At 40.1% G+C, this 72,089-nt stretch overlaps 1 protein-coding gene and 1 non-coding gene across 4 annotated transcripts; both read right to left on the bottom strand.

The window, feature by feature from the left end:
- Nucleotides 1-33,342: 33,342 nt before the first annotated feature.
- Nucleotides 33,343-58,065, bottom strand: LOC101166616 (midnolin). 3 transcript variants are annotated; one of them, XM_020702881.2, is made up of 9 exons: nucleotides 57,782-58,057; nucleotides 56,090-56,150; nucleotides 55,434-55,662; nucleotides 54,569-54,656; nucleotides 54,339-54,401; nucleotides 44,833-45,363; nucleotides 44,007-44,130; nucleotides 43,261-43,581; nucleotides 33,343-36,523 (listed from the first exon to the last, which is right to left on the bottom strand). In XM_020702881.2, the coding sequence occupies exons 3-9, from the start codon at nucleotides 55,652-55,654 to the stop codon at nucleotides 36,261-36,263; spliced, it is 1,611 nt and encodes a 536-aa protein (XP_020558540.1). In that variant the 5' UTR covers nucleotides 55,655-55,662; nucleotides 56,090-56,150; nucleotides 57,782-58,057; the 3' UTR covers nucleotides 33,343-36,260. The 3 variants fall into 3 exon arrangements, with proteins under 3 accessions (XP_020558540.1, XP_020558539.1, XP_020558541.1); XM_020702880.2 differs by lacking the exon at nucleotides 56,090-56,150 and having other exon boundaries at nucleotides 57,782-58,065; XM_020702882.2 differs by lacking the exon at nucleotides 56,090-56,150 and having other exon boundaries at nucleotides 44,833-45,288.
- A 12,618-nt stretch (nucleotides 58,066-70,683) lies between these two features.
- Nucleotides 70,684-70,770, bottom strand: mir430d-3 (microRNA 430d-3). The gene has a single exon (NR_107075.1). It is a non-coding gene; the product is annotated as a microRNA 430d-3 (primary transcript).
- Nucleotides 70,771-72,089: the final 1,319 nt, after the last annotated feature.

The raw sequence follows: 72,089 nt of genomic DNA, 5'->3' as shown, positions 1-72,089 counted from the left end.
ATTATTCTGATGTAATCTCTTTGCTTTGACTCTAAAAAGAGTATTTGGGCTGTAGTTGGAAAGATGAACTTTTTTACATTGATCTAACTTTGGTTTGGTGAAAATAAATCAATGACTTTAATCTTAAACTTAACGAAAAAATGTAGTTGTCTGACATAGTTAATTTACTTTCATTCAAATTAATTCAAATTAAAACTCAATTCATTTTGCTTTAAAAACCTGTTTAATTATTTTAAAACATTCATTCATTTACTTAACCATTTTTCCCTTTCGGGGTCACGGGGCTGTCGGAGCCTATCCCGGCCACTTGTGGGCGAAGGTAGGGGACACGCTGGACAGGTCGCAGGGTAGAATGTCCTCAATCACACACCCATTCACTCTCACACTCACACCTATTGACAATTTAGAGTTGCCAATTAACCTATGAAGCATGTTTTTGGATGGTGGGAGGAAGCTGGAGATCCTGGAGAGAACCCACGCATGCACGGGGAGAACATGCAAACTCCACACAGAAAGGTCCCCCATTGATGTTGTTTTCATGTCCCCCAGCCGGGACTTGAACCAGAGGCCTTCTTGCTGTGAGGCAAGAGCGCTAACCACTGCGCCACGGTGCAGCCCGTGCAGCATGGTGCCACCGTTTCTAAAAAAAACAAAAAAGGGATATTTCACACTAAACAACTAAATTCACGCATTAAATTATACTGCACGGTTTAGTCCTAATATTTTTAAAACAGAGTTTTAAAATATTCAATCTTAATCATGTTGAATATTATTATAATTCTATGGCTTTTGTTAGAAACTCAGATTTCAAAATCAATATTTTCCATATTGATGTCAATTTGAGGAGCAAAAGGAGCAATCAAATTGACATGTAAAGTAGCATCTGAGAAAAAAAAACGACATCTTAAATCAGATTCTAACAAGAACCAGGGGGCGGGAACACATTACACCCATTTTAACACTGAATTGGCCCTCTTTGGTTTCAGAATTGATGTTGAGATTCTTTTAATGGTTTATAAATGTTTTAATAGTCTTGGGCCGTCTTATGTAAATTATGTTCTTTTAGACTATGAGCTCTCGTGGAACCTGAGGTTCTCAGATTCAGGACTTCTTGTTGACCCTAAGGTGAGGACCAAAACTTATGGTGAGTCTTCAATCCACCATCACGGTTCTCGCCATTGGAACAGCCTGTCTGAGAGCCTCAGGGTTGCAGAGACCGTAGAGGATTTAAGAAGATGATCAAGACCCACTTTTTTAATTTCCCTTTTTGATCGTATCTGCTTATTTATTCTATTAATGTTAAGACATACAATTTTATGCATTTTATTTAATTTTATGCACTTAATCTTACTCTCAATTTTATGCTTTTATATTCATCTTATGTCTTTAATTTTACTACTGTATCATGATTTTTGTCCCAGTGTTTCATGTGAAGGATCTTTTCTGCCAGGACTTGCCGGCTTGGTCAGTGGTTGTTGCTGCAGTTGTCGCTCTTACTGGGGCAGCTGGAATTTAACATTGCAGCCTCACGGCTGTGAAGTGGAGCCCTTGCTGTCCCGGTCTAGGTGCTGTGGCGATGTTCCTATGGGTCATATGTGTTAACTGAGGGGAGGGGGAAGGGTGAAGGGTGGGTTGGATTATATTGTAATATTGTGCATGCTTTTTGTTTTAAATGTTATAGCGCTTCAAATTGCGCCAGGCATGAGAAGCGCTTTTTTTAAGAATTAAAATTTGATTTAATTTGATTGGATTCATCATTAACGTTTTTAATTCATAGCTTGTACTAATTTTATACATTCTACCCCTGTGAATAAAAACTGCTTTGCTGAAGTGTAACACACTCCTTGATACTGAACTGTTGCTGCTGAATGGAAGTTTTTTTCCAATTGTACTCTGTCAAGTGAAAGCAGTGTTGATCAACTGCTTTAACTCTTTTCTCAAAAGCATCTCTCTTTGGTCTAAACCTAAATGACAATGACAGAGAACAAGAATTTCTGATGAGATCCAGGCTATAGTTACTGACCATATGTTGGTTTATGAAATGACCATAAGGGAAGCGGGTCAAAAGATCAACTCTGCCGGTTCAAGTTGTTAATCGGCATCATTCATAAGAACATTTAACAAGAAAATGACAGAGAAGATTTTGTTGTTGTCTGGGACACTGTCAGATTTCACAAAATTCAGCTTATCAGATAGTAGTTCAACACAAATCTCCAATTTGTATTAATTTTCTTCTCCTTTGTTCTCCATTCATTGACTCAATTGAAAAATGTCTTTCTGCTTGGCACCGGAAGGTTTATGAGAGACAGTCATAAATTTGAGAAAACCTGTTGCAAATAGCCCAGCCTGAAACAGCTATATCAGATTGCTTTCCCTCAGCACTACCCCCTTGTGGAACTACTACTTGGGGCTGGTGCGTTATGACTTGGGGGGCAGTTAAAGGGGGTCTAAAAGCCACAAGTAGAAAGAAGCTTGAAGTCCTTGAAAAAGATTCTCAAACCTGGAGACTTGAGAGTTTGGACACTTTCTTTTCTTTTCGTAGTGTCTAGGAGGGGAAATTGCTTTGATTGGGGACTCCAATGTTCTACTGGGACATGTCAACGCCCACATGGGAAAAGACAAGGAGACTTTGAGAAGTTTGATGTAACAGCCCCCCTAATCTGAAACTAAATGGACATGTTGGTGGACTTGTTAGAGTTTGCTCATAAAAAGCTTTACATTAGGTTTGAGTATAAAGGTGTCCATCCATTGACTGTCTATAAGAACTGGACTAAGTGTGACGTCATCAATAGAAAATAGCTTTCCAGCTCCAGCGACATTTAGTCAATTCAGTTGCCATTTTATCTTGATATGGATGCCTCCTTGTTCGAGCCAAATGTCATCAGTGAGTAGTGATCACTCCGAGTCAGTCTGAGTCAATGCTTCTTTAGCAACCACTCTGGCTAATCAGGACTGGACGTCCACACCTCTTCCACTTGATAACGGGCTACATAAAATCTATCAAGCATTTGAAATGTTCAGCGCCGGCATGCACCACTATTATTGAGGCATCTGATTGGTCAGTGTATAACTTGAAATTCTGAAAAAATATTAGGATTATCAAGAACATATTAAAAAAGACAGTAGAGCAAGAGTGGATATCCAACAAATATGATTACTAAAATAGATATCCAAGTCTATGGGATTTTGGTTTCTCTGAGCCCGCAGGCACTTCCTGTTTGGAACATGAGTGGGGTGGAGCCACTCAGTCCAGTTCTCTTTATACAGTCAACGTGTCCATCAGAGCATGTAGAACCTTAGGCATTAGGTCAGCTATTGACCTGATCAACAAGTTGTCCCACCTAAGCTACAGTGCTAATGTGAAATATATCTTTATCCGGTAACAATATCAATCTTGGCTTACTATGTATGTTTAGATAACCAAAAACTTGTTGATTTTTTTAACGGTTTTTGAACAATTTAATCTAAGTTGACTGGATTTTTATAAAAGTCTCCAGTTGCATGATATTTGAGTTAAATGATTAAACTCATTCCATAGAGAATACATATCACCATTTCCGCAGATTAAAGACCAAAAACCAAAACTGAACATTAAAGTAATTTGACAACTCCACTGGAGCCAAGTGATATCAAGGTAATAAAGGTGGTGTCTCTGAAGCTGCATTCCCTGACTTGCGTCCCAGCAGCTACTTCCAATGAATAGTCTTTGTAAATGCACGTAAACCCTCGTTTCAGGCTTCCATTCGGAACTCTCGCGCGTTTTGAAGTCCGTTCGCGGGGCTCTATGTACAAATCAGGCATTCATTGTTCGTGCGCTGGAAGTTCAATTAGTTGAACTATTGACTGTTAAATTATGCTAAATGAATTGCTAAAATTAAATGTTGAACAAAGACTAATCAGGGACACGGATTTGGTAGTGTGGTGTGGATGTCGTCCTTTTCAAAATACAGAAGTGCCAGTCGGTTGTAAGCATGATCAGGTAGGAGATTTAAATAATTGCAGTATGTGCTCGGTCTGAATTATATGACACTATGATGCACATTTCTGGGAACAGAGCTGTGAAAAAAAATCCAGGAGAGAGACTTTGACATTTTGCACCAAGCCTCTTTCAATTGTAGGTGGCAAGGTGGCAGGTAAGGGCTAAACAGTAAAAAGACAAAAGAGGAAGAAGCTCCTTCCTGCCGCTCCCTGCTTGTCTTGTGTGTGAACACGGCATTCTGCAAAATGCAAAACGTGCCCGGTGTGAATGTACCTTCAAGCTGCTTACACACCAGCCATGGCAACTTGCGTTCAAGCGTAAACCAAGGGTAGGCAGAAACTCAGACCAGAACAGAAGGTACTGTGACACAAAACACAAGAGGACAACTCCTTAAATAATGAGGGCAAACGATTACTCTATAAACATTTGAGAACATCTCCAGGAGAACCCTGGGGCAGGGCCTCCAGGAGAGAAACTACAAAAAAACCCAGAAACCAAACACACAAGTGGCAAACAATAACAGGAATTATATGACACCAAGTCTTTCATGTATTGGAATAGAGAAAAAAACTGGAGCAAGATTTGCATCTCCTCGACATTTAACACAAAGCCTCTTCTAACTTCAGGAGGTGAACATGCGCTAGTGAACGGTAGAAAAACAAAAAAAGAAGCCCCTCCCTACCACTGCCTGTTTGTCCGGTGTGAACATATCGAGGTGAATGTGCGTTCATGAAATCGCATATAGAGCATTCTTGTAAATGTAACTCAAGGTAAGTATTAACTGCTGTTAAATAAGTGTGGTGAGGTGGCCTAGCAGTAGCTCCAGTACTACTTGACTGGAGTAACCTTGAAAAAAAACACAATGTAATGGTATAAATAGGAAGTTTAAATGATACCAATGGAAGTGCATATAACCTTCAGAATAGTTTATACGTTGGTAGAAAATTGTAATCATAAGTAATGCACCAAAGAAAGATAGACTGTATTCTTAATGTCACTTAGGGAGTAAAAAAGCAAAATACATTTCAGAGTAATTACCTGCTTTGCTGATGCCCCAAGCAGAACAACAATGGTGGACAGGAGAAAACAGTGTCTTTAACCATCTGTAAAATGGGTGAATTCTTTGTCTGCCATCGCCATTATTTTTCTTCTTTTGGTGTTTTCTCTTGCAAACTTGTTTTTTTAGTTGTTTGCCCCCCAAACACTAACCATCGCTTGCTCTCTTTTTGTTTCACTGTCTCGCCCACCTTGCTTCTGCCCACAAGCAGTTTGGAGCAGATTATAACCCTTACCACCTCCACTCACTCATATACACAAACATTTACTTTAGCTATAACACACACACATATGTAAATGTAAACACACTGTGATAGTTTGTGTATCTCTGCCACCTACAGTTGCCCTGTATTATCCTTTTCCGTCGATGGTTCGTGGGAAGTTGTTTAAAAAATCTTGTCTGGTTCCACTGTGGCCAGACATGTTACAAAACATCCCTCAAAGCCAAATACCAAATCACATCCATTATCAAAGTCAAACACACACCTCCTCTGACAACTAAGATCAGGAAAAGTGAAATTTAGAGAGAACCGCAATACAACCAGTGATTAGATGTCCAACAGTAAGTCAGGCTGTTCTTGTAATCTCATGTTAGCTGTCTTTTGTGGTAATGAAAACCCACAATGAAGACCTGTGGGCTTTTGCATAATTGTGACTGGACACTGTCTTGTTATTAATGTTTTTTTAAATAGATGAATGATAACTTCTAAAAGGTATGGCACAATTTAATCTCTTTAGTTCCATCATTGGACGGAACTTGTAGAAAATTACAGCTGGATTTGTTATCAGCCGGTGTATTCTTTGTACTGCAGTAATTTTCTAGTCTGAGTGAGTGAGCTGAGGCAGCTGGGAAAAGAATAGGTGGGTGCAAAGTCAAGTGTTTTTCTTCCATTGTATGTGCACCTGCTAGAGGTTCTATTTGTTCAGTGAACCATGTCTGTCCAAAACGTGTATTTTTTGTTTTTGTCTTAGTTATAGGGCTGACCTGAGATATTTCTAGTTTTTCTAGTATTTACGAGGAAGTGTGACAGCAGTTTTAGAAAACAGATTTTTCTAGAATGCGCAAGTTTATGAAAATAGTTTAGACTGAGTGTGACAAACAGCTGCACTTAAATTTAGTTTTTAATTTTTAATGGCTCTGAGACTTACTAGTGTTATTTTACTATAATTGTACTATGTTGTACATTGTTTACTATCAACTATTAATGTTAAATTAGAAATTATTTGCCTGTTTTTTTTAAATAGGTATAATGTTTTTTTAATATAATTTAAAAAAAAGCTATGTTACTAAAAATACATTGACAATTTAGAAAAGTTTTGTCATGGTGCCTCCGGGAGTCCTCTCCTGCCCTCTCCCTTCTCTGCTTTGCTTCTTAGATTGGACCCAGCTGTTGGCACTCACCTCATCACTTGCCAGCTCTACTTAAGAGGAACCTTTACCAGCATTCATCGCCAGTTTGTTGCCCCTCTATGGTGCATTACCTGGTCACAAGCTATGGTTTCAATTTTATTCGATCCATGCTTATTTGCTAAATCTGGTTCTCTACCTCGTCTACAGGACAGATTCCACGAGTGCCGACCTGGGTCCTATCTCCACAAGAGCCTACTGAAAATCATTAGAGATCCAAAGCCTCCAGCCACGCCACGACTCCAATCCACGCCAAGACTGCTAGCCACGCCAAGACTCCACTCCACGCCACGAGTCCAAGCCTCGCCACGACACCACGCCATGACTCCGATCCACGCCAAGACTCCACTCCACGCCACTACTCCCAGCCGATCCACAAGAGTTGCCACGCCGTTGGATCAATATCCATACTCACCAACGGCTCCTCATCCAATCATCATCAACTGACTGGGACAATACATTTTTTAATCCATTTCAGTCTCCTGTGGTCCTTCTGGGTTCCAGCATCTGGGTCTGATCAGTCTTGCTGATCATGACAGAACAAACTGGCCAAACTCCAGACCCAGCTGACCCAGAAGGTCTTTGCTTCACAGTTACCCAGCAGGGAGGCCTCCAGGTCACCAAGCCGACGCTTTATCCCAGATGGCTTCAGAACAACAAGACCTGTTTTGCCGCATTGACAGGATTTCACAAGCCTTGATGGACTTGACAGGACATATCACTTCCGCTTCATCAAAAAACTTGTGCCTACAGCCGGAACCTTTCTACGGCAAAGTAGAAGCCTGCGGAGCTTTCCTCCAACAATGTCAGCTGATCTTCTAACAAGCTCCCAGGTATTATCAGTTGGACCAGAGTAAGATCACCCTAATTGTGAATAACCTCCAAAATAAAGCCATGCAGAGGGCCCAAGCCTATCTATCATCTAATCCTATATCTCACCTGCCCTTTGCCGGTTTCATTGAGGAATTCAAATTAGTTTTTCACCAACAATGTAAAGAAGCAACACGTCGTCCACTTAATCTCAAGCAACGCAACCGATCTGTAAGTGATCATGTAATTGATTTTCGCATTTTAGCGGTGGAAGCAGGCTGGCCTGAAAAAGCCTTAAGGGGAAGTTTTTACCACTCCCTAAATGAGTCCATTAAAGATCACCTTTGCTCCCAACCTGAGACTCACACCTTTGAGGATCTGGTTTCTGCAGCCCTCCGCTCTGATGTCCAGACAAGCTGAAAAGGACCGTCAATTATATAAACCACCTTCTAACTTCAATCATATCGCTCCTTCTTTGAATCCTCCTCTAGTACCTGTACAGGATTTCTCCCGTAAAACCATGGAAGAACCTATGCAGATCGAACCGATGCAAATTGACGCCGGAGGAACGTCAAAAAAGGAAGGAGGAAAAGTCCTGTTTTTACTGCAGTAATCCTGACCATTTTGTCTCCCAATACGAACTTCGTTTAATAGGCAGAACCCCAAAATATTATCAATCAAAATATTATATCACAACCCCAATGCATCAGTTAGAACTAATAAACAGACTTCCAACAGGTTTTTTCTTGGAAGAGGAACCAGACAGGGTATCCCACTCTCTCCTTCTCTTTTTGCTATATTTATTGAGCCTCTAGCTGCAGCAATAAGACAGAATGAGTGCATTGTAGGAATAAAAACCAAACACAGCCATCATAAAATTAGTCTCTATGCAGATGACATATTACTGTTTTTAAGTATGAATGAAAAAAAAATTGTTGCCGTTTCAAAATGAAACGGCAACAATCATTAATGAATTCTCCTCCATATCAGACTACTCCATTAATTTGAATAAGTCTGTTTTATTACCACTGAACAGTAATGCGGAGCAAAGACTCACAATACCAGTCAAATCAGGAAATATCAAATATCTAGGTATCAATTTTTCCCCCAAACTATCAGAACTGGTGCAGCTAAACTACAGCCCATTACTGGAAAGCATACAGGACGATCTAACACGCTGGACCAACCTGCCTCTGTCCCTTATGGGCAAGGTAGCCACGGTTAAAATGAAAATCTTACCCAAGGTTAATTATCTCTTCTCAATGATTCCCACACAACCGCCACCAAAATGGTTCAAAACATTAGACTCGTCCATGTCAAGCTTTTTATGGAACAATAAACCTGCAAGAATTACTCTAAAAACTTTAAAATCTGCAAAAAGCTGTGGAGGATTAGAATTACCTAACTTCCACAAATACTTTCTTGCAAATAGATTACAATACATCCACTCCACACCACAACTCCAAGCCTCGCTACGACTCCATGCCACGCAACTACTCCCAGCCGCTCCACAAGAGTTGCTACGCCATTAGATAATCAACATCCATACTCACCAACTGCTCCTCATCCGGTCATCAACTGACTTGGACTATAAATCTTTTAATCCATTTCAGTCTCCTGTGGTCCTTCCAGCATCTGGGTCTGCTCAGCTTTGCTGATCATAACAAGTTTTCTGTCTTTGGTGTGTTTGTTGCAAACAAAGTTTTTGTTTTTTTTTACATAATATTTCATCTTTAAATTTTGGAGTCAGTGATGTAATTAACTGATATTACTATTATGAAATAAAAAATAGCTACCTTGTTCACAAACTGCGAATGAAAATGACAATTTGAGAGACTGGTGTCTATGGTTGAGATTTCGAGACAAAATCCACAGAAAATCCTTTAATGGTGAATAGGATTGACTCATACAGCCCTTTTCTACCTTAAGCCCCAAAGCGCTTTAAAGTAACAAAAAACTGTGAACAAATTAAAGATATTTGAGAAATTTGCCCATATACAAGTGTGTATGTGCAAACACACCCACCCACACAAACAAAACTGTTAGTTTTCCAGGTGATTAGTTTACATTTCTGGGTATTGTGCGTGTGGGTGATTGTTTGGGACTGTTCAAAAATGGAGCACAGTACATGGGGATGTGTGGAGGGGATTTGATGCTGTTGTGGCTGGGTCAGAGGAGGAAATTGGGATTGCTTGAGATAAAGTTTGGGACATAATTGGCAAGCCTACTTTCACTATACAAAAATGTATACTTTCCTATTTCTTCTGCAATTTTTATGCCATTTTTCTGTGACCATTCAGCCAGTGACAGAAATATTACACTTTCAGCAAACAGATAAGCCATTAAGCTCCTCAGGTCATACTGCATACCTTTGGCTCCAAACGTCACCATTCATGATCTGTTTAGAACATTCTGACAATGCAGTTCTTTAGATGTGAGCATTGTTTTGACAAATTCAAGGCTCAGACAAATTCGAGTCAGCGTGACGAAGTAAAATAGGTGGTTATACACAAAAATATTTATTAGAACCATTATGCGCAGCAAGAAAATACAAAAAATAATTGGGAACACAATTTCAATGTGGCATACTTTTTTGTGGCATTTGAACATTTTATTTTAGGTTTCCTTGATATTCAAAATTTACACTGTAGTGAACCAAGATCCACATTCATAGGTTTTTTTGCTTTTTTTGTCTACAGAAAAAGCTCTCACTCCTACAAGCTCACTCCCACTCAACAAAGGAACTGTTTAGGGAAGTGAAGTCTGGTCTGGAGTCTAAAACGATGACATCAGTGCACCTCAAACCTCTGAGTAAATATTGACAACCCTGTGCATAAAAAAGTTTGGAAATGTATTTATGTGAAAGGTGGAACAGAGTGGCTTTCCCCCTGAATCAGAAAAAAGTTAAAATTATCAACGATTTTTTTTTCTTTCATTATTAACAGCTAATTTATTAAGCACCTTTCACTAAAAGGTGAGACCAAAAAAAATTTTTTTTAATCAAAATTGTATTAACCAGATTTGTGCTTTTGGAACAGAAGATGGTCTTATATCTATGTCAAGCACAAATATAGGGTAAATTGTTTTATCTATACTATATTTATTGTATATAGAAAACCAGATTCAGAAGCAATACATGCTGTTCAGCACATTTGCCTCAGAAGTAACAACTTAAATCCAAAAAAGCAGCTGGAAAAGACTCCCTTTCTGTCACACACAGCTACACACTGGTTGCTAGGTTACATTATGTGTAGCTTCCATTTATAGACTGGATGTTGTTTGTATTAGCAAAAAGGCTGTTTTCTTGTTACTCATCATTTAAACCAACAAAAAAACAGAAATCAGATCAAATCAGCCTCTCCAGTTTTACATTTATCACATGTAGGGTCAATATTTGGGCATATTTTTGCCAATTTGGATTTATGAAGGTTAATCCTGTGTGTGAACCACTTTAAACTGAATAAGTCTATGTTTGGCGTATACTGAGGAGGAGTGATCTTAATTTTTAGATCAGTCTCCCTACCCCTTTTAATGGGTTAGGGTTAGAAGTTGACATTGAAGTTGTATCCAGACTTGAAATCAGACCTATCATTGCTGAAATGGCTTTCTTTTTGGAGGGATCAGAAATCATGATCTCATCCATCGCATTGTTTGCAGGTTTCTCTGGGAACCCTGGGATGGAAAGTTCACTGAGACAAAGTGACACATCTGCAAGTATCTAAAGAAATGAGAAGTCGGAAGGTTGTACTTATCAGATATCTGCTGAAAAGATGCAAACTTATTTTCATGGAATAAATGATCGAGACTTTTCGTCCCTTGTTGTTGCCACCTGAGAAATATAGTCTTGGGCTGAAGGTGGAAAGACAACATTTGGTGCAATTGGGACTAGTAAGCTAATTCTTAACAGACCAAAGTGTTTCCTAAATTGTAAGCAAATTTTAACAGAATTATGAACGATTGGATTACTAAGCAACAAGTTTTTACTTAGAGGAAGAGATGCCCCAATGACATAGTAGGGAAATAGCGTTAGAAGAAAGCCTTTCCATCTCAACCCATGTCGGCCCACCACCATCTGAATCTTTCCCCAAGAAGGAAAGACAGCACAAATTGACAGCCCAGTAATAATAACGAAAAATTGGGAAGACCTAGACCACCTTCCTGCTTTAGTTTCATCCAATGTTCTTTACGTAAACATGCCTTTTAACATTCCAAATAAATTATGAAATTATTGAATTAAGCTTTTTAAAATGGGCATTAGAGATCAACACTGGTAGGCATTGAAATAAGTATAAAGATCTGGGCAATGTTGACATTATAACCACATTTAAAGTACCAATTAATGAAAGGTAGAGGGGTGACCACTTGAAGAACTTTTGCTGCACAAATGTCTGCAGTTTAACAAAGTTTTATTTAAAAGGTCACAAAAATCTCTTGTCACTCTAATTCCAAGATATACAAGACCCTCCTTGGCAACCTTGAAGGGTAAATTGATGCTTCTTAAAACTAATTCTGAAGTGTTCAGTGGCAGCAGTTCACTTTTGTGTAAGTTGAGTTTGTACCCTCAAAGTTCTCCAAATTTAGTCAGGAGGTCTAGGGTATTTGAGATTGTTATTTCATCCTTGGATATGAATAGCAGGAGATCGTCAGCATTGACAGCTGGCATGTTCTGTGCCCCACCTTTTTATACAGTGAATGGAAGAATGACTTCTTTTAGCAATAGCTAATGGCTCAATAGCTAATACAAAAAGAAGGGGGCTCAGGTGACAGCCTTGATGGGTACCACAATGTAGCCTAAACGGTTTGGAATATGGGTCAGTTTTAAACAGCATGGCTGAGGGGCATGAGTATAACTGGTTAATCCAGGAAAAAAAGGGTCCACCAAGTCCAAATCTTCCCAAAGTTTCAAACAGGTCATTTAATTCCACTCTGACAATAGCTTTTTCTGCATCCAGGGAAAGAAGGCATTGGGTTTGATTAATACTGGGGGTGTATATAATGTTGAATAAATGACGAATGTTAAAAAAAAGGATCGCTGACCTTTTACAAAACCAGTCTGGTCATTTGATATAATGGTGGGCAGCACTTTTTCTAAACGACATGCGAGAACCTTGACTAAAATTTTATAATCGCAGTTCAGAAGCGAGATGGGCCAGTAAGATCCACACTCTAAGAAATTCTTCTCTAGTTTGGGAGTAGTGTGATGTGGTTTAGACTACTTGGAAGAACGTCTTAGTTAAAAGAGTCTGTTTATCCTTTGGCTAACATTGGAGCCAATTTTTCAGAAAAAAGCTGTGAAAAACTCACTTGGCAGACCATCTGGAGATGGAGACCTGGTGATTTGTGTGGTTGTAAGGATTTAATAGCTGTTTTATCGGTGCATTAAGCACACAGACCTCTTCAGAGACAACGCTGGTACATAAAGTTGTCTAAAGAAGTTAGAGAGAAGATCAGAGTTACAAGTATCATCCGAACTGTATAGATTTATCTGTTGCTGATCTATGACTATCTCCCCAGCTTGAGTTGTCACTGCACTTACAGCTTATTTGGCTTTTGAACCCTTGAGCTGTCTTGCTAGAACCTCTCTTGTCTTATCACCATGTTCATAAACAATAGTCCTGTTTTTTCACAGTAGGTATTCTATGGAATAAGAAGTGAGCCTGTCATGTTTTGCACAAAGTTTGAGATGTTCTTCGTACAGATCGTTTGTGGGATTTGATGAGTGTCTGTTGTCCAAGTCTGCAATCCGTTTCTCTAAATCTCTTTGTTGAGCATTGGAGCAGAAAGAATACTGTCTGTCCTTAGGATGCAAAAAATGCCAGATATCTAAGACACCATTGGTGGAGGGGAAAGACAGAACATGGGAAGCGCCTTTGGGTATTGCGTATCCTGGTTTAACTGAGGATCTATTCATTCCTAAATTCAAACACAAGTTTAAGTCTCCGCTTATAATGAGAGTATGTAATTTCAAACATGGCAGTTGTTCAAAAATAAGGGAAAAAAAGGTTGGATCATCAATGTTTGGAGTGTATATATTAGTCAGAATGACCTATAGATTATAGATTAAACCTGTGACTATTACACCTGTGACTACCATTGGGATCAGCTAAGACTGAAGAGGAGGTAAAAGAAATATTCTTATTTAGTAATATTACAACTCCCCTGGCATTCCCCTGACAAGTCGAATGAAATAGCTATCCAACCCAACCATCTCTCAAGCGAGCATTGTCTTCATTTTTGAAGTGCGTTTCCTGTACTAATAATATTCCTGTACCCATATTCTTTAAGTCAGTGAGAGATTATTCTCTTTTAACTGGGTGGTTCAGGCCTTTGACATTCCAGTTAACAATATCAACATAACAAGCCATTAAGGCCTGAATATATTTCAATAATAAGTAAGAAAATTATAACATAACAGTAAGCACAGTGATTATAGTTGAGATAGACTTATAAATGCACATTTTGGCTGAAATGATGAAAACAGAGATAAACATTTGGTTCAATGTTGACAGCAAGGCATTAAAAACCGCCCTCCCCCCTCCTCCAAAACCCCAGAACACACTGGTGATACTAGCTGTTAGAACAAACAGCACACCTACCCTATCAAAATACAAAACTCCCACACTAAATCTAAACTCTTCTATGCCCTGATTAAATGTAACGACTGAAAGAATGTAACCCCTTGAATTTGAGAATGTTTCCGAAATATGTACATGATACTTTGAAAAGAAATAAAGAGTTTGTCCCAAATATAAAGGAAAACAATTCATGGTAACAATCAAAATATACCATAATGGATAAAAAATAAGTGGCCGGAAAGCCAAAAGCATAATCTCACAACATCCAGATCCCAAGGCATGCTGGGGGACAGTCATCAACATTAGACAGCTCTGTATGACTGAAAGCCGAAATCGTGATTTAACAGTAATTAAAGTGTTATACTTCACCCATGTTTAAATTATTTAATCAGTCTGTCTTGTAATCCTTCACAAACTTTTCAGCCTCCAGCGCGGAGCTGAAACTTTGCTGCTTGCCATTAGGTTTGGTGATGCAGAGCCGCGCTGAATAAAGCAGCGAGGGTCTCAATCCCATCTGATACAGGTCGGACATCACTGATCTGCACTTCTTCCATTGGCCAACAACTTCAAAGATGTAGTCCTCATAGGTGTGAGGGCTTTGGGGCTAGGCTTCGATGAGCCCGGTCCAGTTCAGGTGGTGATGGAAAGATATCCTTCCAAAAACCATCAGGAGCTGAGAACATTTCTTTGATGGCTGAGGATGTTCGATTCTTTCTGGTAGTCCTAGTAATCGCACATTAGACCGGCGCTGTCTCCCTTCCATGTCTGCTAGCTTAGATTTAAGCTTCTCGTTATTAGTTTGTAGCACAGCTAGCCTCCACTTTGATCAAACGTTGGTGAAGTGACTCGGCGTTGTCCTCCAGTGATGTTAAACGTTCGCCATGGCGCTCCGACTCCTTTTATAATCCATCGAGCTTTTCATTCACTTCATCAAAGAAGGTAGTTTTCAATCAGCGAGAAGTATAGCCCTGTGTTCAGCTAGCAACGCTGCTATGTCAGCTCTGTTAATGGCTGTAAAAACACTGTGATCAGATGATTCTGCTGTTTTTTCAGTTGGTTTGGCGTTTTTGGGAGGCATTTCGTGACACGATAAAAGCAGGGAGATTTCTCTCAGTGCTCAAATGTTGTTAGGCTTTGTAAACGTCCGTTTGTGGGGTTAAGATGAAAAACGTAGTGGGTAGTAGAAAAAAGACATCCTACCCCATGCTCGCCAAACCGGAAGTCCCACATCCGTGTTTTTGAACGACCTATCGTGCGAGGTGGTTTGTTTATCGTGTAATTATGTTTATTGGAAACAATGTAATTGCGAAATTGTGTTTTCTGACATTTCTAGCATTTCGATAAAGATTTGAGTAATGGATAGGGATGGGTACCGAGCCCCGGTATTGAACGAGCCCCGGGGCAACATTCTTCAAGGCCGCAGTATTGTTAAGATTTGACCTCAGCGGTTCTGCTATCGGTACTGGAGAAGTCGCATGTTTTTGTGTCCCACAAGATATAAACGTTATCTACCATATTTAACTCACCAAGTCAGTCAATTCTCCGTTAATTAAGGATGATATTAATTTCGCTATTCTCGCTGAAGAGGAGAGGTCTGTCTGGCTATTTGTGTGCATGGGGGGCGGGGCTGTTGTTCAGACAGCACGCGGCGAAAACGCTCCTAAAGATGAACGGTGGTGGAAAGAACTAAATGGTCCAAAATGCGTCTCTTTCCTCCCTGTGCTGCGGCTCTCTGTGGTTTTTGTAAAATAACTCATGTTCTAAAATTGTCGTGGTGCACCGTCAGTGCGGGCAGGCAGGAGAAAGAGAGCAGCGTGAACGCGCAGAAGGGGCGTGTCTGCACCTGTGAACGCCGACCAGAGTCTGTTATGGGATGGAAAGTTTTTCTGGACAGACAGTCAGTGGTGATCTCGTAGGGAGCACATGAACGTCCCCAAAAAAAATCCTTTTATCCCCCTAAACCAGGGGTCGGGAACCTTTTTTGGCTGAGAGAGCCATAAACACCACAGTATTCAGCTTTCCCTTTATACAGTCAATAACGTGACTCAGGAGAATTGTACAAGCTGTTGAGAGAGATCCATTTGAACATCTGAATCTGGGAGCAGTAATCTGTATTTGTTAACCTTTATTCTTATTTTTATAGTTTTTCACTCCTGGTTCATCTGCGTTGAGCCAGACAGAAATGGGAAAATCTTTGTTGTTTTTAACACTTTTTAACCCTTGTGCTATCCTATGGGGTCCAGGTGACCCCATCCTTACATTGGCGTGTTCTCCCTACCATGAAAAAGGTGGATAAAGGTGGAGAAGATTTCATTTAATCCATGGACACCAGTGAAGATCACAAATCATTGAAGAAAAAAGGTTCAGAGCACTGTCTTAGCGCTTCGAGATTTTACCTAAAATGTAAAGCGCATTTCTAAATAAAATTTATTATTATTATTATTATTATTATTGTCTTGAGGGGTCTAGATGACCCAACTCCCAATGTTAAAGTGCCTAGGATAGCACAAGGGTTGCAAGAATTGCCTTGAAAGACAGCATGGATGAAGTCAGCTGGCATTGGCTACCCTAAATCTGTCAATCAAGCGCCTCAGACATTTGATGTCAGACCCACATGCTTTTACTGAGACATCTGATTGGTCTGTTAATAACTTGAATAACTTGTGAAGAAAATATATCTTTAAAAAAAATTGGACTAAAAAGACTACATCAAAATTTATGTATTTATTTTTATGTTACAAGTAGGTATCAGAACAAGAATAGGTATACTTACAAATAAAATGACTTTTCTTAGCAACCCCTTTTCTTTACTAGAACATCAAGAACAATTAGAAAAAAGGTGGGAAAGGGAAAAAACCCCACAAATAATCAAATACCAGGGGTTCTGGTTTAATGTATTATCAAGAACCAAAGTGGGAATTGTTTTTACATTTTTTTCTTTTCATAAATTTAGGTGAAGTAAAACATAAGCAAGTCTCCTTGTGAAACATATTAAAGAGTGGTTTATTTTTTAAAGACTTGTTCTTGTGAATATATTAATAAAACTTTGAAAACTAAATCAAATAATCAAACATCACCTGGGTTTACTCCATAAAGTATTTGGTGTTTTTCACCATTTTTGCATCAGCAATAAAAATCCTCCCAAAGATGTGTATGTATTCATAAACAAAATGAACGACAAATGAGAAATACATCATATATTAAATGGACATTGAGAACGTGTCATCCAAACGTATGGAAAAAAATTAATAAACTATTACAACATTAGCATACGCTGAGTCAGCTAAAGGCATGCCATCAACCCAGTTCACATTAGATTGTGCAATCTGTCGTGATGCAGAGCCTGATGCTTCATCACCTCGCAGCCTGCACTGGGTTTGATATGCAAAATACAAAGATTTTAGGAAAAAATGGTTACAATTATTGGAATCATACATATAAATCACATCTATTGAACAGATTAGTGAACACTTTTATTTTATTAGTTGTTGCCCATGATGGCGAGGACTGGCACTGCCTGACCTGCCTCACCTGACCGCATCTCCCTGTTAGAAACACTTTCAATGAGGAACTGAAAACTGGCAAACTCGCCCAAATTTTGTCCACCTGCCCAAAGGATTGTTTTGACTGTAAAACCAGAACCGGATCCAAACGTTGTGCGTGTTCCCTTAAATATTATTGCCGTGCAAAAAAAAGATACTAGAACATGTCAACTATCAGATGTAAAAATGAAAGGACAAAGCCTTACTTCCCCTTTTACTTAAAACAGTATAAGGGATGCACACTCTAAAAATAGATGTTCAATTATTGTTAAAGGTGTTGAATCTAGACTTGTGTTTCATTTGTTGTACTTGTAACAAACATAACAGAGCAGAGTAGAGAAGAGAAGGGAAATAAATCAGCACATTGATGAAACAAAATGGAAAACAAAGCTCTCCTCTCTCCTGTCTTTCGCCCCCACAGCCTCCAAAGTACAGCTGTCTGCATGATTGGACTGTTTTCTCTGACAGACTGGGGAAGCCACGAAACAAGAGGCATCAGGAACATAGGCCACCTTGACTAAATCCCCCCACAATCTGTTGTTCAATTTCTACCCCAATCCTCTAATATTTTCTCTAACTGAGCAAGCAATCTTTCTGTTATTTCAAACATTTTTAACCTTGTGCTTCCTCCCTCTCTGTGTTTTCTTTATACTACCCGTTTTTCCCTCTGGTTCTTTCAAATGTTCTTTATGTGTTGTTTTTCCTCTGTTATACATTTGCTCTCCATTGACCATTCTCAAACAGTCATGTCTGCATGTGTCCGTCACGTTTCTCATCACCTGGTTGTTTGGTGTTTTACTCAAAGATGAAAAGAGGGAAATAAATATTGAAATAGGAAAAAAGAATGGCAAGGTTAATATTAAAAAAACGTTAAGAAATGGTGAGGAATGACAGAGTCAGAGTAAAGAAATCAAAAACAGAAATGTTCCTGTTTCGGCTGACTGTTCAGTAAAATTGTAAGATTGCCTAGGATATAGAAAGGCTTTTGTGGGATGTGGTCTACAACAGAGCGTTTTGGTGTCTTTACATTTTTAGTGGCATTCGCATTTTCTACGTATGAAATTTCAGTTTGCTGTGTTAGTCAGTTTGATGTGCATAGATGTCTATCAACAGTTTCGGCCGACAGGTCTTTACGTGAATTCGGTTTTAAAGCGGTTCAAAATGTTTGGTCAGTTGAGAATTGTGCAGTTTATGAGTGTGGTGTGGCTTAGACCAGGCCTTAGACCAGGCCTTAGACCAGGCACACACACACACACGCACACACGCGCACACACTGAAGGAGGAGGGTTTGGGGAAGAGAAGGAAGGAGTTAAAATGGTGTGCCCTGTCTAGGCTACCCCACCTTGGTGGGACATAGCCTGGGTATATAGATAGATAGATAGACATCGTTTATACGCAATTGTTGTGTAAATCTTGTGCAATTGTGCGCAAATGTATGGCTTTCCACGACAGCTCGACGTTTGTCCGTGGACTTTTCAGGCAGTTACTACAGATGTATAAATTTTTGACGCACACATTTTGGGCCAAATTTGGGTTTGACATTGATGTTTTTGGTTTTGCTTACATGTTTATTCCTACTTCTTCCATGGTTTTAACAAGGTTCATTCATGACACGTGTAAAAATTTCAGGTGAAAGTCGACAACCTTTTTGCCTTTTTCACATTTATTCACGTATGGCCAATTTTCATTTGTGCAATATGCGCAAATGTGTGACACAACCTTTCAATTGAATTTGAATGAAACATGAGGGCAAACGTTGGCAGAAACATCTTATTTACTGAAACAATCAGCCCTCTAAGGAACCACTCCTGGCATACAGTCCAAGCTCAGCTAAACATCACTTTAACTCTTCTTCCTGAAAGTAATTCCTTTTTCTTTCTCATTTATTTTCTTTTAACTTTGTGATTACACACCACTGCTAACATTGTCATCCCCACACACGAACCCAAAAACCCAAAAAATATTTTTAAGAAAGTTAATAGAAATGTGTTGTGGTGTGTGTTGTCATCCAATTTCTCTCTTCCCCATCTCACATTACTGTAAATGTTTTATTTACATTTTCTTTAAGGAAAAGCGAACACCAGTAAATAAAAGGGATCTACTGTATTTTTCCAAGAGGGTTAAGACTTTTACAAGGATTCTCTAATCAAAGCATCAATCAAAGCACGAAGAACATGTCAGATCATCACCTCTTTGGGGTTTTAGGTCTTCTGACTTTGCTGTCCTATAAACTTATCCTGAAACTCATCCAGTTTGGACCAAACTCATTCCTAATTCCTTTTTTAATTTAAAATCTGATGACAGAATATAAACAGTTACAGATTGAGGTGGTAAAGTAGAAAAACAATCTTTTCTAGTATTTTTTTATCTGGGAAACATTTCTTTTATTCTACTCCTTTGAATGATTCAGCCCTTTGATGTGTCCTTCTAAACATGTCTGAACAGATGTATGACACGTTGAAAATTGCTGCAGCATGAAAGTGAGGCTGAAGGTTGAAGGCAGATGTCTCACATTCTGTGAGCAGCCATGCCTTCAACCGATACACATAACACGTCTGATTAGTTGGATGCTCAATCCACCCACATAGACAGCACACAGCAAACATGCTGCATGCACACGGCACGTGCAGCATTGTGGCAGTTGCTCCTGTCTTCCATTTACAGAGGCCTCTGCTCCTCCTCCAGCTTCTCCATGCCTCTTGTCGACCTGCCATTGCTTTACCTTCATGCTGTGAATGACCCACTTTTTACACCAGTGGGCTCAAGGTCCCCCCCCACACACACACATACAGACAAACACGTGGACACATACCCCCCCACTCACACACCCGGTGTGGGTGCCATAACCATCCAGCCTGCTATAAGAGTTCGGGGTCCTTTCGACTGACGATATCGTCACACTACGGTAACCCAAATTGGACAAACTACATAGCGTGGAGATCTGCTCGGGCTCTATATATTTTTATTTCACGTTTCCTTTTGCAACCTAAAGTTCTTTTCCTTAATAAGTTGTGTCTGACATTATTCTTTGTAAAGTTTATAGAGAGATTTTGCCACAACCCACTTTGTAAAAACATCTGTGGCTGTTAGAATGAACCTGCTGCTCTACACAAGTGAACCGTGTCTCTGAGCAGTGCAGCTGGAGTCTCGTAGCTTCGTGTTTGCAGGCAGAAAGGTGCTTTGTTATAGCGTGCGGTCCGGAGAAGGGGTTTGGACCGTCGTCCGTTTGGCTGCAATGCACTTAACCCTTGTGCTATCCTATGACTCCACCCTTACATTAACATGTTTTCCCTACCATGACAAAGGTGGATAAAGGTGGAAAGATTTCATGTAATCCATGGACACCAGTGAAGATCACAAATCATTGAAGAAAAAAGGTTCAGCGCACTGTCTAGTGGGTCTAGATGACCCAACTCCCAATGTTAAAGTGCCTAGGATAGCACAAGGGTTAAGAAAAGTACTGAAAAGCAAGTTCTTTGATTCAGAGGAGGATTGGGAGAATGGTACCAAAATGGAACTCTTTAGTATAAATGCCACTCTGTGTTTGAATGGGAAGAATGCTGAGCTGCATCTCAAGAACACCATACCTAATGGAAATGTTGGGACCGCTTTTCTTCAGAGCACAGGACGAGCCATCTGTGAGAGCTTTGAGCAATGAATTATGGATTGATCCTCCAACATGAGAATGATCCCAAGCACTGCTTAGGCAATGAAGAAAAAGCAACATAAAAACCATTTCAAATTTTTAGAGTGACCATAATTTAATAGAGAATCTGTCAAAAAAGTTGAAAGTCTGTGTTGTCCAGCAACAGTCTCAAAACAGACCAGCTGTTGAGAAGATCTGCAATGAAGAATGTGCCAACTAGCAGCTACAATGCAGGGCTGCCCCCCATTGCCAATTCTGTTCATAATCTTTATGGTAGAATTTATAGGTGCGGCCAGGGGTCAGAGAGGGTCTGGTTTGGGACCATAAGATTTCTACTCTCTTTTTGTGGATGATTTGGTCCTGTTGGCTTCATCAAGAAAGGACATCTAGTATAGGTTGGGGCCATTTGCATGACTAAGTCTTAGGCCATGGTTCTTGACTGAAGAGAGGTAGCTTGTCATCTCCAGAAAGATAAGTATCTCATGATCATGTTAACAAGTGAGGGGACATCAGAGTGTGAGACTGACACCTGTATTGGAACCACATAACAACTGTGGATTTTGACCAAAAGTAAAAAGTCCCAAATACAAGCAGCCAAGATGAGCTTTTTCAACTGGGTGGTTTAGCACCCCTTTAGAGATAGGGTGAAGAGCTCAATCAGTCAGAGAGCTCGGGGTAGAACCACAGCTCCTCCACAATGAGAGGAACCAGTTGAAGTAGCTTTGGGATTTGGTCGGGATGCCTTCCTGGGGACGTGTTTCGGGCATGTCCCACTGAACAGAGACCCATGGAAGACCCAGGACATGCTGGAGAAACTATGTTTCTCGACTTACCTGGGAAAACTTTGGAATTCCCCCAGAGGAGCTGGAGGAAGTGGCCGGGGGGAAGGGAGTCTGGGCATCTTTGCTTAGACTGCTGCCACCGTACCCGGTTACAGATGAGCGGAAGTGGATGGATGGATCCAAGTTGCTCATTGCTGCACATTTAGAAGATAGTCTGCAGCTTTCATTAGGCAAGGCCCTTAACGCTGCTGCCTCCTGAGCGCGGTTAGGATGCAGCTCACCGCTCCCCCAGGGGATGGGTCAAATGCGGAGAAGAATTTCCCCATTGTGGTATAAATAAAGTATCAATTATTTATTTATTTATTATTTATTTTCGCTGATTTTGCTGTTTGAGCAGCTCCAGCAGATTTCGCCATGCTAAACTTTTGCCGTTTGCTGGTTTGACCAACATGCACTCAGCGGGAAGCTGCAGGAGACTATCCTCTAAATGTGCTTTTATTACTGTCATGATTATTTTTAATGCTACAAGCCTGGCCGCACTGCTCCTAGCATGTGTCTGTTAGCAGCCGGAGCAACACGGAGACAGCACTGACGTCATCGCCCCGCCTCCCCTCTGGAAATGCTAAGTGGAATTGAACAATGGGCTACTATTCACAGGGTGGATGTGAAAATGAAAATGCAATCCCCTCTTTGCATTTTCCTTTTAATTATGACTCAGAATAAGCTGTTTTTGAGTAGAAATAAAAAAGCCTTCTGAAGGCTTGATTTTTCATTTTAATTTTGAATCATTGGATGCATTTACATTTAGAAAATGAAAAAGCATTTCTGTTAATCCATTTTAATTGTCAAATTAATATTTCTAAATGAATTTTGCTACACATTTACCAGAGAACTGTTTGAAAATGAAATGTCAAATACCATTTTCATTATCATTTTAATTAAGTGATAGAATAAGCAGTGTTGAAGATTTTAATTTTGAGTCATTTGATGCAGCTTCATTTTGAAAATTAAAAAGCATTTCTGGTTTGACTTTTATTTTTAATTATGCTACAGAATCGCTTCCATACATTTTACCTACTTCACCCTTAATTGTGTGTTGTATAGGCATTCACTACAATCTGTCGCCCACAGCATGCCCTTAAAAATGTGCTAGAACATTTTCACTATGATGCTAAGATGGTTCCTCTCATTGTCAGTGTTAGGCCTACACAACAGAATGTTCACTGGCTGCAGGTGTTTTTGGTAGATGTATAAAACACGGCTGTTGCTTCTGCATGCTGCAGCTGCTTGTCGACTGACAAGCAATGTAACAGTTTCCTGTAGGTTATTTTTTTTTTCCAATTTACAGTTATGGTTTTAAGGTCAACTGCTTTATACTAAAAAAATGTCGTTTTGTGTTTAGTTTGTCTTTTTAATACATATTTTAAAAATAGATAACAGATTTGCTAATATCTTTTTAGTTCCTGAAATAAACAGAGCTACATGTCATTATTTCCTCACTCGTTTGCTTTTTAATGCTTCTAATGTAACATCACATGTATGTGTACTGTCATGGACAGAATGAACAAAGTTAGCAAATGTGCCTCATCCATCCCCATTGTATGAACTCATACCTGATTTTTTTCAAGTCACTCCCAAAGATAACCTCAACATCTTTAGCTTTGTCAAGCTCTTTTGCTGTATTTTCTGTTGTCTAGCCGCTGAGCATTCAGATGGACAGATGTTACTGTTAAAATAGGAGGTTATGTAGCTTTGGACACACAAGGTGTATACTTGTATAAACCCCTTTTGGTGACTAAACTTTATTTGATCTTATTTGTATGAATTTCTTTTTGGTCAGGATGGAGAAGAGGGCGAGTTGGATAGTAGAGATGGGGGACGTGGAGATAAAAAGGAAAGGGAAGGTTAAGGGTTGGAGAGTGATTGTAGAACAATAGAAAGGGTCAGATCATGTGTTTTTCATTATTACTTTTCCATTTAGGCGTTTACCAAAAGAGCTTGGCCTGTCCACAGACACATTCATCCACATGCTCAAATACTACCAACACAACAGTTTCCATTCACATGCATATCGACACATACATTGTACAGATACAGATCACGGACATGCATATATGCATACAAGCAAACATATTCAAGCATATATCATTGCTGGGTGCATACGTATATCCTGTTTGTGTAAAGGTGTTTAGTTGAGTGTCTCTCAACTATCCTGCCATGCTTAGCACAGAGATATCGTTCAGTTGATGATTATGCTGTTGAATTTCACACACAGGTGGAAGACTCTAAACGGAACAAATCTGCAAAGTTAGGTTTTTTTTATTAAGGACTTAACAATCAAGTGAACCCTTTAACACTAGCTCCAGTGTTGATGTTCTTTGAACTTAACTGTAGTAAAGTGGTTACCCAATTAACATAAACCAACTGATTCTGATGCTGACAGTACACTTTACAACACTTTAAAGAGTTGTAAAGTATATGAAAATATGCCAAAAGCTCTGAAGGACTAATTTGCCTTTCTTATTGTTATGATAACAGGTAGAAGTCTTGGACCTTTCAGGTTATAAAGATGTGATACCTTCTCCAACTAATAATTTCATTTGAATTCTTACACAACTGCTTAATATTTACCAAAAAGGATTTACTTAATGCATAGCATTTGATCCATTTAAGGGAGGGAGAAGAGTGGAAGGCGGTATTTAACCCTCTAGTGGTCACTGAGAGCCTCTTGCCATGCCATTTTGATGAACTAACGTTCCAGCAGTGTTACAGAATCTCGTTGACAGTGTCCTCAGTGACACGATCCGTAATTTTATCCGTTTATCTTGATGACAATATCCTTTTTTCTCATTCCACGACCAGTTCAGTCAGTCTGTCACAAAGTGTAATTTTACAAATATCCAAATGGCATATACATTCTTCTTGTAATACTTAGATAGTGTGGCAGCACGAGAAAACGGGTTGACAATGCCACCTGGGGCTGATGAGCCCCAGGAAAAGATTTTAAAGTAAGGCAGGTGCAGGTCCTGCTCTAAACCAAGGCAGAGGCTGTGGTTTGCTTTAAAATATAATTTAGTAGAATTCAGTTAAAAACAATGTTAAGAAACCTTTTAATAAAACAATCCTTGATAAAAGTCAGTAAAAAAATGTTCTGGAGGAGGAGCTTACCGAGGTGGCTAAAAACAGCATAAAAACAATGCAAACACCCCTTTTTGAATCACTGCACACGTGATGGAAACCACACAGCACACTGGGACCCACCACCAGACACAGCAGTCCACCACCTCGGCCTCCTACCTCCTGAAACAAGAATAAAATTGACAATATCAATAAAAGACACAACATTAAAAACAAAGAAAAAAAAAAGACGACTGGTCTTCAGGGGCGCCGGTAAGCCGCCCAACCACCGCCGATCAGCTGGTGGGAGCCGTCCACAGTCCGGTGAGACGCCACAGCAACGAGAGGTCTCCGTGAGCTGGGCGTTCGCTCCAACCGGTTCCGCCGTGGCGGGGGTGGGACCCGGACAGAAATCACAGTAAAAACAATAAAAGCAAAGCAGCAGCTTAAACCCCTATTTGCGGGGAGAGAAGGGCGTGCAGCCTAAAACACGTTCCTGAAGAAAAAGAAAAATAGTTTGCAGGAGCCTCAATTTGCATGTGCAGGTGGAAGCCAGTTAAACATACCGGTCACTGAGAGGAGGGCGGATCTAGGTGAACAGAGTCACGTCACGCTTGCAGATCATTGCCGCTACGTTGCAGATGCGCCAAAGTCTGGCCGATTTCTTTTGTGCATGGAGCTGTGAACATGTCTACTTGTCAGCTCCCACTCCCTATTCGGTTCAGAGAACTCAAAACCCGGCTTACCTGCCTGCCAACCCCCGTTGGAGCAATGGTTGAAATTTGCGGTCAGGAATGCCAATAAGTGTTGTCTTAAAGCTGAGTCAAGGTATCAGGACCTGATGTCTTCTCTTTATAAACATTTCACCAGTGATCCTGGTAGCTTTGTCATTATGTTCTTATTTGCAGGCACTTATAGAACATAAACGAGTGAACCACTTTAGGGTCAGGTACACTAAAGTAGAGCTGAAAGCTGAAGGCGCTAAGCAGCAACACTGGTAACTGAGCTCCATAGAGAAGTGGTTGGTTGGCTGGGTGGCTGGCTGACTTCTTGGTTTTAGGGTTATAGGGATTTGGGGGGATTTCTGCCAACTCAGTGGAGTGAAGGTAAAGCAGAGATTGTAACCCTTGTGCTATCCTAGGGACTTCAACATTGGGAGTTGGGTCATCTAGACCCACTAGACAGTGCTCTGAACCTTTTTTCTTCAATCATTTGTGAACCTCACTGGTGTCCATGGATTACATGAAATCTTTCCACCTTTGTCATGGTAGGGAGAACACGTCAATGTAAGGGTGGGGTCATCTAAGATAGCACAAGGGTTAAGGGAGCTTTGAATAGCTTAAATACCCTCCAACACTCAGCAACCCACATCTGAAAGAATTTTTCACAAAAACACACAAAGTTCCACAGGACACAGCAAGGGCCCACTTTGTCACAAAAGCACATCACACTCCAGAGAATACACAGAAAAACAAACCACAAATATGGCCACAGCCATAACATTATGTCTTACCTACCTTCTGTGACGTCTCATCTTCTCGAGGGCCAGTGTTGGGTTCTCTGTATTTTCCCTGGGTCTTTGCCTTGTCTCCATCTCCCTGTTTCATCGTCCTCCAGCCCAACTGGGGAACCTCTGCAGTTCTGTGCAATTTCTCCGCCTTTTGCAACTTCATCCAGCCGATGGAGGAACACTAACCAGGCTGAGTGGGTCCTGGACTACCTCACAAACAAGATCCAGTTTGTCAGAGTCGGACTGTGTGTCCAGCACTCTAACCTGCGGTGTGGGAGTTACACAGGGAATTGTTCTGACTGTCAAGTTACCTCCGGGAGTTCCCCCCCCCCCCCCCCCCCCCCCCCCTGTCTGCTCTCATTCACAGATTGAACCCAGCTGTTGGCACTTACCTCATCTCCTTTCCAGTATTTATGGTGGCCTCGCTCCAGCATTCGTCGCCAGTTCGTTGCCCTCTATGGTGCAGTACTTGGTCTAGAGATAACTCTCGTTTACCAAGCCTAACTCTTGTCCTGCCAAGTCTCATTCTTGTTTCGCTCTGTCAACAGAACACCACCTACTCAAGTGCCAACCTGGGTTTAGTTCCAGCTCCTCATCTTCAAGACTGCCTTGACTGCCTAAGCCTCCTGTTATACCATTTCACCCACTGCCAGATTGTTGGTTGTCCATAGAACTTTTGTTTTTCAGAAGCCTGCAAATTCAGGGTTCCCCTTTGCCCAGCCCTGCATTGGGCTTTGGATTGAACTAAACAAATTCTTAAACCACATTCTGCTCTTTTGATCCTCCAGATTCATTACAACCACCAGCTTGGGCATTTTTTTCCTAATAGATTAGAAGTAGTGCATCTATTGTGACTTCCTTGATTGAATTTTGTTTCCAAATTATTGCTAGGACATCGTTTGCTGACATTAAATAGAAATTTAACAGAGGAATAAACGATTAATAATGTGGAAACTACAGTCCCCTCTAAAAGTATTGGATCAACAAAGTAAGTTGGACGCAGGAAGCTCGGTCCTTCGTACAAAATAAAACGGGGAAATTTTCAAAATAAATTAACATTATTTATGGGGAGTTCAAAGCTTCCTCACTACAGGTCTGAAACGAAATTTATCTGTTAAATGTAACATTTTCTGATTAAAATTTCCGTCTTTTATCTTTGCATCATTCAGTGTCACACTCTTTTTGTGTTAAAATCTTGCCAACAATAACAGAAGCCTGTGTTTAGCTGGCTGTTAATCACAAAACAAAACAAGAGTCACATTTAGTACAACTGTCAGGAAATGGAGGTTGAAGACTGGTGGGCGAAGCTGGAGCGTGCGCTACGCTGGCCCCTGGGAGGCAAGCTGGCGGTCAGACGGAGACCCGCTGCAGCACGCAGGGGGCAGCCTGCTCAGGCCTCCTTAACTTTGTGATATTTTACGTATTTTCATCGAGACAATATTCATTGGGACAAATGGTCCCCTAATTTTATTCTTATTTTTATGTTGGCCAGTCTAAATCTTTCCACTTTTTGCCCCTGATAAAGTCTTTTGTTGTGTTGGCAGCGTGTTTTGGGTCATTGTCTTGTTGCATTACGAAATGTCTCTTAATTAGTTTGGATGCCTTTTTCTGAAGATTCCTGGACAGAATGGTTTTGTATACTTGAGCATTTATTCTGGTGCTACATGAGTTACTCAAAACATACAGTGTAAAATAGTGAGCCAATTCCAGATGCAACCATGCAAGCCCAAGGCATAAAATTATCTCCTGCCTGCTTCTCAGATGAGCTTGTGTGTTTTGGAACATAAGCCTTATTTTCTCCATACTTTGCCCTTTTCATCCCTTTGGTAGAAGGTTCATCTCAGTCTCATCAGTCACTGAAAGTTTCTTCCACAATTTTGGTGGCTGATCTCTGTACCTCTTTGCAAGACCCAATCTGGCATTTTGAATTTTTTTTTGCTAATGAGTGGTTTGAATCTTGTGTAATTGGCTCTACAATTCCTTCTCTCTAAGTCTTCTTCAAACAGTGGATTTGGGATAGCTTCACTCCGACCCCGAGATTGGCAGTGATATCAGTGACTGTTGTTTTGGGGGTTTTCTTCACAGGTATCAATATGTTTCTGTCACAAACTGCTGTTGTCACCCTTGGCTGACCTGTTTGATGTCTGTTGTTCAGTACCCCAATAGTTTCTTTCTTTTTCAGGATATTCCAAATGGTTTTATTGCAATTTCCCTCTTCTCTTGGCTTCCAAATGATTTCCTTCTGTCCCATAGATGCAAATACAGTTTTGACAGGTAAAACCCAAAGCCGAATACTTAAATTATTTAATGTTTCAGCAATCAATCTAAAATCCAAAATCTGAGCAACTAAACACCTATCAGTCACATGTTCCAATATGTTTGCCCATTTAAAAAGTGGGTAGGTTTAGAGAAAAGGTGCTCTACCCTGAGATATCACTGAGAAATGAAAACTGAAAAACAGAGGACTTGACCATGCTGTTCCAATACTTTTAGAGGGACTCCCTGCTGAAATGAAACAAATTTCTTCCACAACCCTTTGAAGTCCCACTCCAACTATATTTTTTCTATTGCAAAAGTATTCCCAGTGGTATTTTAATTATGATTATGCAGTTTTAGCCAAAATCAAAAAGCCAGTGTCGTGTTTAAGACATATTTTCTGCAGAGACAGCTCATCAGAAATTTGCCTCATTGTTGTGGGTGGGACTGTTGGTGTGGAAGTAACCCTTTGTTAAAATCCCATCATCACTTTGTCTACACTCTTTCCCTCTATCTTACACCTCCTGACAACCCCAACCTAACATTAACATAGCAAAAAAAATAAAATAAAAACTGGAGAGTATTATTGGAGCTATCCAGCCATACAGTTTTGACCCAAATTCCAGCTCAGACCAGGAAAACAGAGCGGAACATAAATCTATTAGTCTGTGCGTGGAAACCGGAGAGAAAAAGAATCATAGAAAATAACAGACAAAATGAAGTTGTGGTAATTAAATGGATTAACTTTTCAATCCACATGGTTTAATCTGCTCCCACACGATTTGATTAACCCTTTTGCTATCCTATGACCCCCCTTACATTGACGTGTTCTCCCTACCATGACAAAGGTGGATAAAGGTGGAAAGATTTCATGTAATCCATGGACACCAGTGAAGATCATAAATCATTGAAGAAAAAAGGTTCAGAGCACTGTCTAGTGGGTCTAGATGACCCAACTCCCAATGTTAAAGTCCCTAGGATAGCACAAGGATTACAGATATTCCAAAATGAAATTTTAATCTCTAATTATTTTATATTTCACCTCCATTATGAGAAAAATACTACAAGAAAATGTTAAAAACACCATTTTCATTGGAGTGGGTCTTTAATAATTTTGTTTCAAAGATTTAATGTTAAAGAATTTAGAGGAGCTGCCAAACTAGATAAAAGTTGTTTTTAAACAATAAGTGGATTGCGTTGCTATTTCATGTTTTTGTGCTGATGTCTTTGACTTGACTGGTGGAATTGAAAATGTAGAGGTTTTGACATTACACTACCAGATTAACTCCCAAATTCACCATTTACTCTTTTAATAATATACTTTCTCCTTTAGTTACTGTACATTTTTAAAATTGTTTACTTATTTTTGTATATATAAGGATTACAAAAAAGTTTTAAATTGCAATGTTAACACAGCTCTCACTCACACAATTGTGTTTTAATTTTAAAAAATAGTGTTGCCTAGTGTTTGTTCTTATGAACTCTTGCTGCTTCCTTTTAGTGTCTGCATACTAGAAATGACGTCAAAGCAGCAGAAAGGTACGTCTCCTTTCTGCTTCAGGTTTCAGTTTGCTACCATGGTGGCAGTCGCCACTTCCTGCAAGGTTAAGTTTGACTGTGTATCTTTAGTTTTGTGTTCACACTCCTGACACAACAGAAACCGTAGTGTTTACATATCCATTTAGGGAGTTTAAGAAGAAGGGCTTCCCCAAACGTTAAACATACATCATTATAATAATTGAATGCATATACATTAAAAAGATTCCCATTTACAGTTTTTAATTAATTTAACAATTGTAATGAATGCTTCTGATTCTGAATTTTGTATCATTATTGACAACAATTTGTTTTCATTGTTCAAAATACACACACACGCCGCAGGCTATGTCTGTGCGTTTTTTTGAAGGCTGTGAAAGTCAGACTGCAAAACTGTTCTCCATCCCAGAGCCACAGGGTTTCGGTTTGCGGTGGCAGCTGAGTCTTCTGTCTTGAGAGACGGTTACATACACAGAGGCCAAGCGTGCAGAAAGGTGTGGAGGCTGAGTCCTGCCAGTCAAATGCAGTCATAATTGTATAAAAAGGCAGTGACTTCTGAGAAGACACTTTTTGCTAGTTGCAGTATGACTGGATGCCATGAAAATGTATTAGAGTCTTTTTGCACACTTTGCACATGATACATCCAGTAAAATGTAAAACACTAAACACTGAACAGGCAGCAGTAACAGAATCACTAAGGGGAGTCTACACCTGCATTTCTTACCATAAATGTGTGTCAACATTTTCATGTGGTTTACTACTGTTTTTCTTCTCTCACCTATAGACAGATGGAAGGGTAACCTTCTCCTCAAAGTAGAAAATAAATTGATTCTTTATACTTACAGCCTTTTTGAAATGTATTATAAAGCATGCTTAAAAATAGAAAATAAATAGTAAATATATCTACTACAAGTGTCTCTTTGTGTGGTTCCAACTATTGTAATCCAGTAACGCCTTAGCCACAACTGCCCTTACGGCTAGATACGGGCTGTCTGCTGGCAAATGGGCAGACCTGTTGACAAGATCGTAGACCACCAGGTGAGTCTGTAGAGTCCAAATGTTCATGCACATATTTCTCTAACAGCATGGTGTGAGCCACAGGTTGTAGCTAACGCAACATGCAAAGCGTGTCGAACAAATTGTTCATTTTTTGACCACCCCAAATCCTGCAGATTCCTCATAATGACCTGTGAAAGTTGTTCACACAGAAAGTGCACTCTCCTTGTGTGCAGCCTGACTCTTAAACAGGCGGTTAGACAATCCTAGCATAGTTTGTATGGAGCTTGCACATTTGCGCTAAGGCAGTAAGGAGCCAGGACATGCAGCTTACTAATTAGGACTAATTAGAGTGACTAGAGTGTGACGATAGGGCACTGTACAACAGCATCACCTGTACATCAAAAAACCATAAACCTTACATTAGCTTTACAAATACGTCCCAATACACTTACCACACATACGAGAATCATAGGTCCCATTTTTATGACGTCGCTTAACCCTTGTGCTATCTTAGATGACCCCCACCCTTACATTGACGTGTTCTCCCTACCATGACAAAGGTGGAAAGATTTCATGTAATCCATGGAGACCAGTGAAGATCACAAATCAATGAATAAAAAAGGTTCAGAGCACTGTCTAGTGGGTCTAGATGACCCAACTCCCAATAGTAAAGTGCCTAGGATAGCACAAGGGTTAAAGTGACCATGTGAGTGTGCGATTGTTCTATCGCCAACCCAAAAACCCACAGAAGCTGTACAGATATGAGTGCATGTGAGTAAGGCTTAAAGTCCCACTCCAATCATCTTTTGATCTATTTTCAAAGCGTTTCCAGTGGTCTTTTAATTATGATGATGTCGTTTTTAGACAAAATCAAAACCTGTGTCAAAAATGGCGAGCAAAATTGGAGCTATCCAGCCATGCAGTTTTGATCCAGACGAGGAAAACAAAGACGTTCATGGATCATTATTGAGCAGACCAGGGAGATTGTGGCTCGCTGAATGTAGTTGATATGTAGTGACTACATGCTTTTTCAGTTTTTTTCCTCTGCTCCTGAACCCCGATTTGAATAACAAAATACTACAGTTTTAATCTTGATTGTCTTTATATATGTCCTCCATCAGGAGAAAAAGGTTACAAGAACAAGTTAAAAACACCAAAAATACAATTTTCATTGGAATGGGTCCTAATGAGTAAACAGAACAACAAATCTAAAGCCTTTTGCAAACTGTCATTCAAGCAAATCCTGTCATTTCATATTTACAGTGTGGTGAATAATATTTGGCAGTCACCAATTCTGCAATCTTGGTGGCTTAATGGCGGCTTAACAGTACATTTGATCAGACCAAAATAGTTTTAGAATAAAATGGTTCTGATGTATTTTGAATGAAAAAACGGAAAAAGATTAACATGTCATGCTGCGATTCCGGCACTGTCTAGTGTCTTCTTTTCTTTAAGTGCCAGGCAGCAACAAATTCGCCCAGTGCCCTGGCATGGAGAACGAAAGGAGTCAAACTGCGTAACCCTTGTGCTATCCTAGGTACTTTAACATTGGTAGTTGGGTCATCTAGACCCACAAGACAGTGCTCTGAACCTTTTTTCTTCAATGATTTGTGATCTTCACTGGTGTCCATGGATTACATGAAATCTTTCCACCTTTATCCACCTTTGTCATGGTAGGGAGAACACGTCAATGGAAGGGTGGGGTCATCTGGACCCCATAGGACAGCACAAGGGATAAATAGTCAAAATTGAAATATTCATTGCCAGTAGCATCAATAATTGAAGTAATTATTTGCGGATCAGTTTGGGTCTTTGTTAAATATCTGCTAAGTTTGTTGCCAAACTCATGTAACTTCTGCTTGGAAAAAAGAAGAGCACTTTTAGCAAAGCATTGGAAGCAGGACACGTGTGCAGCAATAGTGGATCGGATGATGTGGTTAAGAAGTTCAGTTTATGAAAAAACAAAAAGAAGCATAAGAAACTGTTATACGTTATCATCTGATTAATAAATTCAGTCTTCTTTCACAAGCCCCTAAACAAAGAGGAGCTACATTTGTTTCTTCCTTTATTCAAACAATGTCAAACTGACAGCAGTGTGTCTATTAATTCACCCACAGGCCAACACATGTCTTCATTTTGATTTTATTCATTACCTAAAAAAGAAAAAAATATATCACAGGTCACACAGAAATGTATTGCTTGAGAAAAAAATCTTTTTTTGACTTTTTTTCTTACTTTTGGGAAACTTGTAGCTTCCATTATAGTCCACAAAAAGAAAAAAACATTTTACCTGAGCATCAGCTGCTGCTGCTGCATGCCCAGTTTCCTCTCTGACCAAAACAAAATAATTCACAGTTACCATTTGGGTTTCATAAATTCATACAATCACACATGTGCTACACTGGTCAAGAGTAGGTACATTGTAATTTAATTTAAAAAAAAGTATCTATAATTGTTGGCTACAAGAAATAAACCAGAAACTTCAATAATGTGATCAGAACTCCATCAACGTACACCTTTTATCTTTTCTGTAAGGCTTTTGTTCTGTTCCGTTTCTGATTTTGAGTTTCACCCATTAAAAGAGGCACACAGTAAAGTTGACACACACAAGAATATGGGAGAGACGGGCATTGAATTGTCCTTTCACACCATTGTAACCAAGGAAGGGGGAAGTTCGTGTTTTCAAAAGTCCTCAGAATCTTTAAGAGCCCAACTTAGGGCTGTTTTCTTTCCATCTGAGCAGTGCCTACCTAAAATCGCCTCCCTTTACATTATTTTTTTACTTTTACTAGCTTGTTGGCTGGAAATCAAAGATGTTAGCATCACCAACAAGCATGGAAACACAATGATGAAATGGGGAACAAATAAACTACATTTGAGGTATAACTACTACTTTTAAGAAGTGATTCTCTCTTTGACTCTCATAGTTATAGTCAAGTATACCAACAAGAAAGGTCAATCTGACACGATGAGGGCAACATTTTCACATACAGACACCTTGACATTATACAGAGTCCACCAGGAAAAGTCACATCAAATGCCCAGTGTCCTCAGTGACAGCGTGGTACGTCTGACTGACACAAAAATGTCAGAAAAGACAAAGTCCCATTCCATTGGCTGCAATGTTTTTTGTGAAACATAAGGCCACTTGAAAAAAACAAACAAATTCAGAATAAAAGACAAGGTTCACCAAAAAAATAATCTCTCACTGCAAACACTAGGAGTGCAATCGCATTGCGGTTGGTTGGGTGGTCAGTCAGACGGATTCAGAGTCACAGCAGGTATTTTCTTGGGTGACTTTCATAAACAGCTCTGTGGGTCCCAGAAAGGACATGTCCCTGTCAGTGTTTGGGTTCAGGCTGGAAGGAGGGGGGCGGGATGAACATTTCCTCAGCTGTCTGGATCTTTGGGAGCCACTGGGGAGTTAAACGTCATTTGCTCTTTGCAAGTGTTGTCACACAACAGGAATGTTTAGTGCTGAGCAACAACATGGGCCCACACTTTATCCGTTTTCTCTTTCAGTGGTAATAATTTAGTGGGACATTGTTGAATTGACACTAAAAAGTTACCAAAAAAAACCCTAGCTAACAAAAGCAGCACTTTATTTTCTTCACAAATCCATACAAATTCATGCAAGTTTAAATGTTTTTTTTTTTTCCGAAGCACAAAATTCAATAGGTCAGTGTCATTTACATGTCTGCATGCACACGGAAGTCTTTTTCCTGCTTTAGGACCCCTAAGTATAGCAGCAACATTGTGGAAGGTCAAACCTGATAAGCCAATAGATGTTCTGGTGGAGGCACTAAATAATGATGCAGGAAAAAGGTCATAACAACTAAAAGATGGTCAGTATGACTCCTGGTGAAAGTACACTTTAAAAACTTGACTTTACTGTTTTGTCCTGGAACTGCATTAAAGAGTCACCTTTTCATTTACTGTAGTTTAGCTTCCCGGTTTGAGAAACAAAAAACTCATTTAAAAGAAATATACTTTGTACTCAAACATACACACTTTCACAAAGATGTTTGCTAGTTGTCATATTTATGTAAAAAAACATCAATTTTACAAAGGTTTGTCGCGCTGGCTGGATGACGAACATCTTGGGAGTATTATTTTGCTGCATTGAAACAAGATAATCCACAGATGATTAAATGAAGCAACATAATTCTTGGTAGACACCAACTTGACCAGAGCCACAAAGGGCTCCTGTTTTTAGAAGAAAAAAAAAGATGTTTTTTAAAATACATCTTAAAATCTTTTTAAAGCACTTGCTGTTAATATTTCATTTTATTTATTCATTAATCGTTTCCTATTGTGAGTAATGATCCATAAGCATCTTCTTTACCCCCCCCCCCCCCCCCCCCCCAAGGCCTCACTTTCTTTTGTAAATTCTGACCAGCTGTTGAATATCAAAGAAATATGCAACTAATCAACAACTTTGAATTGTTGTAGGAAAACCTGAATGCTCTGTGAACAATGCTACATATTGTGTTTTACTTATAAAATAGAAACATTTGTTTTAAAAGTGGAAAAGCAAAGGTTTAACCTCCCCATTACTGCTCTCTGTTGAGATGGCCCTGTGGCTTGCTTCAAAGTCTGTGGTGATCCTCAGCTCTTCACACGTCCAATGGGGATCCATTCATTTCTGCTCAAAGAGCAGTTGAAAACAAAACAAGGCAAACAAAAGAAACCCCTACTAAAAATACCACCACCACCCCACAGAATGTTTTCCTGCTCAACTACAGGTACGGTGACTGCCATCAAATTTCAAGTCTTCTACACTGCAGAGTCCATTCACTGGCTGACCAAGTCCAAGTCTCATGTCAAAGTATTTTGCTTTCGACAACGTCAGCTATGTATAGGGGAAGGATTGAAGTCTTAAGAAGCTTTTTTCCCCCAAAATGGCTGATGAGGGGTCACGTGACAGCCTTTCCTTTCCTATTTGCTTATTTACCTCCTGCAAATACTCAGTCTCTCCATCCCCACTCCAAATGAATCCCAGGACATGGTTTACACATCTTTCCATCTTAAGGGTGCCCACAGCTCAGGCCATGACATACTCAGGGTTCAAGTCTGCTTTTACATCGTGCTTCCACACAGAATCATCAAAGTCCAGGTCCAGGGATCCCTCACTGGACATGCTGCTGTTGCTGCTGCTCCTTGCAGACCTGCGGTTGGGCAGCCACTGATATGGAGCGCGTTGGTCTCGCCTAGCCTTTCTGCGCAGGCGCTTCTGTTGCATCAAAAGCTGCAGACGTTCCACCTTACAGCGAGTTGCTCTGTTCTCGGTCTGACGTAAACGATCACCTGTATGGAAGAAGAGAGCAGAGACGGTCAGCAACATCTTTTAGAGCTGCTATACAGTTACAAGAAATGACAGATTTGAAAGGATTGATGTACGCATCCAAGCAAGGACGGCCTGCAAACATGATCTCAGTACTAACTCCTATATGCATACTGTGGGACATTGGAGTCTAGTGACAATCAACATTAGGGTCACAAAGATAGAAACGCACATCAGAGCCGACACCACCCAATCCCTTTGATAAGGGCAAAAATATTTAACCATTTCATGTTAAAGTGACATGTTGTGAACACAAATGCATTTGCAGCTGATGCTGTGCTTTACAGCAGCGGTCCCTGACCCCCGGGCCGCGGACCGGTCCGTGGGTCATTTGGTACCGGGCCGCATGGAAAGAATAAATGACTTACATTACTTCTGTTTTATTTACTTTGGAATCTGGAAGATGTTTTATTTTGAAAAATTGCCCAATTCTCTGTTCCATCCGTCTATGTCACTCTTGACGCAGAACAAGGCGCTCTTCTGGGTGACGTGATAGGTTACCGCTAAAATAAAACCCAGGAGCTGGCAAAATGAGTAAAAAAGAAACATCTTTGGAAAGTTTCTTAGCCAAGGGGAAAAGGCCCAGCCAGGAGACAGAAGAGGAGCCTTCCACTTCCAAAAAAAAAGAGCTTCATTTAATAGACAGTACTTCTTTCTTGCACCATGAGTGTGGGAAGGGGAGAGGATGATGACACCTGTGCGATGTACAAAGACATGCTTGTCAATTTAAAAGCTCAGAGCTGTCTTGTCACGTTTCTGTTCATCCTTCAGGGAAGCCTTGCTGCAATAATCCTCCGCCACATCTTAAAGAGCTGTCCGAGAACATTTTGTATGATGTCATCCCATCCGCAGCGTTAAAAAGGTTGGGGACCACTGCTTTACAGTATGGTCGGGTCTTGTGGGAGACCCCATGCACTAGACTATAAATGATGAGAAACACCAAGCATGTCAAGCCTAATTCTATTTACACATATATCTGGAGGTTTGAAAGGGCAGCTAGCAACCACACTCTCTTAGCCAGCTCCATCAGGGAATTGTATTTTTACGCTAGTATGTCAATAAACTGTAGCACTGCACTATCTCTACCTCTCATGCAATCAGAATAAACATCAAGGCACTTGAGTGTGCTTTCATTTGCAGAGGGTGATCAGACAATAACAGTCAATGCATGTGTGTGCACTACTGCTTCCACACAAATGAGCAAGCACATGCACATGCAGAAACAGCACCGACATCTGCAATAGCTTTTAAGGCGGATCAATGGTAACTTAAAAAGATCTATTGATTAAACCTTTGCTCTCATGCAGTTGTCCATCTCAGGACCAAGGCAATGGCTTTCAGTTGAAAATGAAAGCAAATGGTACTTTCAATCTGAGAGAGCAAGCTGTTCTTCTTCTTTTATTCTTAATATAAATGCATTAGCTCCTAAATGTTAGCTTCAAGAATGTTGTGAATTTCTGGTGACTTGTCTATAAAACTGTTTGAGGATTTCTGCCATGAAACACAGTAGGCCTGCACAATTAATCGCAAATTTATCGTGCATTTGACCAATTAGATGGAGCCCTTCAAGTTGTTGACCAATCAGATGGAGCTTTTAAGTAAGTAAGTACCTTTCTGTCACACACTTAGGTGTGCGAAATTTGATCTCCGCATTTGACCCATCCCCTGGGGGAGCGGTAAGATGCAGACGAGCCGCGCTCGGGAGGCGGTAGCATTAAGGGTCTTGCCTAAGGACCCTCACTGAGTGAGACTGTCAAAAAACAATATCAAGTCAAATGTTAATGCCATATCAATGGCATTAACATTTGACTTGATATTGTTTTTTGACAATCTTTTCTAAATTAAACATAGCCAAGCCCAGGCTTGTAGCAGTAAATCCACCTCCTTAAGGTGCAAAGACAAGACCAACTTCATGACTTGCAGATGAAGCTTCATCAAACAAATCTGGAGAAACTTGTTACCAAGTGCTGAAAAAAAATCCATTCACTTATGGACTCCAAAACCAAGAAACGTGATTAGTTGTAGATGCAGTGCATGACTATATGTTCTTTGTAATGACTTTTATACTCTTGCTTTGTCAGTATTTTAAAGACAACAACCAGCTATTTAGAAACTGATGTAAAAAAATGGATGATAAGAATAGAGTGATGTTAATGCCATTGATATGGTAATTGCCCCGAGTACCATTGCTCATTCCCCTCCAGGAATTGAACCCTGGACTCCTGCATGGTAGCCTCTCACCTTACCAACCGAGCTACCCAGCCAGCCGCTTTATGTTAGATGTAGCCTCTTAATTAGATGAGGGTCATATGGAGAATAAGTTTAGGGTTTTTTGACTTATTGGTTGAATGCTGTAAAGCATTCAACCCTTTGTTTTTCTCTTATGCTATCTTCCGCCGTTTTTCGGCACTTAACTCCTTCTACAATTTTGAACCTATTTTAACCATTCAACTTTTAAAATGTTCAGCTCCTTCATCTTATTGATGCTATGACTTTTGGTACTTCTAATCCTTGTACTTTTTAAGATATTCCAGTTTTTCCGGGAATTTTTGCCCTATTAAAATGCATTGGGAAGTTATGGTACATGAGGTTCCGGGTTCGACACCCGGTTCGGACCCTTAAATTTTTTTTTACCATTTTACTTTTAAAATGTTGAGCTCTTTCAACTTATTTATTACTTTTGGTCATTCAAATCATTGAACTTTTTAAGATATTCCAGGATTTTCCAGGATGTTTTGCTCCATTAAAATACATAGATAATCCTTGTGCTTAGCTCCTTTTACAGGTTTTTACTTACTTTAACCATTGTATGAAACAGTTCAGTTCATTCTTTTCCTTCAAATCTTCAAATTCTCATTAATTCAGCCATTTTTTCAACAATTTCGGGCCTTGTTTAACTCCTTCTACAATTTTTTTTACCTCCACGAATGTTTTTCCACCACTTTTGGTCCTTCAAATCTTTCGACTTTTCAAAAGTGAAAACTTTTGTTTGATTTTTCTACGTAAAAAACTAACTGTGGCATGAAATCGTTTCAACTCGGCCTCTCCCAATAAGATGATACACGACAAGCCTGATTAATTTATACCTGCTGCAGTCTGTCATCACAAAAGTGATAGCTCAGTGGCTAAGTAAGCAGGTTTATAATACTGAAGTTCTGAGTTTGATTCTGGCATCAGACTTTTTCTGCATGGTTTTTTACCTTGCCTTTCTTGATAAAATTCAGTTTGACTAATTCAATTAGATTTCGTTACATGGAAGAATTTTCTTTGAGTTGGGGTTACTCATAAGTTTTGACTTTTTATCCTTTAAATTTTAGGGATTTTCCAGGATTTTCCAGGACAGTTGAGCCATTTCATCCACAAATTCAGCTTTTTTTCAATCATGAAAACCTTTGCTACTTCCAACCATAACAGCTTCCACACAATTTTAGCTAGAGACACCATTCAAACGTTAAAATGATCAGAGCAGCTTAAAGCACACACACAAACACTCAATGTATGTTAGAAAAAACAGTGGGAGCAAATCTAAGTTAGTTTTGATGTATTTTTTATTTTCATCCTCGTAGCTGGAAGCTGCAGTTCAAACATGTGCTCCAGCCATCTTGTGAACAACAGTCGGGACCTGGGCCTTAGCCCCGCCCACGACTGCTAAGGCTCATGGGAAGTGTTGATTCCCACACCATGAGTTAGGTGGCTGTTACGAGAAGTGACTATCATTTTGTTACACCACATGTGCTAATGGTTAAATGACAATAAAATGCTGTGTAATTCAGCTAGCTAGCTGATGAAAAATATTTTTCTCTTTTATACATGGACGAGAGTTTCTGCTTTCATTCAGCAATACAGCATTCAACCCTGCATTTTCTTCTGGAAATGCAGTTAGTTTTCTAGTTTTAATTAAACTTTTGCAGTGAAATGGAAATGTCATTGTTGTTTCTGCTATTTGTTCATTTTTCGCAAGTTATATCGGCATCGCAATATTGATCACTAATGTCACATATTGTGAGTTTTCAAATCCCAAAATGACCACATTTAAATTCATGAAGCCATGCGGTGCATGCTTGTTAAAATATCAGCATCCAGAGTGCATAGGTGAACATGTTGTCGTTCTATATCTTGCTCTAATGTATCCATAGATGGACCATGTGAATGACAAATTACTTTCCAAACATTCATATGCAGCTTTGGGTTGCCGGTTAGGAAGCAGATAAGAGATGTCAGCGGAGGAGAAAACAGCTGTTTGCATACTGCGAGGTTGAAAACACTTGTTTGGAATTGCTTTAAAAACCAAGGGGGACACAGTTGTCATACGTTTGATATGAATCTTCACTTTATTGCAAAATGTCTTAGGGCATATCTGCTTTATCATGACTAATAACTCAAGAAGAAGGTACAAATTAGTGCACACATACATTGTGAGTCTGTGCGAGTCAGGTTCTGTGATGTTAAATAAATTAGGCTGTTGCCCTTGAAATCCCATTTTAATCATCTTTTTATCCATTGTCGAAGCGTTCCCAGTGGTCTTATAATTATGACAATGCTGTTTTTAGACTAAATCCAAAAACCTGTGTCGTTTTCTAGGACATAGTTTCTGCAGAGCTGCAGTTCATTAAAATTTGTTGTGGGCAGTACTCATATCCCAATTTCCCCTTGTTTACACGCTCTTCTGCTGGCTTACGTCCAATTATAACCACAAGCTAACATTAAGGGTGAGCAACATCATAGCTATCTCAGCCATAACAGTTTAGATCCAGATTCCAGGTCAGACAAGGAAAACAAAGACGTTCATGGATCCATTTGTCCGGAGATGGATGATCAGAATGGAGCAGAGCAGGAAGCAGGCGGTTTGCCATTGTAGCTTCTACGTCAAGCTTTCTCAAACAGCATTTTTTCATCTGCTCCTGATTTACAGTAGCTTGACTCAGAAATGCAATTTTAATCTTAATTTTCTTTCTAAATGTCCTCTATAATGAGAAAAATGCTACAAGAACATGCTAAAAACACACAAAAAAAAATGACATTTTCATCAGAGTGGGTCTCTTGTCTCCAATTCTGCAATAAAAAACAAAACAAAACTGACAGTGTCCCCTCCATTAGACTACACCAAATTGAAAACAAGCACAGCTTTAAGCTTATCTTTTTTCAAAGACTTTCTCTTTGGTGTACCGACATTTGTCTACATAACTGCTTTGCGCGTAGGGGCCTTTTCAGTTAAGTCCCCAGGTGTCCTGGTCCCTGTGCTAACAAGCCAAAAGAGAAAATTACCTATCGAAATGTTGATGTATTGCATATCGATACAACAAAAATCAACAGCTAGATAGATTTCTACTTAGGTGTTTTGTGGTTTATTTCACTTAATGATAATCTGCTCAGCAGGATGGCACACTTTGAGGTAATTTTGGCTGAACTGCAGAAGATCCTGGCCTTTGGTTTGAAAAAAAGTGCTCAGAATGTGCTTGGAGCTCCACCACATTTATGTTGTGCATTAGTCTGTGTAGCTATTCATTATCACTACTGGAGACCTGGGCAGTTGGACCAGACAGAGCTGACCGCAGGAATCTACCGACTAGATTACTGACAGTCAGTCTATTATTAGACTGCTTAAGGAGAGTAGGCTTCCCTCACAACACAAATGCCATTTGCACAAGAGCTATGGGGATCACAAAGAAAGGTCACCAAAAGAAAAAAACAACTGAAAATGTAGCAAAGTACAGAGAACCTGCAATAGAAATGAACCATTACATACAGATGAAGAAGCAACAACCAAATATTTCTTAGAAACACAAAGTGTATAATATCAAAGAGAACACAGGTCAAACAGGAAAGAAGTTCTCTCTTCACCTACATCTTTTCCTTAGTCTCCTGCCTAACTTTGACACCAGAACAACAATCCAGCACAGTATCCTTCCTTGAACTCTTCTCTGCAAAAGCCTTAACCAAGGCCATACAAACACACTGTAGAAAATAAAAAGTCACCTGCAGCATATGACCTGGATCAGTCTGCTGCCAGAGGTATTTACAGGTGTGTCCTCAGCAGCTGTTCCATTTAGGACGCAGCTTAAATCAGCCAGTCTTTTCGAAATTAAACATAGCCAAGCCCAGGCTTGTAGCAGTAAATCCACCTCCTTAAGGTGCAAAGACAAGACCAACTTCATGACTTGCAGATGAAGCTTCATCAAACAAATCTGGAGAAACTTGTTACCAAGTGCTGAAAAAAAAAATCCATTCACTTATGGACTCCACAACCAAGAAACGTGATTAGTTGTAGATGCAGTGCATGACCATATCTTCTTTATGACTTTTATACTCTTGCTTTGTCAGTATTTTAAAGACAACAACCAGCTACTTAGAAACTGATATAAAAAAATGGATGATGAAAATAGATTGCAAAGTAAAAAAAATTGCTTGGTAAAATGTTGTCTTCTCGTGTTAGTAAACACAAAGACATATTTTATTATCATTTATTTTTTTCTATTTTTCCTAACAAGGTACTACTATTGTGTATGGGTACCTCCCAACCCTTTTTTGACGAATAAGTCGACTCTTCCCATCACAAACATTTCATTGCATTGTTGACCTGTGTTGATAATGCATATGACTAATAAAGCTTGCTTTATTGCTTCATTCATTCATGTTTCACAAATTACACAAAGGCTAGTTACTTGCATAAAAGGAGTATGTGGAAGAAACTGCCCCTTACCTGGCTTACACATGTGGATCTGGCTCTGGCACTGCACCAGTGGATGAAGAGTCAAAGGAGGACTGCTAGGACTACCAGCAGGTATGGAGGTAACTTTATCAGAGAGGCCTGTAGCACCAGCGACTGGAGGTGATGGCGGAGGCGAGGGGGATGGGGAGGTGGATGGACCAAACTGGGTCTGGTAACGTAGCTGAGTGAAGGAGGGGGGCATGCCCTGGTAGTGCCGTGTGGCACTTAAGAGGTCATTTAGGATCTGCAAAATGGTCCCAATGTCTCGTCTTGGACGCCCATTGCTGTCCTGGCAATTTGGATGCAAAGTGCCTGAGAAATCAAATGATAGACAATTTAGTTTTTTAGAAAACCTAGGAGTAAACGGGGTTCTTTTCTGTATTTATTCCTTTCTTTTTTAGCTTGTCCAGTCCAACAGCTGACCACACAGATCAGAGCTGAAGGCTTCTTGTGTTGGACCGATTTTACTGTTACAATAGCGGTTTATGGATCTTCAGACAAACAGGGTGTATATTTGTATAAACCTTTTTGTATTTCAGACTAAGGGGGCAGTTGATAATATAGTACATATAATAACATGTATATATAATACACACACCAACAAAATAGTCTTAAATGTTGAAGGTTAAGCATGAATCCTTTAGATTTTAATGAAATAGGTATTCAAATGACTAACTGATAGTGTTTTGTACACACAGAAATATTAAATTTTATTGTATCCATAATGTCCTCCTCACCTGAAAACGTCCCCGAAAAGACCCCAGGAGCATGGTTAACAAAGCTCTCGATGATGGCACCAGGTTTACGGGAGTGTTGAGAGATACAAGTTGCTGGGTTAGAGCCTTTTGTGCTGCAGTTTGCCTGGAAGACACATTTTGAGAAGAAAATTAAACCATTGGACAAAAACAACTAGTTGAAGAGAACAAATGAACATAAAAAACTATTCTAAAGAGGTGAAATTGCAAGATAATCATTGGATCTAAAAAAAAAAAACTGTAAGAACAAGCACATTTGCAAACACAGCCACATACACATGCATACACACAGGTAATGTTTGTGTGCATAATGTATATACTATTCAAACATTTTGGACAATCATCAAAAAAACAAAAAATAATTTTAAAAAATGACTTGTTTTAATAGAAGTGACTTTTTTCATTAACCAACAACATGCAGTGAATAATAAAAAGAGGAATCTAAACTAAATTTGGTGTGACCACCGCTGTCAAAACAGCTGAAATACTTGTAGTTTCACTTGAACATCGCTTTTGAAGGAAGTCGGCTGGCTCAAATACAGGTCTGGCTGTGGTTAAAAGATGATCTGCAACCATGGGTCAGTTTTTTTTGGTGTCTTTCTCAACCTTCATTTTGTCCTTGATGAAGTCTGAATACAGCTAATACAACTAATCAAAGCAAAAGCACTAATGAGAGCTAGTGGAAAAGTGCAGAAAATGTAAAACGTGTACCTCCACACAAACATGTGTAACATGCACAAATAATCAGATTATGGGAATGTTTTGGTTCTCTAACCTGAGGGCAGAGAACCAGAGCTACGGTACTGACCTGGCCAACATCCTGGCTTGGTGGAGATGAGGCAAGCTGGTGGTAATGATGGTGATGTTGGTTATGATGACTGTGATGGTGATGACAGTGAGCTGAAGAACGTAAAAAAGTTCCTGGGATGTGGGATGAGCAAGAAGGGTGGGGGGGAGAAATAGGGCTACTACAGTGAGCTAAGGAGGGCGACTGGTGGTACATGGGAGGCACCGGCTGCTGGTGTGTGGAAGGCAGACGAGAGGAAGGAGGGCCTCTATGAGACGGGGAGGAGGGGACACAATGAGGCGGAGATGAGAGTGGGCTGGGGTTATTGTGTGGATGATGAGGGCGGGATGGCGGGTGAATGTGGGGCGCACGAAGCTGTCCTGTAGGCTGTCCCATGGTGGCCTCTGTTCCTCCTCGAGTAATGAGATGCCTGTTATGGAGCTGAGAAGCACCAGACTGTTGTGCTGCCAACTGAAGCTGGACAAACATCATGTGATCACCTACACGCAGTGCCAGGGTTAGGGGAGAGCGGCCAGACAGAAAGTCACTAACCTGCACACAAAAAGAGAAAAGCTTTAAGTAACACAACTTGTTTCCAATTTAGGCATGCAAGCAGTTTTAAAAGACTGAAAATAAAGAGCCCTCCATAAAAATAAATACTGCTTAGATATGTGCACAAAATGATGGAATAACATCTAAATATAAATGAAAGCCCTGACAGCCCTTCTGTTTGCACTCAGAAGGGTCATTTTGCATAGAAAGAAAAACTGTCCTGCTTAAACTTGAACTTTGGGGGACAGAGTTTCTGGTGTTGAAGGCTCAGCTTGCACCTCCAGCTCCAATCTAAACACATCTGCTTGTTCTGAGTATCCCAGTCAAGAGAGTCAATGTAATGGTTTGATCATGTGAAGAGGGTAAAGAGTCTCACATTTGTTGTATTAAGAGAGCGAACCCACTTCTAATTTCAAGATTTGAAGCCAACCAGAAAGTACCATATGGTGAAATTCCACCAATGACCACTGCTGGGTGGTTGTTGTATTATCCTCATCGTTTTGAACAGCATAGACCAGTGTTTTTCAACCTTGTCTGAGCCACGGCACACTTCAACCTTAAAAAAAATCCCGCGGCACACCAGCATCCAAAAATTAAAAAAAAAAAAGGAGAAACTCATAGTCTGTATTGATCTACAGCCCCTCCACAATCTCACATGCATTTTTGAGATAATTGTTGCAGAAAAAGCTGGAAACTGCAGCTGTTTTTTTTCTTCTAAAAGATGCAATAAAAGATAAGTTAGAAGATTTAAAAACAGTTTGATGTGTGTTCGTTGGTTTCAAGACGTTTAACAACAGATCTCCTTGTGCGCTGTCACTCTCACAACCCAATGCATCATGGGAGATGTGGTGCATAAAACAGCCGGAGATCGGTTTTCGGAGCTTCATTGTTTTGTTCACTTGTTCCACGGTCTGACACCGGATTCTGTAGAAAGCTACACCACTAAAGACGAGCTTTAGCTGGTATTTTTTTTAGAACTGAGCGACTTTACGAGCTAAATCGGGACAAGGAAGTGAAGACTTTAACCATTTCTGATTGGTCAGACTGATGACATGTGATTAAGCCTTCAAGAATGATTGGTGGAGACAGTTAAAGGGACGGGACGTTTCCAAAATACAGCCGAAGGTGCAGCTGAATCGCGGTACGGTCATTCTTATCAAAATGTCTTTAATAAAATAAAATAAACGCAAAGAAAAAGTATTTTATGATCTTTTATATTCCTAACTCCTCAGTGTTTTATCAGGGCCTGTTTGGATGAACAGAGAGCTGAAATCCTGGAGATGGTAATTGCTTTTAGATAATGAGGGCAATTTCCCACGGCACACCTGACCATCTCTCACGGCACACTGGTTGAAAAACACTGGCATAGACAACCACCTTAATTCAGGATCAACAAACCGTTTTCTCTCCACCAGATGGACTCCTTCTTATAACATCTTTTTTTTACATATCCAATTAAATTAAGAGCTTAATTTTGTGTAATTTAAACAGAATGGTTTTAATTGTCAGGTGGGTAACCAAATTGGGTGAACTAAGCAAAAGTAGTCCTGCCCGATAATCCAGGATGATCAGGATGATATTGAAGTTGGCATCATGAATAGTCAAAGTGCTCTTCTCATAATAGACTTTACGTCTTTGTTCAAAATTCTATAATTTGATGTTTGAGCTCCTCAGTCCTGCGTTTATATGTCTATGGTTATGACAGAAATTAATAAACCAGTTATCAATATTTACCATTTAGTATAGCAGTGGTATGAAAAGAGGTACTGTTATACCAGCTGACATGCACAACTGTTATTTTCCATAAAAACTGTATGGCCATGTTTGAAGACAAAAGAAAAGTGTACTGGTACTGAAAAAATGGTTAGTAAATTCCAGAGTCAGTTTTTGAACAAATGTCTCTTCATCACCAGTGTCAGTATGAAGCTTTGGTTGCTACGCAATAATGGGAGAGAATATAAGAAAGAGTAGCGGGGACATGTTGAAGACAATGATGGGGGCATGAGAGACACAAGGAACAAGGGTTGTAAAGGGGGAATGTATTCATGGGCAGTGGGGGTAGGGTGCAAAACTGATGGTGGTGTTGGTGGGTGATGAAATATTCAGCGAGTGTGCTTCTAGCTCTTTTCACCTTTTTCTTCCTCCAAAGTCTCTGGCTGACAGTTTTATTTATTAGGGTTCCTACGGTTCAAGGAACTTATTCGCAGTCATTTTTCCCTTGCACACTAAGCAAAGTACCGTAAGAGAGAAAGACGTTAAGGACAAGAAGGAAGAAAGGATCTGGGGGAGGGGGTAGAGTATGCTAGCCGCTGACATTCATGAACAACTGTGCAGATTTGTGCTTTACAAAAGAGAATCAAGGACTGAAAGGCAGGAGTGGGTGGAGAGATACAAGCCACAAGAAAGCAAACTCATCTCCTTTAGCCATTTCCTAGTTCTCAATCGGCTCCTAAACTAGTCTAACAGAGGTGAACGGTTCAGTTCCAAAACAGCATATTAACCCGTTAGCCTGTTAATCCAGATCATGTTAATAACACTAGAACATTATTGATAGCCAGTAGGCAGACACACACCAGCTAAAGATTACTATAACAGGCAAATATAGAAAAACCAAACTAAATGCTGTGGATCATGTGTCAAAAGTCCTATGACAACAGAGGACACTTTAAAAGCACCATGTCAGAAAAACAACTGTCTGTAATCTGGCCTGAAGAGATACAAAGCATGATAAGATTAGCTAGTCATGACCAAATTTCACATTTAAATGAATTAACAGATCAGAGTACCATAGTACAATTTTCATACAATACTCTTAACTTCACTTTAAACACTAGTTTGATAATATTCTTTAGGAAACTGTGTTGAAGAAATACTGTTAGAAAGGCATAATTTAAGTGCAACAATCCGTGGTTTTTTAAAGCACATCTTCTTTTCCCTGCCTTGCTCTTAGTTTATTTATAAAATGTTCTTAACACAAGTATCAGTGCAAATCAGACAAGATATTGATGAAGATCAGACGTGATATTTCTGGCTTCCACTCTCCCACACATTAGTCCAAACGGTCACGATGCCTGGTATTTGAATCAGTAAAGCACTGTGCAGCCAGAGGATGGAAAACAATGACCGTCACGACTCAGACGAGGAGCAATAACACTTTAAAGCCTGTTTAATAGAAGACACAAAAAAATCTGCTGGAACGTGCAGGTTCAGACAAAAATAAATTAAGGAAACCATGCAGCCATTTAAGGGAGAGAAAAAAATAATCTCTTTGTTTGCCTAAAAACACACCTCGGTTCTATTTATCCAATTCCAGCATCATTCTCCAGCTGTGAATCTACATATCACATAAAGGATTACACAGATGTAAACATAATAACATTTCTATTTTCAGGGCCTGGGATTTTTCTGAACAGACCTTTAACACTGCATCATCTTTACCTCTACTAACAATTTGGTTGAGACTTTCAAAAGTACATTGATTTTCTGTGGCTCTGCTCAGGGTAGCAAAATATATTTGAATAATATTGTATTTGAAGACCAAAATACAACATTTTTTGTACGACAAAGTCCCACCTAGTTAAAGTAGTACAGACCTTTGAAGACAAAAATACACTAAAGTTGTCTTATATTGATGGGGTCTGACCTTCTCCAGGATTTGACTGGCAAAAAGAGGTAAAGCTGTGTTTGCAAAATATGCCATCATGTATCCCCATCTGTCTGGTTAGTATAGTTTATAGCTGCAGAGGGGCATATTTCCATACAAACATAGCACAGGTACATATGACAGGGCTTGTGTTAGTTAAAGTTAGCCAATCTGCAATTAAATGTTCCTGAAGCCTACTCCTTTTCCAATCAAAATGCATTAGTGCAGATGTAGAACAAACAGAAGAATGGATTCATGAAAACGAGGATACTTAAATGAAAAGAATCACTTATCAAACACAGCAATACATTGCGAGTTTGCAAGCTAGTCAGGTTTGGTGCTCATGGAATAAAACTGGAACAAAGGGGCGAGTGCATGGGGGAAGGGCAATAGGAGGGGGATGGTGATGGTGCAGTGTACCCACCTCACTGTTATTTAGCCTGCAATGTGCATCAATGAGCAAATGTCATTGTGTGTTAGAAGAAATGTCCAATGATTCCCTTTCATTCAAATAATACAATTACGGAGCCCGAGATCCGACATGGGTAAAATAAATAAATAAATAGACGGTTCCCACAAAATAAAATTGTGTTCCCAGGGAATAATTAATGTGTTCCCAAAATTTTTATTTTGATATGCATTTATCCTGTTGTATATGAATGCACCACCGTTACAGGGACACATTGATTGGTCGAGATGCATTATGGGATATGTGTGATGCATGATGGGATACGTAGCATCTAGCCTTCGGACGTTAAGTGATTGCTAACGAGTGTGTTAATAAAAGACAAGTCCTGAATATTCTTATTCCTATTCGACCCTAAACTACAATACCCCATACCGCAGCTGGCTGTCCGTCTACCGGCCAGCTGTCCGAATGCCGGTGTGACAGGCAAAAGAGCTCCGCGGCGGGCCGGAGCTGGTAGCGGACGGCCAAAGCTCGAGCAAGCTATGTCCAGGGAATCGCTGCAGTATGGGGAAGCAGCAAGCTTGGGCAATCCTAAATCTTTGGATATTTTTCTTATTTTCATCTAGACAATAATAAATAGATCATTATTGTTTTTATTTTCCCCCTCTTGAACGAATGTGGATCACAGAGACACGGAAATAGCGGCGGAAAGTTACTTTTGCGGGAGGACGGAGAGCGCACCGGGAGAGACTGAATGAACCCAGACATGGAGACGTGATTGCCGATGCTTTTGTAGAGCTTTTTAAAATAAATACATCTGATCTCCAAACATCCTCCATGCAATGTTATGAGACACACACAGACAGAAATGTGAAAGTATCTGCTGTAAATGCAACTGTTGTTCACATCCGTGTTTATGAATGACTTTGGACACGAATAATTTTTTCCTTCGCACAAATTAATTATTTTGTGGGAACGAATTATTTATTTATTATACCCACGTCAGATTAAGGGCTCTGCATAAAATCAATAGATTATTAGCCAATATTGATCCCTGGATGAGCACAAGAATTGCTTCCACCATTTTCACCATCTTCTATTGGACTTCAAATGGACCTTACAATTTTGACATTTGAGCCAGCATAAAAAGAAGCAGCCAGCAATTGTGTTTCAATCGACCATCAGGAGGCACTCAGCCAAGTTGTCAAGGAAAAAAAGTCTCCTGTGACACCAAACAATGTCTTTAGGCCGCTGAGGAAGCCAGCCACAACCATTAAACAGAGAAAACTTCAATTAAAAACCAGAGAAGATTTTAATTGTGCACCCTTTAATCAGAAACAGGTTATAGAATAAAAGGGGAACAGATTAGAGGGACAATATTTGCAGGGTAAAATTGTCATGAAAAATGTTCCCTTTAGTTTAGGAGGCAATAACTTTAGAGGGTCTTAGATCAAGTTATTTTTCCCCTCATTATCAAGGTTGGCTGAAGTCATCTTTAGAATTCTGATAAATGAGAAGGCATGAGGTGATCTGCTGACCCCAATATTCCATGAATATATACTACTAGGAAAAACATGCAATCCTGAAACTAGATCTTGCATAACCAAAGTTATTTGGAGAGGCAAATGCTTAGTAGGGATCCAGGAATGTATACCACTTCATTTGTGGCTCCCACTACCAGGAACAGTCACAAAATTTCCTTGAATTTATTTTTAGGTGTATGGGCAAAGCATTCATCATGTCACACACAGAGCTAAGTGCATTGAGTGAAAAGACCTTGTGTAATCTTCATCAGATCTGTATTTTTCCTGAAATCTATGAAACTACAGATGGAAATTAACATTGCGTCAAATCCTGTGTATTTACGGCACCCGTTGCCCTTTCCTGCACACAGTCCCATTAGACCAGGGGTCGGCAACCTGAACCTCTCAAAGGCTACGTTCACACTGCAGGGCTTAATGCTCAATTCGGATTTTTTGAAAAAATCCGAATTGTTTGCTAGACCGTTCACATTTCCAAGTAAATCCGAACTTTTGTGATCTCCAGTGTGACCGTGACACGACCCAAACGAGACCCGCATGCGCAGAAGCCAGAAGAATACTCAACGGTGAACGACGTCACTCGTTTGCGGAGCCAACGTTAACAATGGATGTCAACAACAGTGTTGTCAAAAGCGGAGCTCTTTTTGTAATATTAAATTTATTTTCACAAAGGAGCAGCACAATTACAATCTTCTCATTTTAAGAAGGCATTGGAGTCGGGATCGTCTGTACCCACTGTAGTGGAAGAGGAATGTGTATGTGCTGGGGCCGCGCGCCCGCGTGTGTGCAAGCGCGTGCCGCGATAGAGAATAGGGGGGGGCAGTGTGGGCGCGCATTCATGTTGTGTGTTACGGAGGACGGTAATAAAAGAAGGTTTCCCCCAGAATAAATGCTATGGACTCTTTATTAACCCGTTCTGGAGAATCTAAGGATCAGAACAGGGAGGAGGAGGAGGGGGATTGCCTGGGTCCCCCGCGCTTCTGAGCACGGTCAAAGGGGAGAAAGAAAAAAAAGTTATCGCGGTAAAGGTTCAACACCACGCTCTGCCATTTATCTGGAATTTTTTTCAAAAACCGCCCAGTTGCGATCAGAGCCCTGGAGTTTGGCCTGAAAAGAGCGATCAGCCCAAATATTAATCCAATCGGTGACCTCTCTTCCCTTCTACTGACTGATCTCAGCAGCATCGTCCACCATGGTTGATGTTTACGTTCTCGTTCCCGCCTACTTCAACGCAAAATGATGACGTTTGTTGCGTGTCGATGACGTACAGTTCGGAATCAAGTCGCCTGGCCGGTCAGACGGCGGTCGCAATTGAAAAGATCGGCTACAATTCGGAATCAGGCCGGCAAACCCACGGGGCCTGGGTCGCAATTGAAAAGATCGGATCTGTGTCATTCAGACTGTCATGAAAAGATCGGAATTGGGCCGCTTAGGGGCAAAAAATTCGGAATTGGGTCGTTTCAGCCTGCAGTGTGAACGTAGCCAAAGAGCCATTTGGATCAGTTTCTCACAGAAATGAAAGCACAGGGAGCCGCAACACTAGGGGTGTTAGAAGAAAATTGTTTTGCTGAAATATCGCGATACTTCATTTGGCCATACTTGTATTAATTCCAAATGCTGTCAGGATATTTATTAATTGTAATTATTTATGAACAAGATGACCTTTGATCTTTTGTTCTCGTTTCTATTCATTTTCATTTTAAATCCAGTAAACCCAATAAAGTATATTAATTTTATGGATGAAGCAGCTGTTAAGTTTGTTGCGTTCTGTTCTGGAATCATAAGCAGTAAGTATAGGCTCCGCCCCCTCCTCTCTACCTGTTCACATCCTCTGCAGCTTCAAGGATACGAAGGAATGGACGGTTTTGGTGTAGGAAAAAACACAGGCTTTTCTTTTTTGGATGTTCATGTGTCCCTAGGAGATTACCTCTGTGACGCCCGCTCGCACTACCCACGACAATCTTAGGACATGAGTTATTTTACAAAAACCACAGAGAGCCGCAGCACAGGGTAGAAAGGCTCCCAGAGCCGCAGGTTGCAGACCCCTGCGTTAAAATAAATCAATCCACTTGCATCTTGAACTCTCAAACAAAATAAACAACATCACCAAATCATGAAAGACTTCAGAAATGCCCTCTTGATTACCAATAAAGGGTGTATCATAATATGGACATGGCTAGCCCTATAATCTACAAACCCTGTAGACGACACACACAAATATTACATTTTGATGGACAAATACACACACTAACACACAGTCATCTGCCACTGCAAGACATGCAGAGTTTACACACAGAGTCAGGATTTCCACCACAAAAATCATCAGTGGGAAAGGACTACGTTCAAAGCCACACTGCCAATCTATGAATAACTCGAACACTCTGATAAAGATTCTCCAAAAACACACCGGCCATGCTCCCCTGGACAAAATCATCAGATGCAACCTCTACGAGGCAGACAGGCTTTACTTCTTGCATCAGTGCTCTGGCTCACCATCTTGTACTGTTTTGACATCAGTCAGAGCTGCAACGCTTATAGAGTTCCAAATCTTATTGTAACTTAATGCCAGAGGAGGAAGTTGAGCCGAGTCATTTAGACAGCTGCACAGTTGCATTGCTCTCTTGTATAAGCACATTTTTTTCTCCGTGACCATCATAAAGCCTTTCTACACTTCCTTCTCATTAGGATGTCCTGATCATTATGATGAGTCATGACTCACTGATTGAGCTATTTATGTGTTTCAGCTAGCCTATAGACATTTACTGTAAGACAAGGGTGCAGGCCTCTTTTAGGCCATGCATGTACGCACTGCTTCCAAGAACCCTGAGCTAATACTGTGCAAGAGGCCCGTCATCGGATGATCTAGTGCTCTGTTTTTTTAGTCAAAGTGGCTAAAGTATTTGAAGTCCCAATGCAGCTACAGCACACTTCCTGGAAACTTGCCCGTGCATGTGTGTTCATGGTTGTTAGTGCGTGATGTACAGAAAGATTCAGAGAGATTGCAAACAAGACATAACAAATGTGGCGGCAGCAATAATAAACCAGCCTTTTTGTGTAGATTTGTCCTTCTTTTGCAGCTATGTAGTGCATACACAGACACATCGAGGCCTGCATATATAACATTACAGCTGTAGGACTCAGGAGGCTGTTAGAGCCTGCAATACCCTTGCAGCTCACACTCAGTATCTAGCTTGGCCTGTTTAGGAGACTGAGATTAGATAAAAATAGACGCTTGTTCAAACAGCCTCTCATCTGTGTCTATGTTCTTTAATAAGGCCTTAATGAAGACTACAACTGCTTTGGTACACAATGAACAAAATTTCTATAGATCAAGTTAGGTAGTAAGACTTAACCTTTAACCCAGGACAAACCAGATCCTTACCTGAATTTCTGTTAGACTCTCCAAGGCTTGCATTACTGATTGTTCTGGTCTTGATGCTTGAGACTACAAAAGAATGGTAAAAAAAAGCGCAAAACATTAAATGTCAGGCATCTTTAAGGACAGACAAGCAGGCAATAACAATTTCTTTTTCATGTTTAAATACAGATAGAATGTCATTATTAATTACTGAACTTGTAATAACAATAAAACAATAATGGGTTGATCCTTACCATCAATCCTGCTTCAACTGTAGGTACAAGTGTTAGCTTGCTCCCATCAGAGATGCCTAGGTCCTGAAGCTTGCCTGAACTTAGTCGCCTGCAGGATGAGACATGAGGACATGGTTAGACTGTGCTGACAATATCTTCTCTCCTCAGACAAGAGAAGACAGATTGCTAAATTACTTTAGAAAAGGGCAGTGGAATATTACACTTTTGTATGGCAAATAGAAAAAAAAGAGGATTTTAAAAAAAGTCTTATTTTGATCATGTTAAGTTATGCAATGGATATTTGGCTACAATAAACTATTTCACATTCAGACTGGATAAAAAAATAAATTGTCAGTGCCATGACATGGATGACAAATATTGGCAGAAAAATCTAACGAATAAGTAATATTGGTGATTTTGTCATCATGTCTGTCTTATTCTGGTTTAAGAAAAATGTAAACCTTTTTAATACAGATATGCATTATGTCTGGTCTTTGGTGCAGATCAGTTTGCTGACTTTCTTGCATTTGATGATAAACTATAAAACCCATCTGACTGCTTGCTAAACAGACATGACCCAAATTTCACCCCATTCAAGCGAAAGCACTCACACACGGAGCAGGTCCACAGTTAAAAGGTACATGAAGATATTTAACAATGTTAACAGATAATGCGATTTTAATGGAGAGAAATAAAAATGCACACTTTGTAAAAAAAGGCTAATAAAGGACCTAAAGAATGACAACTCCACCTTTGGGTAGAGCATTATTGCATCACAAATCTGCAATTGGATTCTCAAAATAAATTCCTAAATTAATATTTGTTATTATTATCTTGTTATCGTTGTTGTGAGATTAAATAAAACTTGGTTTCCCATTTTACTCACGTTTCTTTGTGAAGCACAGCCAGTTTGTCTTTTGCTACTTTGAGTCTTTGCGACAGCCTTTTTTTCAAACCCTCCACCGTCTCCTCCAGGGGCAGAGAGAGCTCGAAGCGTGTACCAGTGGTGGAGTGGATGTACAGATTCATGGAGGGCTCTGTGAGGATGCTCTCGCAGGACGAAGCCCCACGGCTGGTGCAGCTCTGAGCGCTGGGATGCTGGTCCATCCGATTACCTGAGGTCAGACGAGAGGAAAAGAAGACATGTAGAGGCTGCAATGAAGGAGGCATGTAGGGCTGGTGAGACAAATGTGTCACTCTGACTACAATCCCTTGTTCTATTTGCAAATCCAAGGCAATACTCAGAACGCGGTTTCCTTTTATTTATGTCCTGTATTTAATTACCCCATACTCAAAATAAAAATCAAGCCCATCAGATACATGAAAAAAGATTTGTTCTCCTCTATAATTAGTCTTTTTACTGTCATCTGGCATCACCGCAAACCTTCCAAAATACTACATCATTTGATTAACACCAAACAGAGTTGTTAGATCCATTAGAAACAAAAATGGTGCGCTTAATCTGAAAGCCACTTTTTAAAAACGTCAAATGTGGAAAACTTGAATTCCAATCAGACGTCACATAAGCTTTGAAAGACCAACCTCGTGTCCGCAGGCAATAGCGAGAGGTTCTCTGCAGCTTTCTACACCTACTGAGGCTCCACTGAAAGACCAACACCGAGGGGAGTTCTCAGTTTCATTGCTGATAAGATACGCCCACATCCCAGAGAAAGACTGACCAATCAGATGAGAGTTCTTCCTAGTGTCAGCCAATGAGGTATAAGATCCACACCCATGTGGAGGAATACTGAGTTGACCATTCATAACTACAGTATAAACAAAAATAGGGTTTCAAACACCACAGAAAGACCCTTAGGCCCCAAGAGCTCCTTCAAATGGGTAAATGTTATTCTTATTGAAAATGCATTATAAAATTATAAGTTTAAAAAAACTGAAATTATCGTAAAAGACGGCCCTCTTCTGCAGAGTGAGCTGCTGGGGGGTGGGGGTGGGGGTGGACGCACTGACAGGAACCAGAACAGGAAAACAAACTGGTGTGAGATGTGGCTCTGTTGTGGGATGGCCCCTAAAGTCTGTGACTGTGGTGGATGAGAGGAGGAGGATGCAGCAGAAACTAGAATCCAGCAGGGACAATCCTCTTCATCATCATCACCATCATCATGGATGCTGTAAGCAGTTCCGTCAGTCAGAGACTGAAACGAAGGAGCGCTTCCACAGATCTACTCTGCTGTCAGACATTAGAAAAAAGCCTCAGACGCTGAATACTTCATTGTGTTATTTATTCTTTAGTGTCATCTTTTGTGTTGTAACAAATCAATAAGTCTTATTCTGTACTGTTCTAAAAGGCCTTGATTTTTATAACCAGTAATTCTCTTTTAAGTCATGAATCTTTGCTACATATACTGCTACATTTACTGGCTTCTATTATCGTCTGTTATTTACATTGAGCAGTTGCTCTGCATCGTCATGGTAACCAAATCAAAAAGTATTCTTGTTTTGATCACATTTCTAGTGATATTTTATGACCTGGCTACAGCAGAGGTAAAGTCTTTTTTAAAAGCGTAGCTGGAAGGGTAGAGCATTTCTGTACAATTATCAGGTTTGGTCTATAAGAATATTGACACTGTACTATTATCAGTGCAAACTATGCAAAAGGGTAAACCGGACTAGTTTCTTTGTAAAAAAAAAAAAAAGTTCTGAGGGGCCCCAACATCTTCAAGAGAAGAGAGAAAGTATTTAAAAAAAAACATTTTACTATTCGAGGACTGAGAAAAATAATAAAGTTTACATTTTGTACGAGACAAGGAATCAAGTTGAGTCATTGTCACCGTCAAAGAGACAGAGGAGCAGGATGCAGGGGGTGGCGGTTTCCGGCCCGCTGGCCCCTTCGCATGCCTCTCACCAATTACACAAATGCTTTGTCGCCACATCGTGGATCCGGGCGTAGCTTCCACATTAAGGCTGGCTGCTTTGTGTTTCAAACAAAACCATTTCTCTGAATGGGGGAAAACATTCGGTTTATTGTTCCCTCTGAAGCGGTTCAGGGCATTCTCCTAAAGATAGTCATTAATGATCATCATGTGGACGACGTTCGCTTCGCTCGTCCTTTCTCTGACGTCGTCTGCGAACACTGTGGTCACAATGAATGCGAGAATTCTGCCGCATGGTTCCTGCTGTCGTAGGGAAAATGCTTTTGTCCTTAGCAGATCTAGCTCGAATTTTATGGTTAACTATTTAAAAAATAAATAAGTAAAATAAAAACAACATGCCTACCTATTGTGTGCTGAAAACTGTAAAGCTCCTCCGCCGAAAGGGCTTTGTGTCCCCGTCAGCCCGGCCGGGCGGCGACAGACAATCTCGTTAATCCAAATTCTCAAAGCATCCAGTCAAAAAGCTGAACCGGCAGGCTCGTCCGCGTGCAGGAGTCCTGCTTAATGCTTAATGTGTAAGAAAGAGTCCGAGTACTTCCTGAAGCCCGACGTCTTCCTTAGTGAACACAGAGGAGCCGGGACTGCGAGCGAGGCTCCGCTTAAACGGCTCCTCTCGGAGATGGGCGGAGACTGGCGTTCTTGTTGAGTCGACACGTTTTTTAAGGTGGCTCTGCTCCCCCGCTCATGTCAACAGGGAAGGCTGGGTGGAAAAACAGACGCCAAAATAAAGTTTGGTCATAGGGTGCAAATACATTGCAAATTCACCATGCAATTTACATGGAGACCTTCATAAAAACCACGGAGATTGAAGATTAAACAAAGAACAAAAAAGTTGCCACCTTAACAAAACAGTCAATGAAGTTAATTCTTAATCTCTGGGATGTGGCCGGTCTCTGACGACACAAAAATGTCACCTGGCAACAGCGCAGGTAAACAGACACCTTGGATACCTGACTCATTTACCAGTAAACAAAAACTACTCTGTTTGAAAACATCTAGTTTTCATTTTGACAACTCACTGAAAGCTTTCATTCTTTGCAATACGTCAATATATCTTTGCAGTAAGTAAACATTATAAAGTCCTCAAAAAAGGAATGGGTGGAAGGAAAATCTGACCCCTGTCTTACTATCTTTAATGCATACTTTTTTACATATTAAACATATATTCATTCCCTCTGTAATAACCTTTTAGCTAGAGAAATTTAATGTCCTTTGAATAATTGCAGGAAAAATTCAAGTTGCCGTCATCCGACTTCTTCAGATACCTGCAGGTGTGTAGCTTTTTTACACGCCATCTCTTCAAACACCTCTAGATAGTTGGATAGATAACTGCCTCTAGATCCTGTAAGGAAAGGGGTTATTCCTTAGTTATACAGCCTAATTAACACAGCAGCAGCGCCCTCTTTAGATTTTATTAAAAAACAATGGCAACAGGAATCAGGATTGGAAATAACTGGAACTCAGTGTCAGCAGATATCTAAGTTTATCCAGGTATAGGACATGGCTTGATACAATTTAAGGTTGTCCATAGGCTTAATATATCAAATAGTAAATTGGAAAGGATCTTCCAAGGGACAGACAACACTTGTCCAAGACTTCCTAGCAAAACCATGGAATGTAGTGATCCTCCCAAATCCACTCACAGCATTATTTGGAGTCACCCCTTAAGACTGGAAACCCTTTTTGGACCATGCAAAAAAGTCTGAATAAATATGGCAATTTTATAGTAAAACGACCACTCCTTGCTTTTGTTTGGACAATTGTATAAATTAGCAAACAAAATAATTAATGTGTGTTTTTTAATTGTTTGTTTGTTTGTTTGTGTGTTTTTGGGGGGGGGGGCTTTTTGTGGCTGAGGATAGGACATGTGGGAACTGCTAAAAATTAAAGACTGTTGTACTTTGACTTGTGAAAATCTAATAAAAATAAAAGTGTTAAACATATAATCACTTATCACATAAACACAAAAGAAATAAAGAGAAAAGCATCAAGATACCAAAACAACATCACAAAGTCATGATTGTCTTTAAGTTGTCCCATTAGGTTTCCCTTTTAGTAATTTATGCATTTCAAACATTTCTGTTTAAATTCTTTTTAATTTGTGTAATACTTTTATTCATTTTGATACTTTCCTCCATGTTTTTCCACAACCTCATCCTACAGACAAGAACCAATGATTCTTGAGAATTTGGGACAGAACATGTCCCACATAAAAAAATATGTTTTATGGATAAATAGAATTCATTATAATGGATTGACTCACTCACTGTGTTCGATCGAAAGGAATTGTGAATACTGGTGTGGTGTTCTAACATAGAGCATTACATTTAAAGATATATTTGCTGAAATCCACGACAAGTTGTTAGCTGTTCCTTGTTCTTTCTTTTGTCTTCAGCATTAAGTCACAATAGTCACCAGCATTGAAACACCTTAAAAATTGTGAAAACAAAGTAACGGGGATTTCCTTACTCCAGTAATTACAATTTAATCACCAAAATTTGAACCGTAATTAGTTACTTTCCTCCTTTACTGACAAAAGTAATCAAATTGGAGTACTTTGTTCCTTTGTACCCCCGACACTGACGGCAAACCAGGAACAAAAAGTATGTGGCTGTCACCGATTTGGCAAGTTTTCATGTGTAATAAGTTGAGTTTAGTCTGTAATGTTCAACATGGAAACACTTCAACTACAGTCAGGACCATAAATATTTGGACAGAGACACATTCCTTTTAATTTTGTTTCTGTACATTACCACAGTGAATTTTAAATAAAACAACTCAGATGCCATTGAAGTGCAGACTTTCAGCTTTTATTCCATGGGTTGAACAAAAAGATTGCATACAAATGTGAAAAACTAAAACATTTTTTAAACACAATCCCTGACTGTATGATAGATTGGATACATTATTTTTTTTTTTTAAATCCAGAAAATCGTGAATGTTTTTTAAAGGTTTTATTTGTATAAAAGTACAGGAAATAAATATTTGATCAGTTGGTATAGTTCACCTCAGTACTTTACAATATAATCCTGTTTTCTATGACAGAGGTTTAATGTTTCCCATTGACACTGAACAGGTTTGCACTCATTGCAGCTGGGATTTTATTCAATTCTTCCATGCAGATCTTCTCAAGAGCTGGGATGTTTTTCGTTGTGGCTTAATGGGCGGCAGTTTAGCTCAGGCGGTAGAGCAGGTTGTCCAACAAACCCAAGGGTTGGCGGATCGATCCCCCGCGGCCCGAGCGCGGCTAGTCTGCAGCTCACGTTCAAAAAGCGGAGAAGAATTTCCTAATTGTGGGATAAATAAAGTTTCGGTTGGTAAGGTAAAGGGAATCCAGGGTTCGATTCCCGGAGGGGAATAAACAATGGTACTGAGGGCAATTACCATATCAATGGCGAGCAATTAACATCACCCAGTATGTGGGGGGCCTTGGGCAAGACCCTTAATTCCACTGCCTCCCGAGCGCAGTTCAGCTGCTCACCGCTCCCCCAGGTGATGGGTCAAATGCGAAGAATTTCATATTGTGGGATAAAGTATCAATTATTATTATTTAACACACTTTCATTTTCCTCCAGAGATTCTCTGTTGGAGATCTTGCATATCTCACTGATATGCAACACTTTACTTTTACGCTCTCCCAAAGCTTATCTCAGCTTCAGCATCCATTGGAATGATGTTAATTGCAAAAGCAGTCTTAAGAGTTATGGTAGTTCACAGTGCGTGTGTTATTTTCTGATGCCAGCAACAGCTCTGGTTTTACATAAGTCAAAAAGCGATTTGGTCTTGGAAGAGAAGCTGCAGTCTAATTATTGAATCATTTAACAACAAGCTTTAATCCAGAGTTGACATTCCTTCAACTACCATAACTCCTCTATTGTTTTTGTAATTAACATAATTCCAGGGCCTTTTGAAGTAGAGCAAAGCATCTTTGCGCTGATATGCACTTTAACGAAGGGACGTGCTTACCGAATCCTTGTGAATCAGCATATTCTGTCACGGAGAAGAGCAGCTTTGTGCTATTATGCAACCCTTTAAGTTAGTGAAATGTTGCATATCAGTGCAACATTTCAGTGCATTAGAATCAGCTGACTCACGGTGAACGTGTGAACAGTCAAAGAGCGTGTGTTATTTAGTTAGCAGCTCCAGGACATCTCCAGTGTTAAAGGGTTAAGGAAGTGTTTTATAGAAATGACAAGTTTAAACAGGTGCCATTAAAACAGGCAACGGTAGAAGAGCTTTCTAAAGAAGTAACAGGTCTGTGAAGGCAACATTTGTTGTTTGTCTGTAGGTGCTAAACTCCTATTTCTATACCATTACATATAGTATATTCTTATACATTTCTTTGAAAAAAAGTACAATGTTGTTCATTTATTTCCTATTACATTGCCTACGTGTATCAAGAGTATCTATGATGAAACTTTACAGACGTCTTCTTGCTATGCTTTCCAAATCAGCGACTACTAAAGTGATTCTTGTGTATTAGAGATTTGTACATGATTCTATATTACACATACCTGTACTTCCGAGAAAGGTTTAGTCACGGACAGGAAGTCACGTGGGTGGGCTGTAAAACATTTCACAATGAATGTCAGATCTGCTTGGACAGAACAGCCTGTGTGTGTACCCATCTGTGAATTTGGGTATGTTCACGTTGATGTGTGGGACTTGCGTGGGTGTGTGTGGATGAGCAGCATTCCTATCCATCAAAGTCATCCAAGCGCCGCCCTCTGCCTCAGGGGGAAAAAAAAGTACCTTGTGTCGCATTCTCAGACACGTGTTCTTGTTCTTCTGCTGCTTCTTCCTTCTGACTCATCATGAGTGGCAGTTAGTGCGTAGTGCCACACCTATGAGGCCAGAACAGTCTCATAATTCAGAATTGCACACACTCCGAGTCACAAATGTCATTTTATGCAAACGTGCTAAATAAATTTGGTAATGCACACGTTGTGTTTCACAAATGCACACTGAATGTTTTACAAATGCACAATAAGTGTTTCTCACAAATGTGCACACTGTGTTTCTCAAAAACATTTTAGAAATTCACAATAAATGTATCAGAAATGCACAGTAAGTGCTTCACAAACATGATTTTTAGGTACACATGGGGTGTGAACTTACAGATCATACGAATTGCAGACTGTGCATTCAAAATCCCGTTCTCGTTTGTGAATCTCCCCGTGTGTGTGAGAGATTTTTCTACGGTGAATATTGAGACTCTTCTGACGGAGCAGGTCAACTAATGTCACCATTGGCTAGTGAATCTGTCAAACTCATCGGCAAAGCAGGCGGGTTCGCTTTGAGCCAATCGAATGGCCCCTTACACTTTCTTTACACTTTCGTGCAGGTGCCAAAAGCCCCGCCCATATTTGATTCTGTACCAGTCGGTCGTTAGCGTGTTAGCCTTAGCATGGCTTGTCGGTTTATTGCCTTCTGTTGTCAAAAATTACTGGCTTGTGCAACTTTTCAGTGGACCTGGAAGCAAGGCAACAGTGGTTGAATGCAGTTGACATTGAATCCATCGAACTCTGTACTGGTCATGGGATTTACAATGAACGTTTCACTCGGGATTGTTTGTACGTTATCCTTTCTCTTAGCTTTCATGCTAGCGTCATTTCAAGACTCAGACATGGTTCCCTTCGGTCTTGATCTTATGAAGGTGGAGCAGAAAAATCTTCCAACTACCACAGAAGGTTTTGTGGAGAAACTGGCATCACTTTGCTCCGTACCACACAGTGTGACTACATTACCTCAAGTTCATCTCACTGTCAATCACAGATACCCAATACACCCCCTGCTCAGCCTGAAGTCACTTTGCTGGACCTTAATTTTATTTTTTCAATAACTCAAATGTCAATGATTTTATATTGTAACCATATTTCTGCTTCTAACCTATTTGTCATGTGAGGGGGGTGGCTCGAGAGCCGGTTGGACCCAGAAGCAGAGGCGGGAGGCAAACAGTTCCAAGGCCAGGGGGTTTAATAAACAACAAACAAAAGGCGCTGCAGAGCAGGATGACAAAACAAAAACTCACTGTGGCGTGGCATGAAACATGGAATGAACGGACGAAGACACATGAAGACGTTAAACACACGACCAGAAGTTAATGGACCAGCACAAGAGGAAGGCAGAGACAAGACTTATATACAAGCAGGGCAGACAAGACACAGGTGAACACGATCAGGGCAGATGGGGACCAAAGGAACTAAAGCACAAGTAACAAGACAGGAAACATTTCAAAATAAAACAGGAAACAGAACCAAACAAGACAGAACAAGGACTAAAATGAAAAAACACAACACAACAAACTCAAACCATGACACTATTCGCCAGGTCACCCTTGTAAAAAAGATCCTCATCTCTCTGGGTTTTATAGCTGGTTAAATACTACACAACAAAAGATGGTCATAGAACAACAAAGTGCAAACATTCACCCTTTATTGCAGAGTAAAATTCAGTGAAAACATGGACAGATTAAAACATCAAAATTTAAGCAGATGTGGGGGATCTCTACTGATTTGAATTTTATTTAAACTGGAACTAATTTTCATAACATCCTTACATACAATGAAGTCCCTTGAACAATACAGCAGTATTGATTTGAACTCTGTCTTACTCCCCTCAGTCTCTCTTCTTCTGTATGTAATTATGTCGCCTAAATTAAGTTCTAAACAAACGGGACAGTAAAGATATAGGTCCACTCCCACACGGTTTGAATTCCACAATGGGTTGATGTTGTCTTGCTGTTCCAACATTTGTGGACCCAAAAGGGGACTGTCCCATACCGGGACATTGATCCCAGGATGAGGTTCAGTCGTGGATCCACTCTCCTCCCATTCAATCTCTGGAACCAGCACACCCTGACAAAAAAAAAAAAAAAAGATACTGTTTATGAACAGTGCTGCTTTTTTTAAAAATGTTTTAGATTTTGTAGGCACAGTGACCCACTAATAATGACTCATATTGTTACTGGCAGGCAGACCTCATATCTCCATAACTGTTTTTACTTTGCAAATAAGTAATCCTTAACAAAGTAGTGACATTAGTACATCTGATACAGGGCTCCAGACTAACTTTTTTCACTAGGAGCACTGTGGCCCCCAACTGAAAATTTTAGGGGCACAACCAGAAAATTTAGGGGCGCATACAAGTAAATCAACATGCTAACCAAATCTACTCATCTCCACTGTATTACTAATAAATGCTTTACTAATAGATGCTGAAATTACAATGTGCTGTTTCTGATTCAGTGTCAAATTTTATTCTGCACTTTTGAAGATGCAACAAGAAGGTAAACTGACAGCACCATCGCTGTCATGACAGTACATATAGTAAAGAAAACAGATGGAAATTTATCTTGGTGGCACCAACTAAGTGCAGCCAAGATGGACAATAAGCGTGTTTGAGATCACCCAAGTGGACAAAACGCTGTGCAGATCACCTGGTGTGTGACATATATTTTTGTTTTTGTTCCAACATCAACTGTCAATCATCACAAAAAAATCACGAGAAAGGGGTGGGAGCAAGGGGCAAACCTACCCGAACACAGCTGGAAATTTAGTACTGAACTGACTGAAAGCTGCCATACCGACTACAAAACAATGGGACATGTGTCCTGATGGTTTTTGTGATTAATTAAAATAATTAAAAATACCAATTGATTAAAAAAGGCTACATACATTACAAAACATTAAAATCAATATAAAATATATAATAACAGATCGTACTGAGGGTGACAGGCATATCAAAACTAAATTGAATGTTCTCCTTCAGTCTGCAGCTTCGTCTTCGCACCCCCCCCCGGCCTGGTCTCGCTAACGATCCAGGCGCGGCGCTGGTTCACCTCAAGCTCGTCTATCGTTGCATATTCCCCACGTATTTTCAGTGCGTCTAAGGCTAATCGTGTTGTTGCTCACACGTGTTTAATGTTAAAGCTCCCTTAGCTGTCTCGCATGTAGGTGTGGGACATTTATTCTCCTCAGCTGACCCGACTCCCGCGGGAGCGGTGTGCTGCTGTAACAGCCATGCTTGAGGAACGTTTGGTCGGGGGTGATGCGCCGCCGCGCGCTTAACCGTAACCAAAACACTAAACCTTCCTCCGGGTCTGTGCAGCCCAGAGAAAGGTTCAGTACGGACCACATGTATATTTAGAAAATTATGAGCGACTAGATACGTTCTAAAAAGGAAAGTAAGGAACTCCTTCATGTGGTCCGGGGAGGGAGGGGCTGTCAGGTTTCCTGCTTTCAAGCCCGGTCATTGTCACGCCCCCCAAGAGTTATTTACCCCACTGTGATTGGTTGGTCAGCTTCGCGCACGACAATGAAAAAGTGTCATTCATACAGACTGGCCGGCCGCATTGACATTAAACTTTCATTTCAAGGTGGTGGCCGCAAAATATCATCCTGGGGGCCGCAAATAGCCCGCGGGCAGCAAGTTTGAGACCCCTGCTGAGACTCTGGCACTGGTACACTAGCTGCAGGTCGGAAGAACGAATCAATAGTTCGCTAACTCAGCTCAGACGCACGTCAGGTTGTGATGATATTTGTCTCCGCTTCCTTCCTTTACGCGCGCTCGATTATCTCTAGGCCCCTCCCCCTCCACGCATTTTAGCCACTTACAGTGGCTTTCCCTATTCTTCTCACATGCATTGGCCGCCTCACAGACAGGCATCACGCGAGTGTGTGCTCGCGTTTGATGAGTATGTCTGCGAGTGTCTGCCTGCGTGCGCGCTCGCGTCTCATTGATTATTTCATTGACGTGCCCCCAAATTTACTGGTAGCACATGTGCGACTGGACGTAAAATTCAGTCGCACACTCTCAAATTTTGGTCGCAAAATGCGACCATTTGGTTGCAGTCTGGAGCCCTGTGATAGCTCATAATGCCATGCATTGTGATGCATTTTGAACTTGCAGATGTGCTATTCTTCCTACTTGATTTAAAAAAACCAAACAATTAAGGGAAATTGTTTGCACCACACAACAATAATACTTTTCATTCATTTTCGATGAAAATTCACTGTAGTCATTGTGATTTCATTTTACTGTTCTTGATACTTTCACTTTAGTCGAACTGCACTCAAATCAGTTGTCCAGTACAGTGAGATTAAATAAAGCATTTACCCGGGGATCAGAAACAGGGTTCTGGGTCAAGCCCAACTGCCACAGCTGATTTGGTGTCATGCTTTGGTCCGTCCTGATTGGATGGCTGTCCCACGCGTCACTAAAGACATCCAAACTGGCCTGAATGCGTGGTAGGAAAATATAGTGGCAGCAGAATACGTGATGTTACTGATATTGAGCAAGTCTTGGTCCTCAGGAGAGTGCAGGATGTTGTAATATAAACCAGTAACACTCATGAAGACATCACACCAGAGGGGCTCAATCCTGTATTTGGAAAAAAGCAAAAATTATTATTTTGTCAGATTTATTTTTAATACATCATTCACTTTTATGTATATATTAAAGCTTCTAAAACTAGGTTCAACTCACCGTTGATTGTGTGTACACTTTTCCCACAATGAAGCTGTTTGTGTCAGTTCTACATACTGTGAGCGTCAACTCAGCTATGCCCACATTTTCTCCTCCGTGATCTCCTCTCACCCTGACAATAACATGAAAATCACGTCTCAAACACATAATTACAAATGCATCGCCAATACGGTACACATCAATTTAAAATGTAATGTTCTTATGTATGATGCCAATAAGTAGAATTTCTAGGTCAAATAAATGGCAGGAGTGGGTTACATGTATCACTGGGGTAAAAAATTGAGGTGAGGGAGACTGTTAAGGGGGTGTAAAATGTTATTCATGAAGGGAAAGAGTTTTAGAGTTGCCTTTTGTTTATGGAGAGGAGTCTAAAAAAGTCATTTTATTTTTGTACAAATAACCAAGTACTTATACTGCCTGGTATGGGAATAAAATATTTCTTTCAGTCTGTTGCTGAATGTCCAGGCCTTCCACATCAACAGGTTGCCTCTCCTCCACAGCAACAGGTTGCCTCTCCTCCACATCAACAGGTTGCCTCTCCAAGATGCTTGACAGTCAAATGATGCAACCTTTGAAGGATGTCACGCTTCAGTAATTCCTAGAGAATAAATAAAAACACGACAAACATGGATTAGATAATTTAGCTGTCTGAGATTAAATTACATAACTTTCAAATATTTGAAAGGGGATTTTTTTTAAAACACTCCTGCTATGATAACTTGAGCTTGTAGTAAAGAACATCATTAAAAAAAATCAGAGACAAGACACTGATCACAGGAAGCCTGTGTGGAATACTTACAGTAACTTTTACTCTTATTACTGTTGACAGCTGATTTCTCCAATCCACCCTTTCTGTGACTACTTATCGACTACAAAACAGACTAAAAACATAATGTTTGGGATTCTTGTCATTACGTCATTGGAAGTAAAGATACGGGGATTTTAGTGGCTGTCACTCTGACACAATCTCACAGGGCTGGTCAGGACAATACGGGTTCTAACGTTAGAAACTTAATGAGGCTTCTTTCATTCAAGAGTGGATTCATGTCTGTTATATTTAAAAAATGCTGTTTTCATGATTGTCATATGAATTAACTTTGTCGCACATATCCACCCCGTCTTAAAGTCTGGGTTGTGAAAATGCTGTGTCTAACTTTAACCCGGATCGCGTTTACATAAAGGCAGCACACGGAACAACTAGCTAGTTAGCATAGCATAGCATCAGTGTTTAAACAAATCCCCGTCTCCAAATCAATACTTTTTATTAAACTTTCTTTGCTGCTGTAAATCCGGCATGTTTTTCTCCTTAGTTCCGTCTGAATCATGTTAAGACCCTACAGATTGGTAATAGACGCTAGCTTGAACCGACACCGGCTTGAACTTCATTCACACTCACAGGCAGACACAACTTGAGTCGAAAGCCGGCTAGTTTCGAGGCCCCTGGTTGGTTGTAGTTACTCGTGTTGTGTGAAGAGCTGGTATGCCAAGAATAAAGCTTGACAAAACCATCATAAGTCCTTCCCTGCTTTAAAACCATAAAAAAAAATATAACCGCACAGGCTAAGCAAAGCTAAGCTAATTTGCGGTGGGGGGTACTCTGCAAACGACTCGGCTGAAGTGTTCATAAAGCATTCACACACATGCCACTTGGCTAAGGAGAACACTTCGACGTATTATTCAATAACATTACAGGATGTACAACGAGGGAATGATCAAATAAATGCATTACTTACGGGCTGAGACTGATCCCGTTCGGAAGACCTCTCCGCCATGTTTGCCGCCCGCGTCCTTTCAACTGCTGAGCTGAACAGCTCCCTCCCTCGTCAGTTTGAAAGTGAGGAGTGTAAGGGGCCATTCGATTGGCTAAAAGCGAACCCGCCTGCTTTGCCGATGAGTTTGATTGACAGATTCACTAGCCAATGGTGACATTAGTTGACCTGCTCCATCAGATGAGTCTCAATATTCACCGTAGAAAAATCTCTCACACACACGGGGAGATTCACAAACGAGAACGGGATTTTGAATGCACAGTCTGCAATTCGTATGATCTGTGAGTTCACATCACATGTGTCCCGGTTCATGTTTGTGAAGCACCTACTGTGCATTTCTGATACATTTATTGTGAATTTCTAAAATGTTTTTGTGAAACAGTGTGCACATTTGTGAGAAACACTTATTGTGCATTTGTAAAACATTCAGTGTGCATGTGTGAAACCCAATGTATGTGTTTGTGAAACACAATGTGTGCATTTGTGAAACACAACGTGTGCATTTCCAAAATTTATTTAGCACGTTTGCATAAAATGACATTTGTGACTCGGAGTGTGTGCAATTCTGAATTATGAGACTGTTCTGGCCTCATACACACCTGGCTAACTCAACCAGTGAGTGTAAGAAAGCCATTTAAAGAAAAAGGCCTTCGGTAATGATGTTGTTCTTTTTAGTCAATCAATCAATCAAACTTTATTTATAAAGCACTTTTCATATAAAAGTATTACACAAAGTGCTTGTAACAGAGTAGTCTAACTAATACCTGTTTTTGTGCTTACAAGACCATAACTGTTACGGTAACAGTTAACAGAAAGACCTAGCTTCTGGACAAACTCACCCAATTTATGTGCTTGATGGTTTCAGTGATCAGACTCTTTTGTTATACAATCACTATTCAGATACTGGTTTTTGAACGACCCATTGACGGTGAAAAAGGACCTGTTAGTGTAAAGGTCAACTTGATCTTTTAGAGTTTTGTGTTTTTGAGTCCATTTGGAGTCTAGTGGTTACTGGATCCAACCCAGCTATTGTTGGGGGATGGCAGAGTCGCACCAAAAAAAAAGGAAATCAAAACCATCAGTGTCTCTGTTTGAGGTGGCCTCGAAGCGATTCACAAAGCTAAGGTTTTGTCAGAAAAGGCACTTTACACTTAGAATCCTGAAGCCACAAAGGTTTTCATTGAGAAACTTCAGCAGTGTTGGTATGTTTTGGTCAGAAAATACTTCAAAGAAAGGAAATACATTAGGAAAAATATTTTCTAGCTTGCTTTTTTTTTCCGTTTAGAACACCAAAATTACCCCAACATGTAACACTTACTACAAAGAAGAAAGAGTCAGTGCCTGTGTCAAGGTCATCTTTATGTCCAAAAGCGAGAACATGAGACCATGAAGTTTTGGTAATGTGCCAACCGTAAGGTTTGAAGTATAAGTCACCAACCACCAACCCAACAAGAAGCACTTTCTGAGTCTAAAACACAAGATAGTACTCAAGTTGGGCAAATAGCACAGACATTTCCTTGTGTTTCCTTTAGATTAGCTGCTTAGCAATGAACTATAACTGTATTTGCTTTTGAGTTGCTTCCTTACCAAAAGAGTTGGAGTTTGTTCCCAATGGATAGGATTTAAAAGTGATTTCAAAGTCAGCATTCTAGAACAATTTACATTTGTTCAAATAAAAACCATTCTGGAATCTTCTCTACAAACTTAAAACATAAAAAAATACATTAGTTCCGAATTCCATTGATAATAACTGATCACTGAAGTCAAAAACAGACTGAAGGTATGATAAAACTTCCCAAAGAAGGCCTGTCATACAGCAGCAACCCTATAATAGGCCCTTTCTGGATGGAGTTTCACATTAAAGCTCAATTTGGATCAATGCTCCAGGCATTCTTATGAGATCAGCGAGAGACACCCAGAAATTAATTTTTGGCAAAATTAGTATTATGGCACAACCAACTCCTGTCTTTGTCCTCGCTTTCTTGTGGTAAAACCAACATTGAGACAACCCCAAAGAGAAGCACTTAGGAAATCAAAACCATCAGTGTCTCTGTTTGAGATGGCCTCGAAGCGATTCACAAAGCTAAGGTTTTGTCAGAAAAGGCACTTTACAGTTAGAATCCTGGTCCTATTTGCATTGTGCCCCCAAGCAAGACACTTAGAAAAAGGATGTTTTTCTTCCAGCTGTTGTCATGAACTTTACCTCAGCTTGCTTCCACGATGAGTCTGTGTTGAAGAAAGACCAAGCTTCTGGAGATTTTACTTTGTGTAAGTCTTTACATAGCGTTGCTAGACATCAAGACTACCCCAACATGTAGCACTTACTACAAAGAAATTCAAGTCAGTGCCTATGTTAAGGTCATCTGAATGTCCGATTTTTCTAAGATTGAAGCCACAAAGGTTTTCATTGAGAAACTTCAGCAGTGTTGGTATGTTTTGGTCAGGAAATACTTCAAAGAAAGGAAATACACTAGGAAAAGTATTTTCTAGCCTGCTTTTTGTTTGCATTTAGGACACCAAAATTACCCCAACAAGTAGCACTTACTACAAAGAAGAAAGAGTCAGTGCCTGTGTCAAGGTCATCTTGATGTCCAAAAGCGAGAACATGAGACCATGAAGTTTTGGTAATGTGCCAACTGTAAGGTTTGTAGTATAAGTCACCAACCACCAACCCAACAAGAAGCACTTTCTGAGTCTAAAACACAAGATAGTACTCAAGTTGGGCAAATAGCACAGACCTTTCCCTGTGTTTCCATTGGATTAGCTGCTTAGCAATGAACTATAACTGTATTTGTTTTTGAGTTGCTTCCTTACCAAAAGAGTTGGAGTTTGTTCCCAATAGATAGAATTTAAAAGTGATTTCAAAGTCAGCATTCTAGAACAATTTACATTTGTTCAAATAAAAACCATTCTGGAATCTTCTCTACAAACTTAAAACATAAAAAAATACATTAGTTCCGAATTCCATTGATAATAACTGATCACTGAAGTTAAAAACAGAACACTGAAGGTATGATAAAACTTCCCGAAGAAGGCCTGTCATACATCAGCAACCCTATAATAGGCCCTTTCTGGATGAATTTTCACCTTAAAGCTCAATCTGGATCAATGCTCCAGGCATTCTTATGAGATCAGCGAGAAACCCTCAGAAATCCTTGTTTTAATCCCATATTGCATAAATTTTTTTAGCTTTATTAGCCAAGGTCCTCTTAATTAGCTGTTACCCCCTCCAGTCTCCTTGTCATTCTCTTTCAGCTTGTGCCTGCCGGTCCTCATATCCCTTTGTGCCAGTCGCAATCTGATGGAAAAAAGGTGCTTTGCAGCTTGTCTTTAAGTCTCACACTCACAACCTCAAAGACCCACTCTGCCGAAATTTTTTTGTGTGTGTGTTTTAAA

Source organism: Oryzias latipes, chromosome 4, assembly GCF_002234675.1.
Source record: "Oryzias latipes chromosome 4, ASM223467v1".
Lineage (NCBI taxonomy): Eukaryota > Metazoa > Chordata > Actinopteri > Beloniformes > Adrianichthyidae > Oryzias > Oryzias latipes.
The sequence above is the reverse complement of the archived record's forward strand: the minus strand, read 5'-3'. Positions and strand labels throughout refer to the sequence as shown.

Bases quoted from the DNA above. Each gene is read 5' to 3' on its own strand.
- LOC101166616 (XM_020702880.2), bottom strand. From the start codon at position 55,654: ATGGACCAGCATCCCAGCGCTCAGAGCTGCACCAGCCGTGGGGCTTCG. The intron at 45,364-54,338 runs GTAAGGATCTGG...TTTTGTGTGCAG, and splicing joins AGAGTCTAACAGAAATTCAG to GTTAGTGACTTTCTGTCTGG. The intron at 36,524-43,260 runs GTAAGGGGCAGT...TCTTCCATACAG, and splicing joins GATCCACATGTGTAAGCCAG to GTGATCGTTTACGTCAGACC.